The following is a 72,089-nucleotide window of genomic DNA, read 5'->3' as shown; positions in this document are numbered from 1 at the left end:
ACAAAATGCACAGCTACATATTCACTACATATCTTTTGGATAAAGAGATTATAAATTAGCTCATAACTTTTAGATAACTTATTCACATCACTTTTGGTAATTGATATAATACAATTATTGTGGTATTTGACAGAATAAAATAAAGACAAGTAAAATATATTTGCTGTGAAGCAATCCCTATTGCATTGGTGATATGAATAAATTCAAAATGGCATGCAACACTGAAGAATAATTACGTTTAATTCTTCAAATAACAACAACTACTATTTCTCTCTCTACCCCTCCCTCTCTCTCCTTCTTCTCTATCTCTCATCTACCTACTTTGTTTGTTACACCATTTAATATAGATACTTATCCTCTTTTGTTGGATTTTGTAATTAGATCTTGCTTCATAACCCAGGATGACCTGGAATATATAATCTTATTATTTCAAACTCTTGAACACTGAGAGTTCATGAGAAACAGCAAAATTCATTGGTCCAGTCCATCACAATATAGTATATACATTTCTATAGAAGGTTTTCCTTTATTTTAGTTATTTATTGTTTTAAAATTGTATCTGTGCATACTTTCAATTTAATTATATTTTATTATAATTTTTAGTAGAAGAAAGTCAATAGTATTGTAAATGAGTTTGATTAGTTTTGCTGGGCTCAAACTTCATACACAAATGAATGAAACTAAAAGTCTTGTTTCCAGTGATAATATGGAGCTATAGGCATATATTAATGACTGATTGCTGAACATTTTGGCACCTGATACCCTTTATGAGTCTAAGGAATAATTTAGATAGTCTCTATATTTAAAAGAAAAGCATCTTAACAAATGTGCTTAAACTTTCATAAAATTTTCATGGATCCTTTCCCAGCAGGACAGTTGACCCCAAGTTAAAAGTATAATTTTAGAATACACTGAAACCTTAATTGCTAGTTATTCTGTAGCCTTCAGATCCTCGTGAAACGTGCAACCTAAATCTTTAGTAAAAAGAGTACCTCATGATAATATATTTTCCATTTATATATGTGAAAGCAATAATTAGTATGAAGTTCATTATGATACAACAAGAAAGAAAATAGCAAAAGAAGAAAATGTATAATTAAATAAGTTATGTCATGGGTTGTTTTACTGTTTCTCTTACATCTCGAGATGATGTTTGGCCAGGACCAGCCCAAGACTACTGATAACGAGGAAAAGCAGAGAAATGACATCTCTCCAATTTTTAAAAGAGAAATAAAAATTACATAATTTTGAATTATGTTATATTTTGATAAAGGAAAGTGTGATTTTTTTCTTTATTTAATCAACAGTAACTTAGTTTAGTTTTCAAATTTTGTTGTGTTTATGTATGTGTGTATTTGTGGTACATGTTTGTTAAAATACACTCACATTGTGGAGGCCACTGTTTCTCCATCTTATTTTATGAGGCAGAATCAGTTACTGAACCTGAACTTCACAATTTCAAGTAGGCTACGGAGTTAGTAAGCTTCTGGGCTCTGCCTCTCTCCACATCCATGAGTTATTAAGGGATCAGATGACAGGCTAAGGTTACCACATCTGGTTCATATGTAGGCACTAGGGATCCAAACTTAGGTCCTCAGGTTTCTGAGAAAGTAATTGCATCACTGAGCCATCTTCCAAGTCCTTATTTTTTTTAACTTCATAATATTTAAATGCCAAGTAAAGATGAAATGTATTCAAAGTACATAACATGATGACTTGATACATGTTTGCATTGTGTAATGAGAACTTATTGAACTTTTGCTCTAATTCTGCAGGGGAATAGTGATTAAAGGTAGCATGCCTTCAGTATGCTCACAGAATGTAAAATCTATTGGAACTGCTCACAATGTTCTTTTGGAATGCAAAAATAGGACGGTCATGAAGTTTGCTTACTCCCATCTCTCATTAAGGTTGTCTTACTAATAGATATATTATAGATACAATGGTAAAAACCATTCATGGGTTTAATAAATCTATAAAGTAGTTCTATGATCTGAACACATGTACTGAGAATATGCTACATCTTTCAAACCTATGCTGTAGAGTTAAAAAGGTTAAAAATGTCTTTTGTGAGCAACACACTTAATGAAGTCTATTTGTATCATAATGTGAAGTTGTCAATGCTATCATGTACTTACGGGAGATGATATCATCTTTGAAATACCAAAACAAGTGATGTGGATTTGTCTGACACATTTGCTTATTAAGTAGGTTACTTTCCGGTGGAAAACATGCCCCTCCCTCCTACAAAATGAGCTGAAATTTAGTGCTAAAATTCTTGGATAAAGTCCTCCAACGTGAGGGGTCTGACTTCAAGATCAGAAGGGTTAAAAAGAGAAAAGACAGTGGGGACGCTGAATATTATTTTTCTGAGAACATCAGAAAGGAAGAGCGTGTTTATCTCCCTTGTGTTAATCCTGATAAACACCAGCAATCAGAGAAGAATGCAACAGATCTGTTTGGATAACAGCTTTGGCAAACTACAGACATGTTTTCTTTATTTGCCACCCCCACACTATGACTCAGAATAAGGGTTCTGAGGAAGGCTTCTGAAAAACAAAATCAGTGTACTCACTGGTGCCCAAGTTTTGATAGTTTAATATACGTTTCAAATAGAAATGTAAGTGGGAGTAGAAATAACAAAAAGCTCAGATAATTAGCATATTAAGATCATGGAAATTATTTTCACTGAATATAAATAATCAGTCAAACCACATTTATTGGAAATGGCCAAACTGTGTATGGTTAAAGTCAAAAAGAAAAATGTTAGAGCAATGAAGTCATTAGGTAACATTTCTTCCAGAACTGATGTTATAAAGAGACTTAAAAGCAGACTGAAAAGGCAGATGCTTTATGAACTAATCTCCTGTTTTCAGTACTATGAGCCTATAGTTCTGTGTGTCCATACTGACTGCTGTCTATTGTGTCCTCCAAGTAGCTATCTATGGCATTTCTCTATTTTAGGAACCCCTGTAAAGTAACCAGTGTCCTTGCAATCATGAAGGATTTACTTACAGTTTTAATATTAAGCCTTTACATGAATGGTATATTTTGGACAGTCTTTGCATGTACTTCCAGTGCTTTGTGAAGCACCTAGTTTTATGGGGCTCTGTATTGTCTTGTATAATCATTAAAAACACAGCTAAACCTTGCAAGAAACTCTGATGACATTTATCACATCATTCACACATGGCTCTTTGTAGAGGCTGGAGACACAGCCCAGTCAGTAAGATGCCTGCGGCAGAAGCAAGAGGACCTAAGTTAGAATCTACAGCTCTCACATAGAAAAACTGGGCACGGTGCTGCTAATCCTGAACTCTAGCTCTGGGGAGAAGGGATGAATGGAATACAAGAGCTTACTGCCTGATCTAAATGAATAAATAAAATAAGCTATAGAGGCAATGAGAGACACTGTCTCAAAAAAAAAAAGATAGTGATCAAAGAAGACACAGACACTCAATGTCCACCTCTGGTCTCCACGAGCACTTGCACATATGTGCATTCGTAAATATATGAATCTAAACAAGAAAGCCCCCTCCACATATTACCACCTTCCAAATACACAAAAGGGGTTTTACTCAAATCAGTGTAGACCATGACACATTATCTGCTTCTGAGTGGTTCATGCTCCTACTAAAGGACAAGTACTATGGGTAAGAAGGACCTGAGAAAGGAGATTTTGTTTGGTTGAAACAATTTTTATTAAAATGGGTTCAAATAGCTTGTTCAGAAAATTGAAATATATAGTATATATATTTGGTCACAATGATTTATTTTTTAAAAGTCACTCAAACTCGACAAAGAATACTATAAAATAGTAAGTCTATAGCTAAATTGCTAGACTACAAAAGATGTGGGGGAGTGTTCTGAGTTGACAATTGACAATTCCCAATATTATAGTTGCAAATGCTTGAGTAAGAATTCACAAAAATCAATCCTTTAAACTTCCCAGCGCAAAGAACCCTTACATTCCAAGAATAAAAACAAAAAAGAAACTCTTTTATTATTTTTGCAGATAAATGAATCACCTTCAAATCTTTATTATCAATACACAAACTAGTTCAGAGTAGTTGGCTTTTAAAATATAATTTTAATTTTTTAAATCTTAGATTAAGCAGCAAGTTCAAGACCAAGGTACTGCAGGTAGTTTTCCATATACCATGCCTTTCACTCTGGACTTCAGAAAGCTGGTCTTGCTGTCTTCTATGTGTGTGGCATTTCCTCTGTGTATATGCACTCTTGGTGTCTCTTTTCAGAACCACACTGATCCTATCAGATGATGACTCTATCCTCAGTTTGCCTCAGTTACCCCTTCAATGGCTTTATCTCCAAATACACACATATTGGTGGCTAATTTTACAGCTATTAATTTTGAGAGGCATATAATCTGCAAATAATATGACCCTACTTGAAAGGCTTAAGGATAGCTACATTTATAAAGATTATCTTATTCACATGACAATAAAGTAAATGATGGTTATTAGTTTATTCTTAAAACATATCCTAAAAATAAAAATATAAAAGAATAAATCTAATCAACGAAGTAAAAGACCTTTATAATGCAAACTTTAAAGCTCTCAAATAAAAAAGAGATTAAAGAAGACACTAAAAATGGGACAGCTTCTCATAGATTGGTAGAATTAATATTGCAAGACATGGCCATCTTATAAAAAGCATTTTATAAACTCAATACAGTCCCAATAAAAATTCTAAAAACATTCTTCATAGAAATAGAATTAGAATCAAAAAAATTTATGTGGAACCAGAAAAGACCCCATATAGACAAAGCAATCCTAAGCAAAAAGAACAATAATTGAGGAACTATTGTTGCAGAATTCTAGATATATTACAGAGCTATAGTGACAAGAACAACATGGTACTGGAACAAAAACAGACATATGGACCAAATAAAAGACGAAAACCAAACATGACATCACATAACTTCATCAACCTGATATTTGACAAAGATGCAAATAAACATATGCTGGAGAACAGAATGAACTTCAGAATGAAATTAGGCCTGTATCCATCACTCTGTGCAAAGGTTTACTGCAACTGGGACAAACATATCAGTGTGAATTCTGCAATACTGAAATCACTGGAAGAACACAGACAGTACCTTATAAGGCATAGATAAAGAAAATGATATCAGAAATGTGAATCAACTTGCCCAGGATTTAAGGTCACAATTGACAAGTAGGACTTCATAAAATTAAAAGGTTGCTATAAGCAAAGGAAACAATCAATCAAGAGAAGATGAAGCTAATAGAGTGAGAGAGAATCTTTGCCAATTATTCATTAAGTAGAAGATTAATATCAAGAATATATAAAGAGCCAAAAAATTAGAGTCAAGAAAACAAATGACTCAGTTATAAAACGGACTATGGATCTGAGCAGAGAGTTTTCAAAAGAACAAATAAAATGGACTAGGAGGACCTTGAGTAATGGTTTAGCAATTAAGAGCACTGACTGCTCTTCCAGAGGACCCGAGTTTGTTTCTCGTCACCTACAAGGCAGATCCCAACTGTCACAGATCACAACCCTAGCTATAGGGAATCTGATCCCCTCTTCTGACCTTTAAGTGTACTGTACACATGGAAGACACATAAACACATGCAGGAAAAACACCCATATGCATAAAATAAAAATAAAGAAAACCTTTGAAAAATGACCAAAAGAATATATCAAAAAGTGTCCATATCCTTAGCAATTAGGGAAATACAATTTAAACCTACTGTGAGATTACAATTTACCCAAATCTGACTGCATAGTATTAAGAAAACAACTGTCAGCCAGACATAGTGGTGCACACTTTTAATCCCAGCATTCAGGAGGCAGAGAGATCTCTATGAATTAGAGGTCATCCTGGTATAAAGGTAAGTTTCATGTTGGTTATGACTACACAGTGAGACACTGAAACAAAAAAACAAAATGGAAAAGCAATAAAAAGATAGAAAGAAAAAAGAAAGAAAAGAAAGAGAGAGAGGGAGGGGGGAGGGAGGGAGAGAAAAGAAGGAAAGTAGGAAGGAAGGAAGGAAGAAGGAAGAACAGCAAGGTTATTTATTTGAAAGAAGTCATAGGCAATCATTCATTTTGTTTACTTAAAATTACCTATAAAATGTACAAATATTATATATATATATATGTTAATTATATTTGTATATAAAATTAAGTGGACTGATGCCACTGGAGATGATAATGCTCATCCCAAGAACTATAGACTATCTAACAAAAGCCCACTGCCAGGAATGAGAATTCTCCTGTCAGGCTGTTAGTCAGGGTTGTCCAAGATATCTCCAAAACATTATAGCCTATTGCAGTTGCCCTTTTTGTCTCCCAGAATTTGAACATATGACCTTGTTGGTGGAAGTACAGCACAATTCAGATGCACACCCTGGAGAAATTAAACTGAATCTGACTTGGAAGCATCCTACTAACTCTTAAGTATCAGAAGTAGACATGAAAGCTACCAAAGGCGAAATGCAATGAGCAATCCTACTCTGGTCTAACAACTATGATGTACAACAATGATCAGCCCAGCAATATATCCCCCAAAGCTTTAATAGTAGCACTTACATCTTAGAGACAACCTTAAGGTTTGCCCAGTTGGAGATAATTATTGCTTGGTATTGTAAATCTAGTGCCATAATGCTCGTGTATGATAAGGTCATGTATCCTTAAGGAGAATGCATTACTGTCATTCCTACACGAATAATTCCTAACTGCATTATAAACCCTTCACCTTGTACACCAGACAAGTGTGGGTGTCACCCCTCATCAAAGAAACTATTTGGCAGTAGATAGAGAGTATTATGGAAAACCTCAACTGGTCCAACTGAAGAGAGAGACCAATGATTGTGGGATGCCTGTCTCCAAAAGATACATCTACAGCACAGACTCAACACCTAAGATTCAGGGAACATCAGAAAAGGGGATGGCAAGATTGTGAGATAGATGTCAGGGTATCGGCTTAAGATTTTGTCCTTTATATTTGACAGGTATGCTAAAGCCCTGTAATCTCAACAGTATATCATGAGCCATGGTAACATCAGTTGACATGCCAGTGTTGGTATGGAAATATCACAAGGCTCTACCCCTAGATAAAGAGCAATAGCAACTGGTAACTGGGGAGGGGGTGGTTCATCTTTCTCTAGGATGAGTATCCTAATTGCTTATCCACCTACAAGGGGTAGGACCTCAAAACATATGCATATGAGCTGTGATCTACAAAACATGTATCAGTCAGGTTGTATACACAAACACACATACATATGACTAAAAGAAAAGAAGTCATTCATTGAATTGCAACAGGGTCAGAGGAGCATGGAAAGATTTGTAAGGAGAAGAGGGAGGAAAAATATTATATGCTATTCGTACATGCGATTAATTTCAAATCTTACATAAAAAGAATTACAGTGTTTTTTGACATACGTCTATATCTGTGAGACACTGAGTCTCTGAGTATTTCTTCTATTTTGTATTGCATGTGGGTGTCAGATTTTATCAAATATAATCAAATAGACCTTCTTTTTTAAATGGCTAATAAGATAAGAGAGCATTGCCAAGCCAAAAAATATTTTGCTTTTCAGTTTAGGTTAGCAGAGCATTCTTCCTCATGTTTACTTTCCAAAACATATTCTAATTGGATTGTTGAAAATTGCCATTATATTTGTATTAAAATGAAGAAAGTGCATATTCTACTCTGGAAACTTTTTTTATTCATTTAGTATTGTGAGAGGGACAATTTCACTATGGTATAACCAATTGCATAGAAATGTTTTTGTGTCTCCAGTCATCACGTACAATGGTTCCTCCTCCTCCAGGGTTCTTGTAATTGCTATGCCTGCACATATTCTAATGTAAAGGAGTTCATTTAGATTCTAGAACACAGAGATAGAATTCTACATAGTTCTAATTAACAAATAACCTTTTGGCAAAAGGACTCAGAAGGTTTCTTTTAGTAATCAAAGAGAAATCTTCAATTTTATTTCAAGTTGTGTTTGCAATTCTAGAAGTCTAATTGAGTTCACTGGTTGCATTTTATATGAATTGTTCTTTTTTTCTGATGGACTCTTTGCATTTCTACCACACGTTTAATATCAACATATCTTTGGTAATTATTTAATCTAAAAAGGGTTTGGATTCATAGCAGTTACAACAAACAACACATAGAGCTTTGATCCTTGTACATATGGTTTAATATGCATTGAACTGTCTATTCCTTATGCTTCTACTATTTTCAGAGTTAAAAGCCAATGTAATTGGACAGAGGTACTTGTTTTATAATTATGAATGGAGCATACATGGAAAAAACCTGAATCAACTATGCTTAACTTTAGATGGAAAATTACTGTTCTGTTTTTCTTAAAGCACAGAAAAATTAAGTGAAACAATGTGAGGTGAGGTTCTCTGTGTATTAGACACGAAAGCCATAAGTGGACAGCATCATTTGCTCCTCAGAAGGTGATAACATGATCAGTTCATATTTAGCTATAGTCCTGTATGTGAACAGTGAACAGTGGATAAGCTCAGCGTTGACATTTGGACAATTATTTAGAAGTGATGTCAACATGTTCATTTATCACTTTGACAGTTGTCACACATTATAAACAACCACCGAGGTGATGGTGTAATGTGTGGACTTATTCTGACAGTCTACCAGGTTTTACATTCGGCTTATCATACTGACTTATTTACAGCTTCTTTTTATTAAGCCAAAGCTCCAGTGTAGGGGCCTCGGGAATGGCTCAGCCTATAAAAGTACTTGCTGTCAAGCCTAAGGACCCGAATTCAATCCCTGGGACTCATGTCACGGAAGGAGGGAACAGACTCTCACTATCTGTCATCTCTTCTTTATACATATGCAGTGACACTCACATGTGCACACACAATAATATGTAAGTGCAACAAAAGTTTAAAAATTATATCTTAAAAATTTCGGCATAGATGGTAAGGAGTCTCGGAGGCCCTGCCTCTACTGGGCCCTGACTGCTGTTAAGGGAGGGTCATCAGTTTAGAGGATGTGGTCACTGGCAGGTAGCTCATCCTCCACTCGCCAGTGAATAGCCTTATATCTATTTACATATAGTCAGCATTAACTGGACTCAGGAGGCTATCAATAAAAATGATTAGAAGGGGATATTAAGTTGGGTGGAGAATGAATGAATAAGTTCAAGTAGGAGATTGAGGGAGGAATGAGATGTGTGGATATAATCAAACTGCATCGTATGCATGTATGAAATTTTCAAATAATAGAAATGAAGGATTGCTCTTCATTGATGGATGTGACCACTAGTTGATATTTCATTCTTAGGTGGGTGATTTCCACGTCCATGCAGATATGGAAAGCTCTAACGAGGCTTAATAAATTATCATGAAAGAGACAGAGAATTAGGGGCAACAAGTTGTGGAAAGCACAATAGTCTTAAGGAGGAAATAAAGGTAGATATGACATGTTTGATTTTATACATTTATGAAATTTTTAAAAAATAAAAATTTATTTGATGATTTTGTTTCTTCTTTGAGAGCTGATGATGTATTTTAATATCAGTTCTCAGGAGAACTGTTTTCTTTTAACAGTTCTTTATATATTCTAGATGTCAATTTATCTACCCAATATATAGCTGGTAAAGATTTTCTCTTGTTCTGTGGGCTATTATTTTTCTCTGCTGATAGTTTCTGTTGCTGTAAGAAGTCAAATTACTGTCTTTAGCTCTCACTTAATATCTAGTTGACAGATATGTTACAGCCATGATAACATGAGAACATGAGAGTTATAAAGCTAGGTCATGAAAGGAGATTAAGTTTCTGTATCACTTATATGATAAACCATGTATGCAATATTCCTGCCCTGGGATGTTATTATATGAAAAAATTTAAACTAACCATGTGGTAAGAATGTATAAGTAGGTCCATAAGCTAAGTAGATGCCCCCTTCTATCCCTCATATTCCAGGATCTAGATAATAAATCTAGATACAACTGTGTAAGGTACATTAATTAAGAACATCACCAAAGTTTTCTCTTGCCAAATTCTTGGTCTGTCAAAACTAAGGAACATCATAAACTTATTTTAATTCATTCAGTGTTGGGGCAATGTTAACAATAGAGCAATAGATAACCATGCTGGCTAGTATTTTGTTAACTTGACATGAGCTAGAATCATCTCAGAGGCGGGAGTATCAATGAAGAAACTGCCTCTAAAGACAGGGTTGTAGGCAAGAATATAGAGCATTTTCTTAATTAGTGGTTGATGTGGAAGGGCCCAGCCCATTGTTGGTAGAGCCACTCCTGGGCTAGTGGTCCTGGGTTCTATAAGAAAACAGATTAAAGAGTAAGCCAGTAAGCAACATTACTCTAGGGTCTCTCCATCAGTTCCTGCTTCCAAGTTTCTGCCCTACTTGAGTTTGTGTTTTTCCATGATACATGATGATATGGAAGCATAAGGAAAATAAACCCTTTCATTTCAAGTTGCTTTTTGGTCATAGTGTTTCATCACAGCAAAAGTAACTAAGATGATCACAACAATAACGAAAAAAATACATTCTATTACTTGGAAAGGAAGTTGCCCTTATTAAAATATATAAAAAATAAATAAATTGGGGACCAAATAATAATTGCAAATGGAAGTTACTTTAAACTAAGTTCAAAAGTTTTAGCAAGAAGTCTGCAAGCAAGTCAACAGTTTATCACTGGCAATTGAAATATACATCGTTCTATAGTTTGGATGTAAAACATTGCAAGGATAAATGTTTGGCAAAGTTGGTGGCACAACCAGGAAGGAGTGGAACCTTTAGGGTATGAGTCTTATGGAAGAAAATCAGGTCACAGGTGAACGAGTTCAAGTAAGAAACTTGTTATTCTGCCTCCTTCTCTTCTCCCTCTCCTTTTTGCCCTAATGTTTTGATCTGAAGTCTTCCCACATCATGAGATACTGTGTATCCCCCAAACAACAGGATTATATTACTTCTGGCTGAAATCTCTGAAGTCATAAAGCAAAACAAACTTTCCATTATTTATAAGACTACAGCAATAGGAAAGCATACCACTGGTTCAATAAAACACTTATAGTTCCGTGGAGAGCACTCTCACAATAGGACTCAGATAAACACGCTTCACTGACTTTGACAAACTACCCTGAGCAATCCAGTGGAAGAAAGATTTCTATTTACAAACTGTACTTGGACGTTAGGTGTCCAGTTTCAGTGAAATAAGTTTAAACACACAGAAATAAAACTTTCCAAAAAGAATAACACAATGCGAAGCATAGACCTACATGCAAATTAAAAAGCTAAAATTACTTTAAAATATAAAATAACTTATACATGATGAGGAAATTCATCATGTGTTTTTATATCCCACACGAAAATCAGTTAAATAAAAATTGATTAAATGGGCTGTGTTTTTTTTTTTTTAATTTGATCTGTGATTTTGACACTATTAAGTGGATGAAAAGTCAAGAGTAAGCCGGACTGTGGTGGCACACGCCTTTAATCCCAGCACTCGGGAGGCAGAGGCAGGCGGATCTCTGTGAGTTTGAGGCCAGCCTGGTCTAGAAGAGCTAGTTCCAGAACAGGAACCAAAAAAGCTATGGAGAAACCCTGTCTCGAAAAATAAAAAAAAAAGAAAGGAAAAGAAAAGTCAACAGTAGAATGAAATAAACCTTTGCAAATTATATTTCTCCTGAATGTCTTATATCCGAAAACATACAACTATGCCTTAAATCTTAACAGTAACTGTTATAAGCTCAATTGGAAAAAAGAGATGATAGATCAAAATATATTGAAGGATAATGAGTATACTAAACTTCTTAACATTATATACTAACACATAATTAACATAAAAACTACTCCTATAAATTTATTTTTGTGACTGAAACCTATACTGATCTCAACATTTGGACATGACCAGCTAAAGTGTGCTTATTGGCCAGAAGAAGAAGAGGAGGGAAAAAAAAGAGAGAACAGAAAACAAAACAGAACAATTAAGCTTTAATACATTATTCTGGGGAATAAAAAAACAACTACAGCCAATTAGGAAAATAGTTTGATAGTTATTTATAAACCTAAGTACAGTACTAAAATAAAGTCTAGAAATAGTGATTCCTGATATTTACACAACAAAATTGCAAACTTATGTCTGCACGAAAATATGATTGCCATTACTTGTAGCAACTGTATTCATAATTATGAAAGAAGCCGAAGCAACTAAGATATAGCTGAAGTTAGTTATAAAAAGTAATTAGTTATCCCACAAAACAGTAATGTGTCTTAAATGTATATTATTGCTAAGTGGAAGGAGGGATGAACAAACTGCATCTTCTATAATTCCATTTCTATGCCATGCTAGAGAAGAAAAAGTATGACTCTCTTCACAGAGATATATTGTCTGGGCTTCAGAGAGGGAAGAGAATGCAAAGCATTAAGCATAAAGGACTTTGTGGGAGTGATAAATGATATAATCATATATTGTACCATAATGACAGATTTATGATGCTACACCTTTGTCAAAAGCCCCATAAAACCTTCAATAACAGAATAAACTCAGAGCATGAAAAATAAAGATATTGACATGGCTTTGTGATCCTAGAATTAAATGCGGTTTATGACAAATGAATCTAACTCTGCTATAAATGTTTAGAACACCATAACTGAGAGTGCTGGTCTAAGACTGAAAAATAAACGGAGAATGGGGTGACTTCCAGAACAACTGTCCTATGGATGGTAAACTCTAATAGGGACACGGTGAGAGTTCTGAAGTTACTGTCCAGGTAAATTGGATTTAAACTGAGAAATTAAATAAATAGATAAGAGGTGGCAAAAGTCAGTTTTCACTCTTAGAATAATAATAATTATTCTAAGGAAGCAAGAACAGAAGGTAGAATAATGAACAAATTAATGAATCACTGTTGCAGACATTAGCACAAGCAATTAGCATAGTCTGACGGGTACACACAGAGCTGTGGAGGTTTTTGATATACACAGTTAAGCATATACTGATATATTCTCTGACTAGCTGAGTGGGCTGATATTAATAAATAATAACTAAGTAACAACAAGTAGACCTAACAGTTAACATTAGAATTCAAATGTACTTTTTAATTAAATGACCCAGAGTTCCCTGGAGAAATGGCTAATTTTGGAGCAGGAGAAGGGGATATATGAGAGGTACACATTCCAGAGGTCATAAAAAATCATTAGTGCGCCCAAGAATGAAAGATTTTAAAACACTGCCATAGTTTTAATGTACATTTCTCTGCTGACTAGAAGTACCTGAACACTTCTAAGGTGTTTAATGTCAATTTTCATTTCTTATTTTAAGGAATTTCTGTTCAGTCCCATAGCCCATGTTTAATTTTTTTAAACATTAGGCTTTTTGTTTTCTTGATCTTTAAATATTTTAAATTCTTTGTATATTCTAAATACTAATTTTCTGTTTAATATACAGCTGTAAAGGTTTTATTTTCCCATTCCACAGTCTGCCTTTCCCCTTCTTTGTTGCACAGGGGCATGTATAGCTTTCTGGGATCCCATTGGTCAATTATTGGTCTTATTTCCTACACTTCTATAGTCTTATCCAGAAAGTTCTTAGCTATGCCTAATATTTTCTCTCCTCTAGGAATTTAAGGACATTAGGTCTTAATCTGTTTAGAGTTTTGTTCAGAATGAGAGATAAAGAAACGGCATCTTCTGGATACAATGACATAGCCAATTGGTGTGTTCTTCCCTAGAGAATGTTATTTCTCCCACCCCTAGCATCCTTTCGTTGCCTATAGTTCTTTGTGTAGGGTTTGAGGCTTGGGGCACCTTTCCTGTCTATTTTGGCATCTCCATTGGTGTCATCTTTGTTCCCCCTCTTGTTTGGGCAGTGATGTTGATGAGACTATGTGTAAGAAAGCTAATCTATAACTGACCTGAACACCTCCTTCCTGGGGGCTAGATTTCACAGGACTAGAAAGCACCTTGCAAACTTCCAATGGTTGGAGGTAATCAGCAGTTCTACCTCACTATAATGCCTGTGATTCTTTTAAAGAGAAGGCTACTTGGAAGCAATAATGCTAAATTTCTTGAACACATAAAGCTTCTAACATCAGTTGCTGATGTTACTATTCAGGCTAACTGACATGAGCATGTTGGGGAAAAATCAGTTTCCGCTTGTTTATTTTAAGGATAGGCTATTATAATCACTTTTCTTCTTAAATCCTTTCAATTTGCTGGTGAAGCTGTGAGCGCTTTTGCAAAATAATGTCATAAAAGCATAGAAGAAAAAAGACAATCAGTCACATATACAGAGTCATCAAATTCTTTAAGTATCATTGGAACATTAAATAATACTTTTCAATAAGGTAATGATTACTACAATTTTGAAGTAATGATGAGAACAAACACTGAAATAGTTAGGAAAAACTACCAATTAGAATGAAAGCATTCAAGATTTCTAACGGTAACAAAATAGCCAGTACATCAAACACGCATTGTTTAATTTTGTCTATATTCATAACTGACAAAAGGAAAAGATTTTAGCTATAGCACATGCTTTTTCCTCTTATGAAACAAAAGCCCTTACTGAGAAAGATTATACTCAAATATTTCGTACCAAGAATAACTTTTGTCCCAGGTAGGTAAAACTGCTTCCTACTTTTTCCTTACATAAAGCTTTTATTTGACTTCTAACAAAATGCATTCTTTTACTTCCAAAACCAGATCCACAGATTCCACTGCACGACCTTCTTAAATCCTCTGCCTTGAATTTACTCTCTTATTCTTCAGTGAGTCTGTCTCCTGTATCTAGAAAGGTGTCTGGCTCATGGTAGATACTCAATAAGAATTTTCCGTAGGGATGAATGATGGTGTGTTCTGTATGTTCGCCACAGGAACAGCCAGCTCCCTAGTTTTAGATGTGATGATTCAAGAAGACTGATGTGCAGGAGAAAGAAAGGAGTAGAAAAATGATCAAGCTACCATCAGCCTTTCAAGGGGAAAATGTGCTTTTAGACTGTCTCTTCTTGGCCATGTATGTCAGCCTAAGACCAAACATCCAATCATATACTCTAAAATGAGAAACACAGAATTCACATAAATCACCATGGGATTTTTTTCCTTTATTTTGCCTTCGTTTTAAAGGTTTATATATAGCATATCAAGAATTTTTTAAATTAACCATTTGATACCATATACCCCACATTCCATGAAACTGAAGAGAGAATACACACAAATGTCTGCGTGTCAAGGCATGTGAAACTTTGATATCAGTAAAAACAAGAAGAAATAACATGAATAACAGTAAACAAGGAAAACAGGGAAATCAAGTTGTCCACATGGAGGATTTATAATGAATAAAGATTTCTTAGTCTGGAGTAAAGAAAGTGTATAAAATAAGTGTATAAAGGTTTTGTATATAGGAGAGTGATATCTAATATAAAACTATCCATCCATTACACATCTCTATATTTATCTCTTGAAAATTATTACTTAAAATCTACATAAAAAGTCACATAAAATTGTAAAAATTCAAAAAATTAATGCAAGCTGGGCGGTGGTGGCGCACTCCTTTAATCCCAGCACTTGGGAGGCAGAGGCAGGCGGATCTCTGTGAGTTCGAGACCAGCCTGGTCTACAGAGCTAGTTCCAGGACCTGCTCCAAAACCACAGAGAAACCCTGTCTCGAAAAACCAAAAAAAAAAAAAATTAATGCAAAACACCAATTAGTTTCAGCAGAAGTACATTTTTTTTTGTTTATTTCTTGTACCACTTAGAATCTTCCAAATTTTGAGTCTAGATTATTTAACATGTAGAAATCTACTCAGGCCAGAGGGAGTAGTATGTTTGTAGGTTCTTACCATTCTGTTCACAGTAGGTGGATCCTAAAAGAGATAATACAGGTCTTGGTTTTCCATTCTGATTTACACAAGCATTACTTAAAGGGCACCCTTGAGGGACAGTGCCCACAGAGGGGTGGCTATGGAGAGGCAAGCACAAGATGCCAAAGCAGCTGCTCCACCAAGTAGACCAGACTACAAAGTGTACCAGAGAGATTATCAATCTCACAACACAAGAGGTTTTACGGCTCACAGCTCCTAACTGCCTTTTCTCACATCTGCTTCCCCTCATTCCATACTTCAGTGTCTGAACCTGTTTGCATAATTTTCCATCTTTCAGTCTATGATTTTCAATGACAAAGAAATAGAATACACCAGAGATGAAGCTAAGCATATTAAAAACCTGGCTTCACTGGTCATTTTCGTCCTCTCTGACATCTTGGGCATATCCTCAATTCTGAGATTGCTTCATTTAGGTAATCATGTATGTGCTTTCAGATGAATGTGTGTTAATTTCAAAGGACTCGTGAAACTTAAGTCAATGCTATTTTTCTCACTTAATATTAATTTTGTTGTGAAACTATTAAAGTTATGCTTGAAAGGACATTTTATTACAGATTACATTTCTGTGCATAAAATCTTTCTTCATCACTGGTAAATAAGAGATCTGAAACTGAACATAAAATTTACATAGAATGCCTAAACATTACAGTGTAAGTATCATGGACAAACTATCACATTTAGTCTCAAAAAAGAGTATCGGTGGGTTGAATAAAATCAATAGTCCCTTCTAGAGGCTCAGCTGTTATGTAACAGAATTTTTAATGCAAAATATGGTCTAGACAAGAACAATTAACCAAAAATACTCAAAATAGAGGATACTAAAATATTTGCTTAAAAAGACCAAGGAATTCCAAACTGCCCATGTATAAAGTAGTATTAGATATCACTAAGATATGAAAGCATTTTTTAAAATACAATAATTAATTAGCCATTTGATTATTGATAAACATGTGCAAAATTCTTGTCCCTTAGGAAATCATGATGATTTTCCTAAAATTACAGGATTTAAAAACCTTGGGCTCTCTATTTTGCAGTGATCTCTGATGGCCAGAGGCCCCCTTGGCAAAGCCCAGGAACATTATGAGGCCACACTTAAAATCTGAAGAGCATTCAGGAGAAAATTCCGGGAAGTATTTTGTTCCTCTTTCAATGTGAATTGGTAGCACCAAGCCCCATTTCCCATTTTAACACTCTCTATTAATAGATCCTCGTTTGTACATTTCTTCTTTTCGTATCTCGCTCTTCTTCAATGTGATTCCAGCTTGCTGGAACAATCAACTGAGAGAACTGACCGTGAAACATTTCCAGTGCTCCCCTAGAAGGAGGTTAAATCAAAAGAAAATTGGTAGGTCACCTCTGTCCTTCCAGTCCTAACCTTCAAGGAGACACCAATGGACTGGGAGCAAATTTCTTAAGGAAAATACTTACAGTAAAGGGGACTGAGAGAAATGATCGATCTGATATAATGCTAACCCCAAGGAGGAAGAAAAAGTAGATCAGAAATCTTAAAATGATGTAACTTATAAGAACGTATTTACAAATCCTGCAGTGATTCCTTAAGCCACAGTTACCAGTCAAAGGGGCTCGACATCTACCAGGAATGCTCTGTTCTGCAATCCATCCCTCTCAATTACTGACTAGAAGTTTCCAGGGGGAAGTGCAGCAGTCTTGATGTTACTGCACCTAAAAATTTTGGCTAAAGCATCTGGGTCTCCCAAGTCAACTACACTTGATTTGGTTGGAGGGCTAGCAGAAAAGATCTTATGTACTATCGGGATTAGGAAGCAGCCTACCATGGAGAGAGGGCTCTGCAGTTCCAAGCCTGCACTGTTCTATCTGAGGACCCAGTGCTCATGTCAGGCAACTCTTAACTACCGAGATGTAACGCAGCTCCCAATGAATCCAGAACCTCCCGTCTCCCTTAGCTCCTGTATTCAATGTGCACCCACTCACATACATAATTGAAAGCTAAAATAAAATCTTTAATAAAATTTATTTAAGGAAAGAAACTAGCCTGCTAATGAATAATAGGGACTTCTGTCCCCGGGGAGAACTTGGAGGAGGCAATTCACCTTCACCATGGCGGTTATCTAAGACCATCATTCTCTGCTTTCCTTTATGTGAAGTCTCAGTTCTCTCCACATTCAGATATTACCTAGGCATCTCTGGGTGATAAGACTTGAGTTTCCTTCTTCAGGAGATGAGGCCCTTGATGAGCATGTTTTTTCTGAAGACACATTTCCCTTATGAGGTCAGTCCCAGAGGAAATGATTCATGAGATTACCTACAGCAAATGGAGAGTTTTGTTTCTCTACATATTTTCCCCACCTCCAGTATGGAAAACAAATGCTACATTCCCTTCCACCAGCCAAGAGAAATTATTTCTGCTTGCAGAGTGACCTTTCATCTCATCTGCTTTTAATAACGTAGCTTGGCTTTGGCACAAGTTGTTAAATACGTCCCCTACCATGAGTTTGATCATTTGTGACCTCTAGCTTGCAGTTCTGAGGACAAGAAGCTGGTTACAAATAGGGCTAAATTTGCTTATATCCTTAATTATCAGATTCAAAGTTCCTTTTTATTGTGGACATTGTATCATCTAGAGCCTATGCTACCTCATCTCAGAGAAAGACATTGTATTCTTTTTTTTTTTTTTCTGAAACAGGGTTTCTTTGTAGCTTTTGGTTCCTGTCCCGGAACTGGCTCTTCTAGACCAGGCTGGCCTCGAACTCACAGAGATCCACCTGCCTCTGCCTCCCGAGTGCTGGGATTAAAGACGTGAGCCACCACCGCCCTGCTTAAGACATTGTATTCTTTTGCCACTAACTGAGTACCCCAGTTGAAACTATTCAAACATACTATGAAGATAATGACCTTTGGATGACCAACAGACCGAACATACCATGGACTTATACTGCCAGGCCTATTTCTTTATCTTCATCCTTGTGACATGGGTTCTCATGTGCATTCTCTTTTGTTGCCTGGGAACTAAATCTCATGTGTTCCATCCCCATAGACAAGACAAACTTCCAGTTGTGGTGTTAGTTGGGACTCTGCAGGCAGGAAAAAAAGTTCATAGCAGAAGAGGTATTCATTCTTGTGAAGATAGACCACTAAAAATGTAAGTATGAAAAGGCTCCAATGTTTTAAATTGCAAGTGAGTATCCTATTGCTATCTACCAGAAATGCTACAGACTAGCAAACAGGCTGTCACCAGTTAAGGAAGACTGGACTCTCAGAGGCATTCCTACTTGCTGTCAGGACAATGCTATATGTGTGTCATTTGTATCTGTCATAGAGAGGACACAGATGGGAGTTGGTTCCTCCAGAGGTGAATGTTCTAATACTTTCTTGGAGCTGCTGAAACAAGGTGCCACAGCTCAGGTAGTGTATACAGTAGCAATGCCTTGTTCTGTAGACCTGGAAGACAGACCTCTGGACTCAAAGTGTCAACAGTGTGTTCCTTGTGAGAGCTGTAGCTAAGTATCTTTCCTAAACCTCTGCCACACCCTGGCAGCCCTGGTACTCTTTGATATTTAGGCAGCATTCTCCTGTGTTTTCATTTTGTTTTTCCTCTATGTTTGGCTTTCTGTGTGTTCAAATTTAACTTCTTTGTTAACGGCACAAATCCTTTTGGATTATTGCCTTCCCTAATAGGTTTTTCTTAATTAAATATGTCTACCAAAATTTATTCACAAGTAAGGTCACATTCTGAAGTACTGAGGATTTTGACCTCGGCATCAGAACATTTGAAGGGATGCAACTCAACCTATTATATCTCAGAAATTTGAGATGATTGTATGTGTAGCTTACATACCCCTTTCAAATGGGTTTTTCCTCTTTTTCTCTGCTAATTGGAGTTAAAATTTAGGTTATTTTGATGGTGGAAAGCTGTAAATTCCCCAACTTAGTGACTGATTCTCAAGACTCAATTGTGTGATGCCCGATCAGGTCTTGGCTCACCGATTTCGAAGCCTGTTGATACACAGTAATTGTTTCTCAGAATCTGTATGTGTAAACATTATTGCCATGTTTATCCCACAGCATCTACGATCCTAGAGAGTCTATTAAATTGCTCCTGTGACATCCTTCACATTCTTGTCCACATTCTTGTGGACTCTTCTGTGCTGTACAGTGTCAGGCAAGCAAGCAAAACCGATATTGGTAACCCTTACTACTGTTGTATCTTTTGTCTTTACCGGACATCCTAAGCTTTATTATGTTATTTTAATGTGTTCTTTTCCCACTTTATTTTCATAGCTACAGAGGAATCTCAGAGTCTTCCGCTTCCCAAACATGATAGATCTACTCTCTGAATCTATGGTCCTTACATGAGTCACTCTAGCTGCCAAACACATTCGTTTCTATTATTTACACTTAATCAGGGAAATGAGCGCTAGGTGGGTCTGCAAACCGAATAAGGCTCTTGCAAGACGGGTTTTATTTAGGCAGAAGTCATTTCCTTAGCTAGTTCTCTTAAAGCCATACTTCCACACAATAATCATGGCAATTTCGTTGTCGTTTATGTGTCCGTGTCGGCTCAGACACTGTGACCAACATGCCTTGGGATATCTAAGTTGTCTTTTGTCCCCTGAGCAGATGCACTGAAATGAATAGCTACAGGTTCTTGGACAATTCATTCATCATTATGATTCATCGTAGGAAATCAATAACCTGTTTTGTCAATGGGTTCACTAAGAGAAGAGAGACTTAGGTTTAGGTTATAGGCAAGAACCTGCAACTTTTCCTTGGAGTCACAGATATCAGCCGTCTTTCTCAATTCCTAAATTTTATTTTATTATATGGCTATGTAGCTCTCAGAATATTACCACATTTCTATTGTAGAAATAAGACATATTGTATTTTTATCCAGGGACATCTGTGTCATTAACCTTATACACAACAATGTAGAACATAAAGAGTCCTTGGATGCCCTTCAACCTCGTGAGCAATAAATTTGACTATCTGGCATTTAAGTCTCACTTCCCGGCCTCTTTTATTTAAGGGGCTTATCACAGTGAGCAGTATATTCATATAGACATAATATATAGAAATATATGTATTTCTACCATCATTTCTAGCCTGAAGATTAGAACTTTACCTAACGTTCTAGTGATGCTATAACTTAACAGATTACTATTGACAATTTTGTTGAAGGCTGTGTTCTTTGAACCCTTCATGAAACACAGTCCTCTGGGAAAATGTCTCAAGTATATTTAATAATGTGTGCCTGCAGGTGTGCCATTTCCCTCAGTGTCTTCCTTCCTTCCTTCATCATTTAGCAGAATGACTCAAGCCATCTTCAAGAGTAACTCAGACCTGGGCATTTCTATATTGGCTATCATTCATTAGGAAGATAAGCCATATCTGAACCGTGAAGTTTTACCATGTTTACTGCCATTTTTACTTAAAATTTTAAATGCATATCCTAAGAAGATCTCTTCAACACAATGAATTCCTGATTATTAAATGCTTCACTTTACTTCTTCAATCAAGCATCTTTCAAACATTTTCCCAGGTGCTTTCTCCTACAGAGTTCACATCAGAAAACAATTTAGTTCCGTTTACCAGTTAGGGCCTTGGATATGTTACTTAATGTTAGGACACTTCAGTTTCTTCATAAGCAGAATAGAGATGAGAGTTATTGTTCTTAACAACTGGCATTAAGTCTTTTAATTGCGCTGTGGATGAGTTTATCCTATCAGGAGCTTAAAGGGACTGATTGAACCAAATATGGTATGGGGCCTGCAAGAGACCCCCGTAAGACATTGCCTAATGGTAAAGGGTTACTTTGCCTGTCCCTTGTTTGGCACTTATTGGTCCAATGATGTCCTTTGGCACACTTCCTGCATCCTCCACAGGGCTGTTTAAATTGTTTCTAGAAAAATTACTGTTTCTAGGAATACCTTGCCTACAATCTGTTGGGACTAATTGAGTCCTGGCCTTCAGCTGCTCTTCCCTGTCTAGAGCCTTCTAATGGAAGTTACTAAAAGCTTTGCTTTGCCTAGAGGATCAGAGGATGGGATTTTCTCCTGTTGGCCATTGACTGCAGGGTATTTAAGCCTCCATGGTGCTATTAAAGAGGGGCTTTTTGGTACCAGTGTTGGAAGGTCTGTGTGTTGGTCTGTCTCTGCGTGTGTTTCCTCAACCTCCACCCCCTTGCCCGAAGCTCGCAAACTAGGTTCTAGAGCATAGAGCGCAGACTGGGATGCGGCAACAATCCTTTTCAAATGACCTGTCTTAACCACAGTTAAAACATCTGACATTTTGATTTTTCTTAATTTTTTTTTAGAAATTACTTCTCTCAAAGTAGCATAATAAAGCATGATATCCATTATCAGCTGTATTTCTAATCCATTCATCTACTGGTGCTGTTCTTGCCTTTAAAGGCCTAATCACCATTTTACATTCTGAATTAGCATTTTCAGAAGCCAAAGATTTGATTAATAGTTGTCTGCCTCCTGGATCTGATACTATTTTACTTGCAGCTGAAGATAATCTTTGTAAAAGATCACTGAAGGCTTCTTTGGGGACTTATATCATTTTAGTAAATGACTCAGACTTGTTTCCTGATTCTTCAACCTTTCTCTAAACCTTTAAAGCTGCTAAACAATACTGGGCCAAGGCGTTATCATGAAATTCGAACTGTCTTTGCAACTCACTGTATTGGTCTCCGCTTATAAACTGATCTTGGGAAGTAATACCTCTAGCCCCATTTAGTGGTTCTGTGCTCCTAGCTTCCGGAAAGAGGAATGTACACCAACGTAACTGATGACAAGCTTCTATTATTGCTGTGGCTAAATCTCTCCAATTTGGGGGGATAATTCTGTTCCAAGTTGCCCATGAATAAGCTTCAAGTAAGATAAATACAGACCATATGAAAAGACCACTTCCTTAAATCTCCTCAAATCTAATATTTCTCTAATGTTCCATTTCATTTCTTCATAACCTTGTGGATGCCTATGATCTCCTGGCCATTCTTGTATAGAAACTGAATAAACGAAGATTGAGTTTCTAATAATGTTCTGTTACCCCTATTTGGTTGCATTATGTGGTTGTATGGTAGGTTAACAAGAGCCTTTGGGGTACAGCCCTGAGATTCTCCGGACTCAGATTGGATGCAACAGCAAGCAAAAAGGTCATTTTTCTTTGGGTATCTGAGGGCAAACAAACGAACTCTCTCTTTTTTTTTTTTTTTTTTTGAAGGTGTCAAGAAAGCCTTCTAATGAATCTATTTTACAAATGCATCTGAGAGTCACACAATGCTGCCTGCATTCGATGCAATCCTAGGCCACAAGTCTGCACACTCCTTTGCAACTGGACACGTGAAAGCAGAACCTTTCATCTCGCCTTTATTGTTTACTATGACCCCTGCGTTGTCTTCAAAATAGAGAAACAGCCATCTTTTCGTCGATATGATTTTCGTTGTCGAATTACAAGGGCTGGATGGACCTTTTTTTCTCGGCTCTGGTTTGCCTTTCTTAACCGTGGCCATCACCATGTCGCCCACACCAGCAGCAGGAAGTCTGTTCAGTCGTCCCTTGATTCCCTTCACAGAGATGATATACAAATTTTTGGCTCCTGTATTGTCAGCACAGTTGATCACAGCTCCTACCGGAAGACCCAGGGATATCCGGAATTTCGCTCCGGAGGACCCACTACGTCCTCACTTCGACATCTTGAATGCCCGGAAAGAGTCAAAAAGGCACAAACGAACTCTCTTACAAATGCTTTTCTGAATCCGTCTCCTACTCATCTGCTTGCATCCTGATCCTCCTGTCCTATTTCTAATTTCTCCTCGCTTCTCCTCCTCCTCTTTTTCTTGTCCTCTATTCTCTGAACTCTCTCTCACACAGGAGCCTTGACGCCACAAAAAAAAAAAAAAAAAAAAAAAAAATTACAAGGATTGCCTTTCATTGGTCAAAAGCATATTCTTAGGGTAATAGGGAACTGAGCCATTGCCATGGCAACACATGTTTCCAAGGTTACAGGAGTAGGACCTTGACCAGACTAGGATGGCCCAGTGCCCAGTGACAAACTTTGACTATTGTCAGCAGACTGGCAAGCAAAGAATTGGCATGCTTTTCTTGTGGTGTTTTGTGTTGTAGCCTTGGTTGAACATCTGTGACTCTGGCCTTGTGCAGAGCTGTAAAGCTTTAATGTTATGATCTATTTATAAAACCTTTAGTCTAGTTTGAACTTGCTCTGAGGTGATAGTGAACTAATTGTGTGCAGTTAATCTGAGCAAAAGAACAAAGAGTACAGTCTTCGTGGGACAAACAGATCTAGTCATGAAGCATGTCTCAGCAAATATTCTATATACAAAAATTATTTAGTTATATGAAAAATCGCCTTCATGACCACTCACAGGTATATGTGCTCATAAAATTGAAATCTAATCATGAGATTACACTCACACACATATACATATATACCTACAATGCGGGTATTGAGGAGACACAAAGCAAAAGCGAGCAACAGTTTCCAGAGCTGATTTCCTGGAGAGGATTAACCTCCATCAGAGAGTCACTTCTCTGGTGAGTTGACATCCGAATTAATAATTGTCATACGCTATATACTTTCTAGCCTCTGACAGTAAATACTTGTCTAAATTCCTCTGTCTGGGTCTAAGTATTTTCCTTGTTTTCATTAACAAGTTTTTCTAAGGCTTGTATCTTATTAGTCAACTTTTCATATTTGGCACAGTGATCAAACCCCTTTTTAAAGGATAAAATATGAATTACCAGACTGTTATTAATTACAGTCAGCATTATGTCAACCCCAGCTAAGTCATTTATCCCCTCATTTACAGCTTCCATTTTGAAGCCATGCAAAGTCACACTATACAAGGTCCTAACTCCCTGCATTCTGATATTTTCCATCCTTATCATGGGAAATATTTTTCCTTTTATTATTCCTTAACTCTCTCCTTAAGGACTTCCCAGGCATCTCTCCAAATCTGCTGACTTCTCAGTTTATGCACAGTAGGGGCATCATAGGCCAGCAGCAGTGCCAGCAGAAATGGAGGCACCAACTGTCATGACCTCTTTTTATGTGTGATCATGTCACATGCTGGAGCACCAAATGTTGTTTGTAAACTAAATCTCAGTCTTATGATTTTTACCAATAATGAATGTCATCAGGAGTGAGATGCTGAGGTGACAACCTGTTAGCTCAGCGAGGCCGAGCAACAACCAGCTGACCTTCCTCCTTAGCTGACTTCATAGAAAGAGAACATTCCTTCCTCTGTCCCAAACCACAAATGCCACCAGACTTAAGGTCCCTCCTCGCTACTTCCTTTGTGTCTCTTTACCCATTATCCTGGTTCCTTCTTACTCTCTATGGCTACTTCCTGCCAACTAGTTGCTGACTTCATCTCCTGACTCAAGGCTTATTTCATCTAATTAAAGCAGTCTCATGCTTCACAGTGTGATCAAATATCCCACAACAGATAGGACTTGTACCCCCTCTCGTGGGGGTTAAATTCAAGAATACTTTGTTATAAAATAAACACAGTATAATATACGTAAATTTGTCAGCACACAGTAAATTCTGAGGGCACTAGAAGGGTTAGTGCCCTGGTGTAACGGATAGTTCAAGTCATCTGCTCCTTTAGAGTTACCTTAAATGCACTCTTGGCCTGAGGTGTCCCCAGATTGTGCAAGTATTATCTGAAATGCAAAGCAGATTCCTCAATACCAGCTTCACTCATGGACTGGACTCTGTGATGATTGCTTTTAAATGATAAAAGCTGATGTTTGCAACTCCTAGTAACGTTCCACAACATGACCAGGTGACACCTTTACAGTGTTGACCTCCTAACTGACAGAGCTTGTAGCCACCTCTTACTAAGGTGGAAGAGACTTCATCTCTGAAGCCTTTGTCAACTTTTCCACATGTCTTATGAGTTCACTCATCTCTCAGTCAGTAAGTGGTAAAGTGCCTCTTAGTTCATGAAGATCTGAATTGTCTTCTTCACCAAGCCCTTCTGATTGAAGTATCTTTGAAGATTAGATTGAGAATGTAGCAAGGCACTTCTGTTGGGGAGGAAAGGTACAAACTGCATGAATAATAGCAGAGTACAGAAAGATAAAAGGTCAGGGAGGGGTGGAGAAACATATACTTCCTCACAGCAAAGAACATGACCTGGTTATAAATAGGATTTAATTACATATCAGGAGATGAGGTGTGAGGGACACAGGCATTAAAGACACAAAGAGATACTGGGAAGGATACCTCAAAGCTACCCCAAATAGGATCTCCTCTTGCTGATTTAACAGCAGCAGCCAGCTCAGACTGATGTTTGAAGGCAAAGGGCAGAAGGAGATAGCAAACACTTCCTGGAAGCTCTTGGGACAGGGTTACAATGACATGTTTAGACAGCAAACTTGGGTATTTCCAGCATGGCTTTGGACGGCCAGTGATTGTGTCCTTTCTACCAAATGCTCCTAATGAGTCAGATCGAACTCAGAGAGTTTTAAAAATTATCTGGTAATATGTGTACAGTTTTGAATACTTGTTCTATCATTTACTGGATTGTGAATTATGGGCTCTGTAATATGCTCCTTAGCTAAAGAAAAATCAATTATCTTTCCAGGAATTATGGTGACCAATAAATGATATAATGAATCTAAAGTGTCTGAAATGGAACCAGGCACATGATAAACATGCAATTAGTGTAATAATTAATATCTTTATTATAATTTCCATGGTTCTAAAGTTTGAATAAACCACAGTCCATACCAGCTGGGGGCTCATAATACCGGAAGACGAATGGCAAGCCAAAGTATAAACGAGGACAGTGTTTTGTCAGGCATGGGTTCTCATTGAACAGAAAGTGTGGTGAGAAGAAAAAACTAGTTTTAGGTGTCAGCATTCCCTACAATCAGGAAACAAGGAGAAAATGAAATTAAAAGAGTGAAAATAATTTTGAGAAATTAATATCTGCATATATATATATATATATAATTTGAAAAGGAAGTTTATTTAGGACTATCCATGGAAAGCTGTTAGAAATTGTGATGTTTGTTTAAAGATTTACTCTGGCCAGGCTTGATGGTATTTACACGTATAATCCTAGCACTCAAGAGGCAAAAGAAGGAGAACTATGAATTTGGGGCACCTTTGACCTACAATAAATAAGCAAGCAAACAAACAAATAAATAGATAAATCACAGATAAGAACATCAGTAGGTAAAGATAGTAGTTTAAAAAACTGGGTTTTGAAAACAATTTTCTACAATCTAATTTTTCTTACATTTTATTATCAGGTGTGGAGAAAATGCTTTGTTCCAATGAAACTGGATGAATGTAAAGAATTAAGAAGTAGCCATAGAAAAACTTTGTGTTGACACTAAACACATTCTAAATGAGCCCAAAACTAAGGGACATCTCTCAACTCTGTCTGGACATGGTCTGTGGCTTTTAATGGCACTTTGCAAAATGAAGCTTAACTGTTTTTCTTGCCCTGGGCTTCCGGCCAGGCAGCAGACATAAATTTAGACATAAATCAAGAAGGCGCTCCCTAGAGCTAGGAAGTAATGAGATCCTTGCAGGTCCTTGAGGTCCTGGAAGTTGACTCTACGTGATCCTCTCATGGGTCAGATTATATTGAGTTATATTCAGTTTCTTGTGAGCATCTGGGAACCAACCTACTGAAGCTTTCAAAGCCACTCAGAAGACTAAACATTCTGTGAATACTGGTGTCTACTCAAAGTTTTCATACCGTGGTTCTCCATATCTTTAGAGAAGACAGAAAGTTAATATTCAATTGGATCTTGGAAAACACTCAGGCAGGCTTTAGTTAAGTATTCAGTTAAGGTGTGCCCTTTTGATGAGAAAACTGTCATCAGCTTTGGCCAAAATTTTCCAATTATGACTCCAGTAAGGTAAGAATCAAACTAAAATGGTCTGTTTCTTGCTCTTAGATTAAATTTCAATTTCTCACCATTCAGTGAACTATTTTGTATTTTATCTTGCCATCTTATTTTTTTCTCATAATCTGATTGTCAACCATTTAAAGAGAGCATTGGGTGTGATGACACACATCCCTGTAATGCTAGTGGTCAAGACACTGAATCATGAGGATCATGTGTCCCAAGACGTGCTTTGGAATGAAGCAGGACCCTGTTTCATACAGAAAAAAAAATTGAACAAGTAAATAGAGTGTATGGAAAACTCAATCCTTTATTCATAATTCCTGTACAACTATTCAAGAACATGCAATAAGACTGCCCAAGTTGCTTTTTTCCCTATGAGTTTTAGAGTTCTAGGTAGGAAAGTACCTGATTCGCTGTTGCTCTTATGTTCTCATTAACATGTTTGCTTATTAATTGCAAAGACTGGCTAGTGAAAAGATCTACAATAGACCCTTGAATAGGAAGTCTATTTCTGGGTTTAAGAATCATTCTTGAAGATTTTTGTTATGGTTCAAGTGCTTTCTCCAAAGTTCACAATGAAATTTATTTGTCACTGTGAGGGAAAGTCAGAATTGGGATTTGTGAGGTGATTAGTTCGTTAGGACTCCACTACCATGAAGGAATTAACGTCTATATCATAGCGGTTTTCCCAAAAGGAGTTCAGGTTTGAAAGCAGGCTTCCACCTTCTCTCGGGAAGCTTCTGCACTGACATGTGATTCGCCTCACAGTAGTTAATATATCAACACCATTTATCTATGCTTTCTTATTCGTTTTTCTATCCTCCAGGTCTGTGAGCAATGAATATCTATTTTTAGTAAATGACTCAGTTTATGGTATTCTTTTGAAGCAGAAATGAGATGAAGGAAGGGTAGTTAGCAAGGTTATGCTTGACTGTTCATCCATTTGAATCCATTTGAGAATGTGATTCAAGTCCAGTACCGTGACATTCTGCCAAGGGGTTAGTTCTTTCACACAAATGATGAATTCAAACATTGTAGGAGGAAGGAATAATAATGTTCCAAGGAAGCCACCATCCAACCAAACCGAATGGGGGCAGGTTGAGCCTGTGAAATCTTTACGGATGACAGTCATTCTTAAAAATTTTTGTCTCTCCTAAACACAGCCTCAACTCTATTATCTCCGTCTCCTGAATCAAAGCTGTGAGAAGGGAACATGTCAAGATAGCAAAGGAACAAGATAATGGGTGCAAAATGACAGAAAACAGGAAACCTTTTCCTGAAGGATTCTGAGAAGAGCCAGCTAAGAATGAGCAAGGCCACTAAAGGTTTCAGCATCTGTGGGATACTTTGTTTGTTTGGACAATGATTTTTGTGTGTTACTGGCAGACATCACACCAAATAAATCTAGAGGGCTGATGAGTGGAAATGATGGCTTGGGACCATAACAGTTTTCCTTACAGAGCTTTGATTAATGATTAGTTTGGATAGGATAGTCCTCCATTAATATGATTACAATTGTTGTTTTGAATGAAGAAACCAGTGTTAAGTATCTATTCAAAATCATAAAGTATTATACACAGGATACAATTTACAAAGGATTCTTGAATGCTCTGTAGAAAGAACAAAATTCTAATTTTAATTGTGCTGGGATTGAAATTATGTTACTCCATAATAAATAATTATAAATCACTTTTTATACCCAACAAAACAGATTCTATTACAGAAGAGAGGCTGATAAGGGAGGTTACACTTACTATAATCACTGAGGAAAAACCTGCATGATTTTTATGACTTTTTTTTTTTTTGTTTTTAAGACAGAGTTTCTTTGTAGCTTTGGAGCCTGTCCTGGAACTCACTCTGTAGACCAGGCTGACCTCAAACTCACAGAGATGTACCTGCCCCTGCCTCCTGAATGCTGGGGTTAAAGGCCTGCTGGCTAGAAACATTTTTTTTTATGAAATGCCTATTTATGAACAAAGAATTATAGTGCTATTAATTTAAAAGGAGGCAATTTATCAATGCAGTTAAAAAGATCAGGGTGTTTTCTAAGATTCCTCTCCCTCAGTTAAGGTTGCAATCGCAATTTACATCTTTGGAAATAACAATATTCTCCCCTTTCCTGTCCAAGGCTGGTCATAAGCAATTGATTTTTCAATAAGGAAGTCTTATCATTTAAAAATTTTATGTGTGTGCTGCATGTGAATCCTACATTTGTATGAGTGGATGTATACATCAATTTACTCGTATAGAGGACAGAACACAGTCATTCACTGAACCTGGAGCTCTCCTTGTTCCATTATCCTTCCCCTAATTAACTGATTATCTAACAAGCCCAAGTTTCCGCCCTTCCCACCCCACCCCTGTACTTGAGTTCACAGCTACAGGAGCCTGCCTGGAGTTTTACGTGGATGCTAAGGATCTGAACTCAGGTCTTCATGCTTGTACAATGTATCCATTCAAAGAGAACAGATTCTCAAAAAGCCAGTACATTTAGTAGGGATAAATCCTGGTGTCATTGCCAGTGGCCCCTCAGTCTGCCCCAGCCACGTAATGGTCAAAGAAAATGTGGCACATTGACACATTAGAGTACTACTCAGTAGTAAAAAACATGACATCTTGAATTTTTCATGTAAATATATGGAATTAAAAACATGATCCTGAGTGAGGTAACCCATATCCAAAATGATGAATATGGTATGTACTCACTTATAAGTGGATATAAATAGCTATAAACAAAGAATATTGAGCCTATATAGTTCATGGGCCTAGAAAAGCTAAGCAATAAGATGAACCCAAAGAAAACATACATAGATCCACCTGGAAATTAGAAACAGACAAGACCGCCTGATAAAATTGGGAGCATGGGAATGAGGGGAGAAGGGATAGTGGAAAGGGAAGAGTAGGAGAGAAGGGGAGGGTTGAGGAGAACTTGAAGGAATGTGATAATCAAGATGGAGGAAGGACAGAGATGAGAACAAGGAAAGAGATATCTTGATTGAGGGAGACATTATAGGGTTGGCAGAAACCTGGCTCCAGAGAAATTCCCAGGAATCCATAAGGATGACCCCAGCTAAGATCCTAAGCAATGAAAGAGAGGGGTCCCAATCTCGACTTACTTTGTAGTCAGGCCGATGAATATCCTAAATATCACTATAGAACCTTCATCCAGCAACTGATGGAAACAGAGGCAGAGACCCACATTGGAGCACTAGACTGAGATCCCAAACTCCAGCTAAAGAGTGGGAGGAATGAGAATACGAGCAAAGAGGTCAAGACCATGATGGGTATGCCAGCTGAAACATTCTACCTGAGCTGATGTGAGCTCACCAACTCCATCCGGACAGGGAAGAAACCAGCATAAGACCAGACTAGTCCCTCTGACTGTGGTGATGATTCTTTCATGTAACACAGTTTCTGTCTTATTAGAGTCAAAGATTCACATACATGTTAAGTAAAATTATTCAATCAACTATTGAAAATATTAAACAAATTGATGTAAAGACTCATGTATAGCATTTTCAGAGAACTTACAACAGAAAGATGAAGTTTAGCAAATTAAACAGCTATGAATATTTGTTCTTTTTGCATTGTAGAAATGCTTAAAACATGGAGTGAAGAATGCTGACTTTATTTCTTATGAGAAAACCATTCACTAAGAAAGCAATCCTTAGTCTGAGGAAGTAGGTTATTAACCTATGGCATTTTATGTGCTCGTGAGTCTTGAAATGTCCTGCTCTTTTTCCTTCTGAGATGAGACAAATAGTATCAGCTGCCCCAATCCCAGTCTTTTGCTTCTATAATTTACCTTCTTCCTTGTGCTCTTAAAATTTTGATTGACTTCCATCCACGGGTCTTTGTTCTTCTATAAGGACCCAAAGATGTCAGGCTGTTCAGTTAAAAAAAAAGTTTTAAATACATACATTTGTAATTTAGTTTTAATAGCTAAACACATTTAATGGGACAAAGAACCCATTACACTTAGCCTGGATTAGAATTCTTTGTTAGCATGTTCATACTAAATAATTTGAGGCCCAAGGGGAAGATCAAACATTTAGTGATAGTCTAATGGACATACCACACAGGGTTATAGTCCAGTAGTTTCACTACAGTTACAGATTGAAGGACAGGTACTGGTGTGATAGTGAGGGTGCAGCATTAGCTTGCTGGAGCCAGGGATAACAGGCATCATTAACTGGTACTAAAAAGTAATACTTTCCAAGGACTCTACTCTTTCTCTTCTACTCCTAATTCTTAAAAATCTTTCACTTCAAATTATTCATCTTTTATCTCTCATCTAACTTTCCTCTAACCCAACTCTTTATTTCAATATAAAAGCTATATTATAAAAGCTATATTTATTTATATATTATATATATTCTACTACACACACAGAGTGACACACACACACAAACACACACACATACAGAGAGAGAGAGAGAGAGAGAGAGAGAGAGAGAGAGAGAGAGAGAACATCACACCAATATGAATAAGACCAGCAAATTATAAAATGGATGTCTACAAACTACAAACCAAGGCATTCATGCCTGATCAGCAAGGCCTCTGTGGCATTTCCTTTATATATGGGCATATTGGCACACTCAAAAGCCATAGGAATACATTGCACACATGCGTGCGTGCACACACACACACACAAATGGGGGAGGCGATAACAGAACTATATATTTTGGGGTTTGGTTTTTAATGTTTTCCTGTTTAACTTGACATCAGAATCATTTCTTCTTTCCTCCTCGTCTTCTCTTCCTTCTCTCTAATATGTATGCATGATATTAAGAAACAACTGACTCCATTTTTCATTGAGTTAAATTTGACTTATTCTGTATTCTTCTCTATGGTGACTGCTTTAATTATGTTCCAAGCTCAAGGTTAAGCTAAAGATCAACTTTTATTGATTTGTTCTTCCTCAATAATCTTGCAAACTACACATCATAAATTGTTTCCATTGTTCTGAGAATTGCATGATCATAAATTGTTTCATGGTATGTCTACTGTCTGGCTATAAACCTATAACGTGTACCTTTCCGATGATCATAAAAATAACAACCCTCCCTTTAAGAACTTGCTCACTTGGTGTACCTTTAGTCTACTTTGGATTCTCTACCTTTTATCTGGTATGTTTTCATCGCCATAGAAGACTGAAAATACAGCCAGGCCGTCAATAAATTTTTAAATTGCAACATCTCAGTGTTAACTCCTGCTTTTCAGCTCAGCATTATATTTGGTATGTGGTATATGCAAAATGTGTACAGGTAGTTGTGCACATATTTAGGTGCTAGACTCTAGGAAAGGTTCAGACCCTCAGAATTCTGATTCATTTTGCAACTTAAACATCAAGGAAATTAAAGTTTTCAGTTGTCAATATTGATAAAACAAAGAGTAAAAATACCCTTAGGATAGCATCTCCAAAAGGATGAATAGCCAACTGTGGTTGTGCATGCTTTTTATCCCAGCACTGGGGAGATAGAGGCAGGAAGATCTTAGTAAATTTTGAGGCCTGCCTGTTCTACATAGTTCCAGGACACCCAGAACTGCATAGTGAGACCTTGTCTTAAAAAAAAAAAAAAAAAGAAAAGGTAATAAAGAGGAGTTAGAGATTATTTTTTAGGAGAACTTGAGACTTAAAGATAAATTCATGCTAATTTAAAGAATTTTAGTTGCCCATGTTGTTTGTACTTCATGCATTCTAGGGCTTTCATATTTCATTATCATTTATTTCAATTTCTTTAGAACAGCATGATGTGCATGTGTTTACAGACAGTACTAAAGAAGCCAGGATTGTTAAACACACTGGCTTTTTTCTTCGCCAGAAGAAATTGACACCTGTTTTCCATGCAGAAAGCCTGGAATGGATGTGCCAATATCTGGTAATCTTCGCTGTTTTGTAAAGTCAACCATCGAATACCCCAGAATCCTGAACATTGTTTCTGAGTCAATAGAATCCAATCTTAGGCCTATTACAAAAACATTCTCCCTAGCACCTTGTCCTGAGCACTGTTTATTAGTCACTCGAACCCACTCTTGTGGAGAGGGTCACAGCTGCTTTGTTAAGAAGATGTACTTTACAGGTAAGTTTCAACATACTCATACATAAAGCTTTGTAGTGATAATGCCACATGCAATTTTTTTCCCAAAGTTTTGCTGTATTTAGATATGCAAAATATAAACCTCTAGGCATCAGACTCCAGAAGTTTTGGCCTAGCTAACCAACTAAGATGAATTGAACATGAGTTTTATTCTTACTTCCTTGGGATTGTTTTTCTGCTGCTCATAATACTTGCAAGAATAGATTTCAAAAGTTTAACTGATGTATAATTGAGGTAGAAAACGTTTGCACATGTGTAATGCGTATTATGCCAATCTGAATATATAAATTCTTTTATGAAACTATTGGAATCACATTTTCCGGTGTTCTTGCTGTGTGTCTCTGTGTGATAACACTTAATGAAATTGCCCACAAAATGCAAATGAATAATTCATTATTGTTGGCTGTAGGCACTACAGTAGATTATCAAATTCTCGACCTAATTCCTTTGGGAGAAGTGAAACTTTATACAATTTTAGAACATAGGAATAAAAATTTACAGCCCAGAAATAGTTGCACAAGCGTAAGTTACTTGATATTCAACAAGGGTTTCAAGAAGAGACCATGGTTTCTTGGTCAAAAAATTCAGGTGTCTTCAACAAATGATACTGATCCAACAGGATGGCTGGATGTAGAAGAATGAAAATAGCATAAGACCAGATACTCTGAACCTGATAGAAGGGAAAATGGGGAATATGTTGAACTCAGTGACACATGAAAATACTTTCTGAACAGGACACCAATAGCTTAGGTGCTAAAACTAACAATAAACAGGACCTATGAAGATGAAGAGTTGTACAGCAAGAGGCATTATCATTTGGCCAAAACGCAGGCTGCAGAATGGAAAAAAAAAACGTTAACAGTGATGCATCCAAAGGAAAGTTAGTATTTAGAATATATACAAAATAAAAGTATTAAATATAAGGAAAATAAATAACCCAATTTAAAACTGGGCTACAGAATGAAGGAGGTAGTTATCAAAAGATGAAACACTAGTTGTTAGTTTTCACCACAGCAGCAGCCTGCCTTTGCTGCCAAAGCAGTTATCACCTGTTGCTAGGTGCCTTCCCATCCTCAGCTGCACATCTTTTAAAAGTACCTGCCAGGCACAGCTTGCTCTCTTTGTCTTTTTACCTCTCTTGTCTCACTTGCATCTTTCTCCTTTGTCTCTTCTTTCTTCCCTTGCCTCTTCTTTTCTCTTTTGCTTCTCTTCTTGTTGGCCTACCTCTCTCAAGTCCCCACTTCAACAGGGACTTTCAGTTTTCCATTCTTTCCCTCTACCAATAAACCTCTTGCACTAACTCTTTTGGGTGTTGGGTATGTTTGCTTAGTGGTGTACCTTGGAAGGGCCCGCCCAAAGGTACCCACTATCTCCTTTCTCTTTATTTATCCCTTCACTGATGGCTAAGAAACATTGAAAGAAATCTTCAACATCCTTAGCCATCAGGTAAATGCAAATTCAAATTGCTTTAAGATTTCATCTTACCCCAGTCAGACTGGCTAAGATCAACAAAACAAATGGCAGTTCACACTGGTGAGGATTCAGAGAAAAGGGAGCAGGTATTCATTGCTGATAGGAGTGCAAACTGATAAAACTCCTAGGAAAATCAGTGGTGGTTCCTCAGGAAGCTGAAAATAGATCTACCTCAACATCCAGCTATACCATTTTAGGGCATATACACAAAGGATGTTTAATCCTACTGCAGAGACACTTGCTTAGCTAAGTTCACTGCTGCTCTCTTGAAAATCAACTTTTAAGAGAAAAGGTTCTTAGGAATGCATGTTTTATTTTCTTAAGTATTGTTTTATGGGTATAACTGCTTTGCTTACATGCATGTCTGTGAAAAACATATATGCTTGATCATGCAAGCCAAATGATGATGTCATATGCCTGGGAACCTGAGCTCTGCCTTTTTGGGCTACCCATGTGGGTTCTTGGGAGAATATAAAAGACATTTAACTATTGAATCATCTCTCCAGACCCAAGGAATGCTATTTTTCTCTTGATACAAAAAGTATAAGCAAATAAGTTGAAGTAGACAAGCAGAAGTCATATTGCCAGCAAGATAAGAAACAGAATGTCTTCCTCATTCTTCCAAAATTTATGGATATATTTTAAATTTAAGTTTTCTTATGATAAGCACATCTTTTCTTTATCATATAAAGGTGATTCTTTGTATGAATACCTGCACATTTGATAATGCATAAATGATAAAATTATTAGTCGAAGACACTGCAAGATTACTTAGCCTGGCCCCCAAGGCAGATGGCCTGATTAATACCTAGATTCCATATATGTGAAAGAAAAAAAATGTCCTAAGTTGTGCTATGACCTCTAGGCATATAGACAGAGCCAAACACAAACATATAAAACATAAATAAATAATCAGTATCAGGTTATGAATACATCTGAGGATTTTTCTTAAGGTTAAAAAAACTGTGATGAAATATTTGTATTTAATATTTATGCCTTAGGCCACCAGTTATAAATTCATTATGAACACCACACAAACACACAGAGCAAAAGAATTAATATTTCTTTAGGTAATTCTCATTCTTTTAGTTTCAATAGTTAAAGCTATCTGAATATGCAATTTTTCACCTATAATATGAGGAGAGACATTCATAAATGAGTTACTAAGTGATTTCAGATCATGTAGGATGACAATCTCCTGACATGTGAACACTATATGTGTACATTATGTATTCATCTTCTAACCAGAAGTTCATACTGTTAGCTAGTGTATACATCATCTCATTTGTTCCACTTCTCCAGAAAACATTAAGATGAAGACACTTCCTCTTCCTCCCTCCTTCATCAGGCTTCAGCAGCCTATTTTACCTAACTTCAGAATCAACATCTTCCCCGTGATTTTAGTGAACTTCATATTACCCTTACATTCTTTAAAATCATTAGCATTATTTACTATAGATTTTCCCACTCTCCTTTAGTAAGTGGAGTAATTTGCATCCTAAATCCTTTCACTCTGCAATGGATTGAGCCCCATAAAAACGGTACTTTGTAACTCAGGATCAAATTGTTATCTCTATTTTTTGTATGATATTTGATCACCAAGTGTATCTTTTGGGGCACCTTTCATACATTTAGAACACCAACCACATGATAAGTAATACCATTCAATATCAAGATAATTTCATTAAGATAGTTGTTTATTTGGAGTAGCATACAGTTAATGCTAATTTGGAACTTTGCAATTCATGAAAATGTTCTTAATTCTAATTTCGTTTGATGTCTCTTCCTCAGAGATATTAGTTCAAGAATGAAAAGGAAACAAATGAGCCATGATCATTTATTTATGCTTGTATTTTGTACCCATTAATTTGTATGGTTAGAAAGAATATGCTTTCTCCTTGTGTAGATTATTATTTTAACATTTCTGCTTTGATTAGTGATTCTCGATAAAACTTACAAATAACTTACGTTTTACAAAAATACCTAATGTGATTGTACATTCCCTTTCTTTTTCTTGACAGATATGTATTAAATTTAGCAGTTATCTTAGTTCTTATTTCTGTTTTTTTCTAAAGATACAAAACACACATTTAATGGGAAAAAAGGTAGAAATAAAAAGTGTCAAATTAAATGTTTTCATTTCTACAATTTGCCATCTTCAGTGTTCAAGAGAATGTTCTAGAGAAAAAATAGAAAAATTGACGCTACTGAGTCATAAGAAAGTAAACATGGAAAGTCATTTTAAACAAGTGATGTCACTCATACTTTATTATAATGGAAGAAAGGATACTGTTTGGCTCCAACAAAATATATTTAATAAGTTAGAAAATTTTGCTTGCCAGAGATCATCTTGTATCAAGGTTTCTTTGACTTTGTGAAATAAAAAAAGAAGCAGGTGGTTCATGTTTGGAATTGTTTTCTCCTCATATGCTTTTCCTCTCACACTTGAACATTAGTGAAAGTATATGAATAAGGAAGTGCTTTAAATTGTTGGACCAGAGAATGAAAGTGGAAGTTTTACAACGCTGAACATCTTAAATCAAGGAAAGCAGAACTCTTAGTGGATTCTAAACTGGAAATACGAAACTCACCTAAAGAATCTTCATCGGTTTAGAGCCCTCACGACACCTTCCTTTCCGACAGTGAAGTGGGGCATGTGAGGTGATTATCAGAGACCTCATATCATTGGGAGATTTTGCAACATCAGGTTCATTAACCTGCCGGACTACAACCCAGACTTTGGATGGGTCTGATTCATCTCTAGCATTAGATGATTTCAGATGCTTAAGGTAACAAGTGTGTGGCACAGCCTTGTCACATCACTTGGTCAAATGTGACAGTGTAATCAGTCTTGCACCATACTGGAGCACCACTATTGTCTGACCGTGTAGGAGATGGGATTTCCCTTCATAGTGAAGAATAGGCCAGAACACAAGGTGCGTAGTAAGTGCTAATCGGAAGCTTCCTGCAAAAAATTCTATCAAAAAAATAACTGATACTATTCAAGGTGAAGGAGGGAGATTGCTAATCTGTTGTATCCAGCTTTTCCCTCAAATGAAAATGTGTGGTTATTTAATTGTTTCATCCAAAAGTTGTTAAATAGTATGTGTGCTATAGATTATTTAACTTGATGTTAAGGAAATGCTTCATATACTGTAGACCCAGGCTAATAACCCTAAGAGAAAGAGGTATCACAGAGCTGAAACTGTGTCCACTCTTCTTTTGTGAAGTTGATACTCTCTATGAAGTTCTTACTGAAACAACACTATACTAAGAGGATGTGTTTTCATTCTAGCAATGGTAACAATATCATTTAGCATTAACTACCAGTAGCTAACTTGATTTGTTGATTCTATTTTTTTTGGGGGGGGGTGATTAAGAGAAAGTGCATATTAAAAATGTTATACATGTATAATTACTGTTTAGCTTGAAATGTAATTCATAACTGTCTTACTTATTGTTGCTGTGAAAAGATACTATGACCAAGGCAACTTATTAAAGAAAGCAATTAATTAGGGGCTAGCTTACATTTTCGGAGGTTGAGTCTATGTTCTCATGGTGGGAGCATGGCCTGGTGTTGGAGTTTACATCCTGATCTGCAGCCTGTAGGTGGCAATAGAGAGACTATTCCAAACCTCAAAGCCCACCCCCAGTGACATGCCTCCTCCAACAGGGCCACACCTCTTAATCCTTGCCAAAACTCTACAATAAACTAAGGACAAAGCTTTCAAATATATGCACCTATATGGGGGGGGGGCATTCTCATTCAAACAATTGCAAAAATATACTGTTTACTATATACATGATGCAAGAAACAATACTGACTCTTAGAAGCCTATTTTCTTTGTCTTTATGCATACTGCATACTATATCACCACTTGTCTTAAAAATGTGTGAGTATCAGCTACCAAATTTTTGCTGTAGTTACTGGTCTTCCAGCACCTTCACTAAAACTTACACACTGACATGGAAACAGTTGCAATTTAACATGCTACTTACTGTGCCTGTTACAACAGAAAATGCAGCGCTGCGTATTCCCATTGCACAAAGAAGCAATAGATTTTCGTCATGTGTGTTGAGAGATAGATGATCTGTAGCAATTACTTTGAGTTAACATATTTATTTTAAACTGAAATTACATTCAATATTATTCAAAACAAGTCTTCATGAGCTATGGTATGTGTCCTGGATGGGTTATTGTTAATGCTTGGAGATTTCTCTCTTTGTTTCTTTATAATTCATCAACCAAGCAATGTTTTAATTTGCCAAAAGTCACCAAAAAGGCAAGTACCAATATCTTCATGATTAAACACATGTATATGACAAACTGAAAATAAGAAATATTTTAATTTCAGATTGAAATACATAGAACCTTTCATGCATTTGCAGCAAAAGGTGATTAAAATTGTAAAGTTATTACTTGGATCTTTTCCCTAAGTTTTATTTAAGCACGCCTGACAAATTAATCACATACTTGTAATATGCACTATGCTCTTTTGACACATATACATACTTTGAAATGATTATTTTAATGTTATTCACATATTCATGACCTCATTTGCTTATCATTTTGGTCAGTACCCCAAGGGTCTACTTTCTTGTTTCTTTATGTGTGCCACCATGTCATTACTATGGCTGCTGTATTGTGCAATGGCTCTCCTGAATATATTCTATCCACATAAACATCTCTTCCTTAGACCAACACCTTTTAACCCCCACTCCAATCCAAGCTCTTTTCTGTGCTTTCATGGATACATCCTTTCTAGATTCTACTGTGAGATAATGCAGAATGTGTCTTGATGAGCCTCACATAGGTAATATAGTATAATGTCCTCCAGATCCTTTGTATGCTAGAAATGAAAATGTGCCAGGACTCCCTTTTCTTCCCTTGCCTCCCCTTCTCTTCCCTTCCCTTCTCTTCTCTTCCCTTCCCTTCCCTTCCCTTCCCTTCCCTTCCCTTCCCTTCCCTTCCCTTCCCTTCCCTTCCCTTCCCTTCCCTTCCCTTCCCTTGCTCTAACATAGAGAAAGAATGACTATCTGGGTGGAGGGAAGCCTGGGAGCTAGCATAGTGGAGGAGGTGTGGGAGAGGTGAGAAGGGGCAGAAAATGCACAGCAAGTACTTGTATATAGGAACTGAAGGAGGCTGGAAGCTAGTGTGGGTTTTGATGTGTAAGGGACCTTTTCTGGCAGGCAAAAAAAACCTTTTCACAAGTTCCTGCAAAAAACTTGAACCTACCGCCAACAAACAAAACATATAAATATAAGTACATGAGAAAATTAGCAGTAGTTTTCATCAGAATATTAATTCTATCTCTACCAGTGGAAGCCAATAATAAATGAATGTATCTATTTTCAACTTGAATTAATAGGTAATCTTGTCATTCAACTTGAATAAATGTCAAAGAAATTTTTAAAGAATATTGTCTACATGACCCCTAATTATTATATGAGCCAGGTAACAAATTATTAATTTGCCTACATTTTTATTAGTTTCATTTTAGTCAACATGTAGTCAATCTCACTACTGATTTATTATTACCTTCCACTCTAAGCACTAACTATCCTTAAGTGTTTTTGCTTCTATTTTCCCTGTTCCTACTCTTTCTCCTATCTAGTTTACCCCACGCTTTTTTGTCTATCCTACATTTTGTTCTACATTGTCCCTATAGTGTCTTGTTCTAAGCAAATTAGAGCAAAGAACATCTCTCATAAACCAACTAACACTGGGGTGTAAATGACTGGCAAACTGATATATATATATATATATATATATATATATGAGTTTCTGTGAATTTTTAGTATCAGGGTGTCTGTGACCTCACACTGGTTGCTTTGAGATATTTAATATAAAATTTGAACTTAACATGGTGTATCTTTCAGGTATATGTCGAATCACATGCCAGTTTCAGGGATGAAGTTAATGGTGGATACTTGTCAGTGGTTGATATTTGCATGTGTATGTGTCAGAGATATGTATGTGAATGCATGCTCATGCATATAAATATATATGTGCGTGTGTGCCTTGCTTTTCACCTCATGTACTGAGACAGATCTCTCTTTGAACTGAGAACTCACTGATTCTTTTTCTCCTAGGTAGCCAACATGCCTAGGTGCCTCCTGCCACTGAGTCCCAAGGGTTGGAATGACAGGCAGGACCATGCCCGCTCAACTTTCACACAGGTTCTTCATATCTGAACTCCTCTCTCAACACTGGCAGAGCAATTAGTTCATCCAATGAGCCATCTCTTCAGCCCCTTATCTTCCTTTTTAACTGATAAATTCACTTTTCACCCTTCTTTAACAAAAAGTAAGCTTCAAGAAAAGACATTTCTTTCTTTGTTCAAAGTCATGTAGCAAGTTTCTAAAAAATAAGCCAAAATTTTAGTCAGTGTTCTGACTTCTTAAGTCATTAATAGAGAGTACTTAGGGAACAGTCTCTGTCATAATTCCTCCACTGTAATTCACATTGCCACCCACCATGTAATTGATAGGCTAAAAACAATTTATGTCATTGTCACTCTGAGAAACTGTAAGTATAAGAAATCTGAAAGAAGCCAGGTGGAAGTGGTGAATGTCTTTAACTGCAGCACTCAGGAGGCAGAGGCAGTGGAACTCTGAGTTCAAGGCTAAGCCTGGTCTTCAGAGTAAGTTCCATGACAGCCAGGCTACACAGAGAAACCCTGTCTCGAAAACAAAACAAAACAAAAAGCAAACAAACAAAAATCTTAAAGGTTCAAAGAAGTTACTCTAAAAAGGAGGATACCTTTCCTCAATTTACAAGCTTGTCATGAAGTTATATTTCACTAGATTTAGTGTTTTCTTGCCTTTTGATATAGAATTTTAAGGAAGAACAAATGCCACTAACATAAGTAACTGCTTTGTCTATCACCCAAATCTTCTGACTATTGAAAAGAGAAGTGAGGAATATCCTGTACCTTTCCCAAGATCCAAGGCTTACCTAATGTTGAAGTACTGCTTTTCATTTTGTTTGTTAGTCTCTCTCTCTCTCTCTCTCTCTCTCTCTCTCTCTCTCTCTCTCTCTCTCTCTCTCTCATCTTCCCACCAAGACTTCAGCCTAATGTACATACGTTATTAACTAGTATATGGAAGAAACCTTGAGGCATTTAAAGGAATGAATGTTAAGGAAGTATATTTATTTCTGAAAAACAGTGTAGCTCATGCCTTAAACTGGATAGAAAAGACAGTGTGAGATAATTTAAATTTTCATTAAACAGCTTAATTTCACCTGTTTTCCAGCATGTGGCATTCAAACAACGCCAGTTCCTGGAACGGCCCTGAAGCTAGAACACACTACTTTATTAACTGATGTCCCAGCTGGTAGACACAAAGAGCTGAGGTTAGTATCACAAACAGGGCTCAATTTGAACTTGTGTGTGTGTGTGTGTGTGCGCGCGCGTGCGTGTGTGCGTGCATGCATGCACATGAACATGCATGTGTGTGTGTAGGTAAGTGGTCACCATCTCAATCATTCTCCATCTTACATTGTTTTTTTTTTCCCTAGACAAAGTTTCTTTGTGTAGCCTTGGATGTCCTGGAATTAGCTCCGTAAATCAGGCTGGCCTTGAATTTACAGTACATCTGCCTTCCTCTGCCTACTAAATGCTGGGATTAAAGGCAAAACAACTTTACAAACAATTAGAAAATGTAGAGGGGAGAAACAAAAGAAAAATCAGAGGAAAAGTATTCCAAAATAGCTATAATTTACTTTGTAAAGTGGGAAAAAATATAGAAAATAAACCATAATCGGCTCTGACACTTTCAACTGCAACCGTGGGGGATTTTAAAATGCTTCTGGGTTCAAATATAGTGAACTGATAAGATGCTGTCAGCACATACAATTTTACTTTTAATCTTGCAAGCTGGGCTTTTCCCCAGAGTTCTCAGATTTTAAAAATAGTATACGTAGGTAACTAGGAGAATTACTTTGGCTAAATGGAACAACACTTTCAAAAGGATCAAATAGGTGACCAGCACTCACTCAAAATTTAACTGAACCTCCTTTATCTTACAGATATGGCGAGTACTAAGGAGAAAGTGTGTGTGTGTTTGTGTGTGTGTTTACAGATGTGCAAACACACCTGTTGTATTTGATTTTTAATTGATTTTCATGACCAAATACTTTTAAGTAGTAGTCTTTTTCACCACTCATCTCTCTGATGCATAATTTAAATCTTGCAAAGGTGGCCTATAAACCTACAGCAACTTAGTTTTTGTTTCTGCCGGCATCTTCCATTTAGAACATTAGTCTCACTCATGTAAGTACCACCTTCCTTAGCCAAGACTTCCATTAAGGCAAGATTAATGTAACTAATGAGTATTCCTTGCCTGCGTTTGAGGCCCCCACACATTCATTTGAACTCCCCATTTGTGATCTATCATTATGGCATGCCACCTTGAGATGGCAGATGCTAAGCCAAGTTTAGAAAATCCCTGTGACAGACCTACTCTTTCTTCTACCCACAATCACCCTCTATCATCCCCCCCCCCACAAGAATGTTGTTGTGATTATTTTTAAGAACTTCTTTTTTAAATTTTTAGAAAATTTAAAATTGAAAGGCTTTGAACTTTATGAGAAATCTTTGATCTTAGAAAACTTTGGATTGTTAAGGAGACTGAAATTGTGTTTTTTTTTAATTGTTTCGTTTTCTTTTAAAAATTTGTTTATTATATATACCCTGTTCTGTCTGCACACCAGAAGAGGACACAAGCTCTCATTACAGATGAGCCACAATGCGGTTTCTGAGAATTGAGCTCAGGACCTCTGGAAGGGCAGCCAGTGCTCTTCACCTCTGAGCCATCTCTCCAGCCTAGTTAAGAACTTCTTAAGAACATATAAACACTTACTTAAAAGTTTCAAGCACTAATCTTAACTTACCAGCTTCTTAGTTATTCTCAAATCCCTATTTTCTTAGTTTGTCACTCTAATGAGAAGACCAATTAAAGTCCTTTCACAATAAGTCTCACTAATTTGGAAGTTTACAAAAGCAAGTGTCTTAAAATGATCAAAACCTTGTTAACATAAATGCATTATTTAGAATTAAATCACTGAGATCTTAGAGCTATGCGGTCTACTTTTCCACCAAAGGCATAGGTATTCATTTCCTTACTGTTTGAACTTATTCTTAATTGATAAAGATATAAGGCTTGTATTTATGTAATACCATGTGATATGTTGAGGCAAAATTTATTTCAAAAGGCTTTAGGAGAGAGAACAATTTTACATTGTACTAAGCATTGATCTGCAAAGTCATGAAGTAAGGTGTTTCTGTAAATGGTGGGCAAACACATGGAAAACAAAACAGACAGCATTGTGTAAGACAGTTTCCAACAATATTAAGTAATCATTCCTAGGTAGAAACAAATATCTTTAAATCTGGAAGTTTTCCAATGTTTTCCTAAATGTATCTCTTCCCTTACTTTTTAGTCATTAAAATATTAACATAGAAACTGAACCTCCTTTTCTAGATGGAACAACTACACTAAACAATGTAGGAACAAGACAACATACTCTTATATTGAGGCTTGGTATTTAAGTCTGTAACATAAACTGGCAATAAATGAAATAACATGAGAAAATGCATATATGTTTATTGCGTATATTGGACACCACAGCAAGTACTCCAAAGTGAGATTCAGAAACATATATCTATCTTCATAGGAAAGAGGGAAGTTCGGGGGATAGACAAATTTAAAGAAATAATAAAAACATTTTTTTTTGTGTGTGTGTGTGACAATGAGTGGTTCCAAGATAGGAAAATAGGCAAGAAACAAGGTTTCTTCCTCCTGCAGACCCCTGAGATTTGATCTTCCCTTAGTTGATAAAGGAACAGGTAGCAGGAAGGGAGCAAATGTATTCTCAGTAGGTTGATAGAGGAACTTCAGGGAAAAGCCATTGCTTAACTGCTGTACGAATTCCTACCCCAGTAATGTTTAAGTTAACCACCCACTTGGGTGTGGCCACTTATACTGCATATGCAGTGGTAGTAAAACTTGCCTCCAGCCTCTCTTCTGCCTGCTGGATTCAGTTACTCTTCCCCATTCAAACATAGGACTGTGATCTGTGAGTCTACCTCTAAATAAATAACCCATTATTCTACTCACTTCTCAGCTGCTGTAGGATTTCTTTTTAGTGTCTGTCTTCACCTGGCGCCCGTGTGAATCGGAACTCCACACCTACCAGGTGGACCGGCTTAAAGGCTTAACAGGTTCTCAGCCCAGAATGTCTCCCACCCCTGTCTGCTTGGCTTGCTTTTACCTACTAAGTATTTTTTTTATTGATTTATCCATTTATTTATTTTGTAAAACACCCACCACAGTGGAGCTAACTGTGTGTGGCAACTTGGAAATTTTCCTAGTTCACACACATTTTACTCCCCCCCACTGCTGCGTTCCCGGCTGCGTGGCTGTTTGCGTAGCTTCTGGTTTGTGCTCCGCGCTCCTGTGTTCTGGGCTCCTTGCTCCCTGTACACAATTGATTTAATTGCTTTTAATTTGTCAAGCGAAACATATTTCTCAGTATTTAACAAGCACCAAGGCAAAATATCAAAGCAACTCAGGACTGTTCACGGCACCACAGATTGTGCTGGCGCTGGCTCTGCCCCTGCAACCATGACACCTGATGGACAATAAAGATTACTATACGGAAAACAATTTTCTGGACCTCATAACAGAAAAATATTTTATTAATTAATAAATCAATAAACTTAAATGTTATATAATAGCAGACAACATTACCATTGAAACTTTTAGTAACTTTTTTGCTAATACTATGGATTGTATTCTGAAAGCTTATATGGTCAGTGTGATACATCCATTTATTGGATATTGGAACTCAGCTTTTTTTTTCATATTATATCCTTAGGAAAATGGTTTGGTAACAGAGCCAAGAATGAGGCACTTTTAGAAATAATACAGTCCTTACAGACAAATAATGAACAGCTAGCCGACAGGATTAATACCATTGAAAATCAAAAGTAACCTGAAGAAATTAATACTATTGAAAATGATAACATTAATTTGATGGAAAAATTGAATCCATGTCAAAGGATACTGAGAAATTATCTGAAAGAATTCATACTGTTGAATTTGACAATCAACATTTGTTCAAAATTTATGATAGGTTAGCTGATAGAATATCTCTCCAGGAAGGCAATCTGCACACTGTCTAAATGTCCAAGGATGAGAATAAAGGAAAAACTTCAGACTTTGGAATCACATGTGCAGAATGAGGACCAGAGGCTAGGTGCCTCAATGAAATCACTAGAAATATATACAGGCCCTGAGATTCAAGCTTTACAAAAGAGAGTAGTAAAAAGATTTGAAACGATTGAGGAAATTATTGGAGCTAAAGAGCAGAAAAAGAAGATAGGATTTAACATCACCAGTACCTGTCATAGAATTTATCTTCCTACTTTGTAATCTACTCTGACTAAACATCAAGTTCTAAAGGCCCAAAAGGATCCAAAGAAGGTAGATTGATGCCTATAGGAATGAATGATCTAAAAGAAATCAAGCAATCAGTAATAATTTATGACTTGCATTCCACCTTTGTTAGGGAGATGCTAAAGATATGGGCTTCTTGCATTAAAGCCATGGCACACGACTTGGCTTCAGTTGGTTTCAACAATCCTGGATGATGGGCCTCAACGGATGTGGAAATGCTTTTCAGAGAAGAGGCAAATCTTTTGCTACTCAAGCATGAGGACTGAAATCAGCATCCTCAGCATCCTCCCAAAGGTCAGATCAGTTCGGTGGTACACCTACAACTTGGGAGGCAGTAACAGGATGTAAGTAGAACAAGTGGGTGAGTTAGACTAGCTAGACTAGCAAGAGATTCTATAGCAATAAAGCGGTAAACAAACAAGGAAAACACCTGGTGCCAACTTCTGGCCTTCACAAACATGCATACTGTTGTGACCGAGCACAAGCAATCATCCATGAACACCCGTACAGATATAGGCAAAAAGAAGCAAAACAGAGAAAGAAATGATAGCGGATGAGAAATTGAGCGACTTCGCATTTTTTTTTTTTGTGCAGTGAAATGTTTAGCATTGTTCTACTTAAATAATGCTTATTAGATTATGCTAAGTTTTATTTAATTTTGAAAGTAGGAATAAATGAAAAGCGAATTTTAAGGTTTCCTTTAGCCCACTTTAAAGTAAGAACCCAGGACTAGTTAAGACATCACCACTCTAATTCTCTAATTGCTCAATTGGCAGCATGAGGACGCACAGTTAAGTCTTATCAAACTGTCATGTCGGCTTCTGGCCAAACTTACTTAATGACAGCCATTTACAGAGCAGTTAAATTAACTTCCCAGAATACCTTGTGAATACTTCACAGCACTTTAATGACCACTCAAGAATACGCTTTAAACACACACACACACACACACACACACACACACACACACGCAGAGAGAGAGAGAGAGAGAGAGAGAGAGAGAGAGAGAGAGAGAGAGAGAGAGAGAGAGAGGAGAGAAACTATTTTCACATACTCACACACAAATACATTCTATAATATCAGACAACTTCCTCTTTATGCTAAAGCAATGGTTCTCAATCTTCCTAATTCTGTGACACTTTAATATAGTTGCTAAAACTGTGGTGACCCTTAATTATAAAATTATTTCACACTTCATAACTGTAATTATGCTACTGTTATGAGTTGTAATATAAATACCTGAAATGCGGGATAGCTGATCTTTTTGGGAATTGTAACCTAAAGGTTGAAAATCACTATGCTAAAATTGTAAAAATGCCTACTATGTATGATATGAAATTATACCACTTCTATATTTCATATATACCTTCAGTAATATATCTGGGTACAGGATTAACTTGAAAAAAAAAATCAATAGCCCTCCTTTACACAGATGAAAATTGGGCTGAGAAAGAAATCAAAGAAACATCATCCTTTGCAATGGCCACAAATAACATAAACTATCTTAACTCTAACCAAACAAGTTGAAGACCTGTATGACAAGAACTTTAAATCTTTGAAGAAATAAATTAAAGAAAACACCAGAAAATGGAAAGATCTCCCATGCTCCTGGGTATGTAGAATTAATATAGTAAAAATGGCAATCTTACCAAAAGCAATCTACAGATTCAATGCAAATGCCCATCAATATTCCACTAAAATTCTTCACAGACCTCAAAAGAACAGTACTCAACTTCATATGGAAAAGCAAAAAACCTAGGATAGCCAAAACAATCCTCTACAATAAAAGAATTTCTAGAGGAAGGAAGGAAGGAAGGAAGGAAGGAAGGAAGGAAGGAAGGAAGGAAAGAACGAAGGAAGAAAACAGCCTACACTTCACAATCCTAGAGAACATAGACAGCAATGAGGACCCTAAGAGAGACATACATGGATCTAATCTACATGGGAAGTAGAAAAAGATTTTCTGACTAAATTGGGGCACGGGGATCATGTGAGAGGGTAGAATAATATGGAAGAGGAAGGGACAGGAGCAGAGAAAAATATACAGCTCAATTAAATCAATTAAAAAACTTGAATTTCTCCTTTAAAAAAAATCATGACCTGAGACAAAGAACTCTCTTAAGGGTTGTTCTTTATGGTATTTTCTGTATTTGGTTTTTAAAATATGTTATTTTGATTTTTAAAAACATACCTGGATAGTAACATTCTATGTGATAAATGGTGGCATTAACCTATCCAACATATTTTGTGGATAATGTTTTTTTTTTCTCTCATCCAAGTACTAACCAGGCCTGGCCCTGCTTAGCTTCTAACATCAGCCAAGATTGTGCACATTCAGGGTGTTGCAGCTATAGATGGTCCTTATTTTTCTAATCATTTAAAAGTTGAATTGGATATTTAAAAATATGATGAGCTTTTTGGCCATACAGAATTGTGCACATTTAAATGAAAAATTAACAACTCAGAACAACATTTGATCAACTATCAAATACTGAAAGAAAAATGCCACATTTGTTCAGATCTTAACATCAGAAGTGATAGAAAAGTCATACTAATTCATCTGCATACCATTGTTAAATATCTATTTGTAATACCTAGGTATCAGAGTTAAGCCATCTTAAGTTTTAAGACATCTTAGCTAGTATAAGAAGAGCATTTGAAATAATTAATAATGCTATTAATTTGTTGCTGGTGCGTTGTTTTAGGACAGATCTGTAAGAAGCATAGCAAAAGAGATTAATCAAATGGTGATCTTCTGTGTCTAAAGTATTAAAATACTCAATATTTCAATTTTCAATATTTCCAACATTTAGATACTTTGTAACCCTTACCCAAAAATAATAATATTCCCTTAATATGAATTAGAGGGGGGAAATGAAGTACTATTAACTATTTTATGCTTGTATGCTTACAAAGGTCACGGAGAATGGCTCAGTATTGCAAATTCTTATATGTAAACTATTATTACATTATCTCTAGGAGTCATTTGAAATCCACTCCTAATCTACATGTTAAGCGATGATTCTCCTTAAAAATGAATTTATCTTGTTAGGGCTGTACTTTTAGGGTATCTAAAATATGACATAATTGTACATTTATCCTGCAACTTAAGTATAGCTTTAAGTCATAATTCTTGTGATAATCTTCAAGCTTTTTCTAAAAAGAAAAAAATAGCAGTCTTGTAATAAAATAGAAGTGACGGAATTGATGTGAATCCTTTTGAGACTGAGGGACACTAAAGATCTCAGTATTCAGTATTGATGTCTCAATCTTCCTATTAGCATTCACGATAAACATACACAGATCGTTACCCCAAATACAGACCTTCTTTCCTCCTATAAAGATATAACTTTGTAAGCAGAAGAACTGTAGAAACCATGCAGGGAAATGGTGTTCCCCTGTAGGTGTATGGTCAGGGCTGTCCTCAGAACTACACTCCCACAAGGTGGCTGTTGAATCTGCTGTTGCTAGTTTTTGTCTGTACATCCAAAGCACACCAGCATGCTGGGAAGTCACTTAGACCTGCACTGCCATATTTGTACAAATCAATATTTACTTGCTTTTCAGCAGAAAATTGGAAGCAAAAGTTTATTAGTGTATTTTGTATTGAAAACTAAATAGGGAGAGAGGTGTGTCTGTTCATTGCAGTTGCCGAGGCCACATTTAAAACAAGGTAATCAAGACAGAGGGTTGTCCTAGATTCCTTCTCAGATTACAGTATCAAGGTTCTTGGCTCCAGCGGGGAGAGCCACCACATGAAAATAAGCAGGTCTCATCTTCAACACCTGTTGTCCCCTCAGTAAACGCCCAGAGCTCCCTCAAGTGTGATGCCCTGAGAATGGAAAGCTGCCATTGGAACCATTACTGACAAAGAAAGGAATTCCACACCCGCTCCAACTGCCAGCTCGAAGGAGTTCAGGTTTCTATTTCCAAATCTGAAGTCACAAAAGGAAAAGAAAAGAAACAAACCCCCAAAACTAGATAATCACAGCTGGTCCAAACTCCATACCCTTTCATCTAAATCCCAAAAGGACAATTGGCAGGCTAAGTGCCCCGCTCTTTGCATGGGGTAGCTTTTAAACATGGATTCATCTTCTCTCTTTTTAGAAAACAGGAGAATCACAACACTGACTCCTGGCTGATTCACACAGGTGATTGTGCAGGCAGGTGAACTTCTGTGTGCGGCAGCTACATTGCCCTTGGAGTGCGAACATAAATAGGTGATATTGAGCTGTAAGCACTGCAGTGCTAAATCAAGATCATCTTATTCAAGAAGAAAATGGATTCAGGATACATTAACTATTAAGAGGGGTCTGAAATGTCAGATGTCTTAATGTAGTACAGATGTTTGAGAGTTACTGTAATTAATTACAGCTTGGTATAACAAAAAAAAAAGCAGCATGGGCAGTATCATAGAGTAATGAGTACCTCAAACTAGAAGCAATTATAAAGAGAACATTGTTGGAGAGAGACTCAATGATCTCATTGTTTCCCTTTTTCAATTTGGCCTCAGATTCTACTAGGTCCCCAGTCCTTAGCCCAACTGACTCCACAACTTATAACTGACTTAGCACAGCAACTACCATTCAGGCCATACAATTCAACAGTAGACAGTACCACCTGCCAAAAGGAAAACAAAGACCTAATCCATCAAAGTACATAATTCTAAAACAGTCTCTAAATGTACTAACCTTGCGTTTTGGCTTCTGTAGTTGCTTCTGGCTGTTTTTGTCACCTGAAGTATGTCCTTCCAGAACACGGTTTGTGCTTAAAAGCTCACCCTGTGAAAAGCTTGGTGTAACACTGGGATCCTGAACACCCAGTAGTAGTTGGCTAATAAAGACTTTCTGTTGGCTTAAATCCATGCCAGAGCAGTCTTCTCTGATGGCTACCCGGCATTTTAATGTTTATTTTTTTGTTTGTTTGTTTGCTTGCCTGCTTTCCACCCCCCCCCCCTTAGCTCAAAACAACAACAACAAAAAAAATCAAATGGTAAAAGAAATCTGCCATATTAGTAAATTAGATGGAGAAAGAGCAGTACCTGAAGGTCTTCCATAGAGGTGTATGGTTCTCTACTCCTGACAGTTTACAGAAGTGAGGTAGATTTGCTGAAAGAGGCTCTTCCAGTTTTACAGGTAAACCTAAACTTAAGAGTTCAACTGAGTTCAGCAAACACTATTGCTGATGAAAACATTATGGATCTACTGCTTTTGATTGACAATTGTTCTGCACTATGCTTCCAAACGTCAAATATTAAGTCATTTGTTTACCCTTTGCCAGAACACTGTCATGGTCAAGAGCATAAATAGAAGCTAAATTGGATTCAGGTTTGGTCCCTTAAAAGCTGGCAACTGGTCAAAATGAACCTTCCCAATGTTTTGGCTTCCTTTTCTGTTTAATAGAGAAAAATACCTTCATTATTTAATGTAAAATTAAAGTAAATAATTCAGAAAGAGGTTTGGTATATTAAATATATGTATGTATGTGTCTGTGTGTTTCCAGAAACAGTCAGCAATTATTACTCATAAGCACAAAAATTTAAAGATGTGATATATAAGCCAAACAATAAAGTTCTAATACTGAACTTGGAGAAAACATATTTTAATTATCATATCCATATTCATTTTTATCTACATGTATATTATAGCTATAATTTCCAGCATTACAGTATTTAATAATATGTGACCACTAAGTGCTGAAAATATGACTTGTTTGAAATATGACATGTCATAAATAAATATTGCAGAGGCTGGGAAGGTGTGTGTGTGTGTGTGTGTGTGTGTGTGTTCAAAATTAAAGTAAAGTCACATTGGGTATGGTAGTATTGCCTGTAATCCCAGTACTTGGAAAGCTAAAACAGCAAAATAATAAGTCTGAGGCTAGCCTAGGCTTCATGATGAGAAGTTGCTCAAACCAATGAGATGGGGTTGCTTGTGCCAGGCATTCCCACAGTAACTAAAAGCCAAAGGTTGTGGGAAAATGGCTCTTATGCATGGCTCCTGGCACTAAATGTGTTCTTACCTTGGTCCAGCCTTGTGTTCTGTTTGTTGTATTTGTTTCAGGCATAAACATACTCCACTGAAAACCCGAGGCACTGAAACAGAAACGTGGAGAAATATAACTAGCCTGAATAAATGGAATTCCTTGGAAATCTCATGCTGGGCAGAGGGAAAATCCCTAGTCAGAGGAGACAGTTGTCTCTCTGTAAGAGATTTCATGTAGGTCTAACAGCCTGATCAACAGCTTGATGATTAAAAAATGCATTTATTCGGGGCTGGAGAGATGGCTCAGAGGTTAAGAGCATTGCCTGCTCTATCAAAGGTCCTGAGTTCAATTCCCAGCAACCACATGGTGGCTCACAACCATCTGTAATGGGGTCTGGTGCCTTCTTCTGGCCTGCAGGCATACATGCAGACAGAATATTGTATACATAATAAATAAATAAATAAATAAATAAATAAATAAATGAATAAATTTTTTTAAAAAAATAAAAAAAAATGCATTTATTCCGAAGTTAGTGAAAAATAAAATAGTTTAGGAATAAAAACTGAGAAAATGTATCCAAGAGTTCTATATTTATCTTCTCCTTGGATAAAAAAAAAACATTATTCTGTATAGTAGGTTCCTAGATTTGATTTCCTTTCCTGTGATACAGATAAATTAAAATAGTTTTCTACACACATTTAGTTTCATCAGTTTCTGTAACAGTTCAAATATAAAATGCCCCACAAGCTCACATATTTGAATATTGGTCATTAGGGAGTGACACTATTTGGGAGGATGTAGGACTTGTGGCCTTGTTGGAGGAATTTTGTCACTGGGGGTGGGCTTTGAGGTTTCAAAGTCATGTCCCTGGCATTTTCTCTCTCTTGCTTCCTGCCGCTCACTGATCTGGATGTAAGACTCTCACCCACTCTTCCAGCTTCCCGTCTGCATGCCAACCTGCTCCCTACCGTGATGACAATGGACTAAACCTCCAAAGCTATAATGAAGCTGCAATTAGATGCTTTTTAAAAATAAGAGTGGTCCTGGTCATGATGTTGCTTTATAACAATAGAACCCCGGGTAAGACACTTTCTATATAATAGATAAAATAGTAGGAAGAATGAGTTTCTATGAATTCACAGACCTACTTTCAAAGCCCAAATATTTGATCAATTCTTACTAACTTGAGGACTTTGAAAACATTCAGAGATCTGTCACGAGCTCTGAGACTGGTACCACCAAAGAATTATTATTTAGAGGTTCTTGTTCATTTGAGCAGTGGCATGTATTATTCTCATGTTTAGAAAGAGAACCAGCAATCCCCGTCTCTTCAAGACATAAATCCAGACCATATAAATGACTGTCTATATCCAGTGATAGAATGAGGACATCATTTAATATCTAAGCTATCACCAGCATTACAGAAAATGAAATTCCCCAAGATGGAAAGAGGATATAATTTGTATCATACACTAAAATATAAAGGGATGTCATGGTGAAAGCTCCAGCTCCAGACTGTGAGACCATTCAAATCTACAAGCTGCCACTACTGGGTACAAGTCACACCATCTGAGCCTGTAATGTGCACAAGTCACTTGGAGAGTAGTTCAAAATAGGCTTTCTAATTTTAGAATCCCGTTCTAAAATAGCAATTTGTGAAGACAGCCAGCTGGAGTGATCTACTGAATTTCAATTTAAATGAACAGCTTGGCAAAGATGCCATAAAGTAGGTTAACTCGAGATGTGTTCTTCATACCTTTCGTGCCTCGAATGTCCTTGACACTGATACAAGCTGTACACGCGTGGGTAGACAGTGTCACGTCATTTCGGAAGACGAGGATCTTCTGCACATGCCTGTTTTTCCATGTCCCCATTTGCACCGGGAAGATTCGTTTGCAACACGGTAAGCACGAAAGCTTCTCAGTGGTAAACTCCCCCCACACCACAGTTCTCCTTCTGCCCTTTCCTTGAAAATGTTGTTCAGGATGTTCACTGAGATGAATGAGCCAAGAAATTAGCTCATGGCCCTTTTCTGATAATAAGTACACTAGCTGAAGCTCATCTGACATATGGAAATGAAAACTTCATTACTTCCTTAAAGTTCCCTGGGGTGCATCTTTATAATTTACTCAGTAAGAAAGCCTGGAATTGAGATTCTTAAAAGATCAGTCTTAATTGCCCCCAAGGCTAGCCAAGTCTGGTTTTCCAGGGCCATTCTCATCTTAGACAATTGCCCTTAATTCCGTAGTAAGTCAATGATTGTTATTCATGCCTAATGATAGCTTTGGAGAAGTAATATAAATAATATGATAATAATATATGTGTTATCTTACATGTTATAATAATTTATAAATATTTTTCACACGTTCTGTAAGACAATAGCTATTTTGCATAAAGGGTAAATTTCAAATCTAGACTCCGTTCGGGTTTCAGAAAATGCTTTTAAGTAAAGCTGCAAAGGCAGATGGTGCTAAGTGATTGCTATCATTATGCAACTTGATAATTTTCACATTGGTTAATAACACATAATGATGGTGGTAATCATGATGACAAAATGGATACTTATCCGCATCAAGAAACACAACTGAGCTTACGTTAACTCTATAGGGAGTCAGAACCAGGAGACTTCATTTCCCTAGGAGATGTAAGTAATGAATAACTTGTGTATGTGATCAATAAAAATCAGTTTATTATCTATCATGGTGGTTAAAACTAGTTTTTTACATTTAATCAGTACATAAAAGAAAAAATATATTAATCTTATATCATGTGGAAGCTTCTATTCAGTTTTAAAACTAAGGTAATAATATAGAAATGTTATCAAATTTAAGGTTAACCTCACTGCAAGTCAAATTTGGACCCCCATACTTAAAAAACCCATTGAAAGGTGCAAATTAAAAAATGATAACAAGGGAGGATTTATTATATATTGTCTCACTGGGAAGAGGGATAAAGAGATCCAACAAACCCCACAAGTCCATGGGTTTCTGAAGTGAGTGAAAGCATAAGTAGCCTGTCAAGGATATGAATGTCTGGAGCAGTGATTCTCAAACTTTAATACAGTTCCTCATGTGTGGTGACTCCCAGTCCTAAAATTATTCCATTGCTACTTCATAGATGTAGTCCTGTTACTATTAAGAATTATAATGTCAATATCTAATATGTAGGTTGTATGATATGAGACCCCATGTGGGTTGTGACTCATAGTTAAGAAAACTGGACAGTGTGGTTATGTTCACCATCGGCTCATCCATCAATCTCTGGCCTTTAGTCTCATCCTGCCAGGTGAGTTGACAAGGTGTTAGAACTGTGTGAAATCTCTTTCTGAGAACCCCTTTTGGCTGGGGCCCTTTCTTTTTCCCAGCATGAGTTTCCTTGGGAAACTCTCATTCTTTGACTTGATTGCTTCAACAGTCTCATAGATTAAAAGGCACAGATTTCTCTTTAAAATATCTTTATTTCTGCTGAGCTAGTGATATTTCCCCACTTTCTGTTTTAGCACTTTAAGCTTAGGTAGATATGTCTGTGTCTCAAAGAACTATAATAAACAGACTGTAATTAAGGACCAAAGTGAGAACACATTCAGTTAGTGCCAGGTAGCCATAGGTGAGAACCATTTTTAATACCTTCTTGGCTTTTGATTGTCTCTGAAACGGCAGCTCCATCACAGTGGCTTTACACAGAATCTCATCATGAAGCCTATGCTGGGCTCAAATTTAGGAGCCTCTTGTTTCACGTTCACAATGTGCTGATTGAAGACTCCATCTTGCAGGTCTGAGACCAGCCCTGTAAGCAACTCAAGCGTATTTAGATAATACACAGAATTCCAGAAATGTAAAAGATCCAGGATGTGAACCTCCTTAACAAGAAACCCTGGCTTTTGCTTTTAAAGGCCCCACCTCCACTTTAAGCTAAGTAGAGTTCTTAAATCCTACCAAGGAGATCGGTCAGCTGCAGCTTAAAGAAATTTCTGGTAATTAATCCTTGAGAGAGTTCAGGTGATCTTTCCCAGTGGTCTCAAATGCCGGGATTCTAGGCAGACACTACCCTTCCCATAGTGACTTTGTTCTAGTTGTGATCATTTCCGACAACCTGTGCTCTTAAGTCAGGTTCACACACTGGTCCTCAATAAGCTAACACACGCTGGAAACAGAAAGCAGAATTGGAAGCGGAGTAGTGTTACAAGTCCTTAAAACCTGCATCACCGATTTCTACTCCCATCCCAATGAATGTGATTTCTTGAAAATAATTTTCCTTTATAAATTTGAGTTTAAATAAATGACATTTCTGATAGATCTGAATTTTACTCTTAAATGTACATTGCCATTAATCATAAAATCCATGGTGTTCCTATAAAAATATGGGTGCCAGGTATTTTGGCACACATCTTCAATGTGAGCATTTAGGAGGCAAAGGCAAGAGGATATCTGGACATTTGAGGTCAGCCTGGTACATGGAATGCTTTGGGCCTACCAGGACTATACATTGAGACCCTGTCTCAAAAAAGAAACAAATAGAACAAAACCCCCAAACCCAAAGGAAGTAGGATTGTTCAGGCAAAACCATATACATGAAGTATCTGAACTGATAGCTGCTGTTTTTCACTCCAGAATGGCATTTTTTCTTGTTCAGATTGTTATTCATTTTCCAGCAGTACTTAAATAACCATAAGTTTACTAAAAAGGCACTAAGTTTTGGAAAAGATATGAAAAATGGCTTCTAACCTAAAGATTTTATGAGCTACTTTCAACATAGAGACCAAGGACACAAATATATGGTTTACAGAGGACAAGATAGAAACAAATGCAGAGGCGTTCTGACTGACTCAGCACCCAAATCTGACCCATGCTTCTAATGAGTAAAGCTTTATTATAATATAGCCATACTCCTTCACAGATTACATGTAACAGCTTTGGGATTATTATGTTAGAAATGAATCGTGACAGAGAATGTTTAGCTCAAAAAAAGCTGAAACAATTTACTAATTGCTTTTCATAGTAAAGAATTTCTGACCTTAGATATATGAATATAAAATACCTGTAGTACTCAAATGTTAATGCCCTCCACCAAAAAAACAAGTCCTAGAGTAATTAGTTGAGCAGTATTTGCTTTATATAAAAATTCAAAACAATTCATTTATATATAACTTTATATCATCTGGCAAGTTATTTTGATATCATACAATTTACATAAGGAAATCTGTTAGGTCAATTTTTTCCTTTATTCCCCGTGTACTACGAATCAAGTGGATTGCCAGATATCCCCGAATTCAGTCCATTGTGAGCAATTTAGAGCAAGGCCTAGAACATACAAACACATTCTATTTACCTAAATTTCTCTGCAGCTACCAATTTTCTCTGGTTCTCTCCATAAAAATATGGAAAATCCACCAGTCCTCAAGAGCTCACTTTCCTTAGCATAAGAGCTTTAGATACCTGGAGCAAACACTTAGGTCTATAATTGCTGATTTGGAAGTCTAAAAATCAAAAAATTCCTCAAAAACTGTATTTACTCATTTTAAGACACTGCTTGAATGGACTGAATAGATGTGCTACCATTCATAACTTGTGTACGTGGTAAATGGCTACACATTTCTCTAAGTTCTTTAGAATGTTTGATTATTGGATGCCATTTATGGCTTTTTGGGTTTATAAGTTATTTATTTAAGTAACATACATCTATAATACATATTTTTTAAAAATCTGAAATAATTACAATATCAAAAGACACCTATAAAATTCCGGACTGTGAGTTGTTGACATAGAAAAAGACACAAGAGTGGGATCTTTCCCATATAGAGCTGTTTCGGCAGGAGGCAGCAGTCCATGTGCCCTCCCTTCCTCCCTCCCTACCACCTTTCCACCGCTCCCTCCAGCTCAGAAATGAAAACCTACCCTCTGCAGGGAAATCATGAAAAATAACTGGGAAAAGAAACACTGTAAAGGGAGATGTGTTAGAAGGGAGGATAAGCTTGAGGGTGATGAGGTCAGGTTTCAAAGTTTACCTAAACTTCCCTCATGCCATATTACAGAAGGGTGATGATGTCTCATTCACTGGCACATCCAAGTCCAAAACTCAAATTCTGTGCACATGCTTTTAATCCCAGCACTCAGGAGGCAGAAGCAGGTGGTTTTCTTTGACTTCTAGGCCAGGTTGGTCTACAGAGTGAGTTCCAGAACAGCCAGAGTCACATAGTAAGACCCTGGCTCAAAACTAAAGAAATAGAAATATTTTTTCCATATGATTGAGCAGCTGAACTAGCTATTATATAAGCATGGTTTGTGAAATCACTTGATGGGTAATCAGAAAAAATGAGCAAGCTGTGACTCTGACTGTGTTGATTCTTTAATGATGCAGGGGACCCCTCCTTCACTAAGTCTTGATTTTAATTATCAATGTGATTAGTTCACTGCTCACAAATTTAATAAGTATAGTGATCTAACACATAATGATGCTTTCTAAAATATACAGGCTCCAAAGCTTTTTTCTGCCTCCAAATTATTTGTAATTTTCCTAACTTTTTATTTTTAACAGGAATACTCATTCATTTTAGTTAAAAGAAACATCTATCACTTACCTATCTCTTAGATTTTATACTGAATAGATGGTCATATTTGTTTGCATGAAAAATACATCTACCTGTCCATTCTCTCTATCCATCCTTCCACTTCACTTTTTATATCATTCTGTTAAATTCTGTGCACGAAGTTTGACACCTTATGGATTGTGCTTAAATACAAAATGTTCCTATTGACTTTCCTGTCTCCATTAAGTTAAATGAGATGAGACTACCTTTTAAATTATGTACTTGGAAAAGTGCCTTCATGTCTTTTTTTTTTTTTTTGGATAGACGTGAAAAGTATATTTATCATAGAAAACATGGTAAATTGCCGGGCGGTGGTGGTGCACGCCTTTAATCCTAGCACTCGGGAGGCAGAGGCAGGCAGATCTCTGTGAGTTCGAGGCCAGCCTGGTCTACAAGAGCTAGTTCCAGGACAGGCACCAAAACCTACAGAGAAACCCTGTCTCAAAAATCAAAAAAAAAAGTGAGACACGGATCTTATTTATGAATAAAATGATGTACAGGAAAACTTTATCACATAGTTTAAACACATGGAGTTTCTCTCATTTGTTCTCAAGTCTTCAAGAGGGTATATGACAATCTCCTTTGTCATTCACATTAATAGTGTGTCTTTATAGTATGAAACTTCACAAGTTGCCTAAAAGTATAGAAAGTGTGACAAACATTTCATGTTCTTTTCAGTCATTTGTTTACCCTTGGGTGGATTTTCAAATGCCTTTGAAAGTAGGCTGAACATATAAAAGATTTCCCACAATCCTTACATTCATATGGTTTCTCTCCAGTGTGGCTTCTCACATATCTTCAAAAGGATGAGGGGCAACTGAAGGCTTTTCCACATCTGAGATATTCAAATCCAGTGTGCATTCTTTTTAAATTGATTTCATTTAGCTATACATTTTGTCTGCTCCCTTCCCTTACTCTTCCTTCCCCTTCAATCCTCCCCCAAGATTTCCATGCTCCCAATTTACTAAGGAGATTTTGTCTTTTTTCTACATCCTATGTAGATTAGATTCGTGTATGTCTCTCTTAGGATCCTCATTGTTGTCTAGGCTCTCTGGGATTTTGATTTGTACGCTTGTTTTCTTTGCCTTGTGTTTAAAAACCACTTATGTCTGCTTCTTTTTTTTTTTTTTTTCTAGAGCTTTCAGGTGTGCTATTAAGTCTGCAATGTGTGCTTTCTCCGTTTTCTTTAAGTGGGCACTTAGTGCTATAAACTTTCCTCTTAGCACTGCTTTCATCGTGTCCCATAGGTTTGAGTATGTTGTCTCTTTATTTTCATTAAATTCAAGGACCACAAAAATCACCTGAACGAATAGAAGATACTGTGGCTAGTAATATTGCCTACTTTACAGAACCTAGAACCCCTGGGAGATAGGCCTCTTGGAATGCCTATGAGGTATTATTGACTTTAGTGAAGTAGGAAGACCCTCCCTCTCTCAGTGGGTGGGATCATGGATTTTACAGGTGAAGAAGGGAGCGGAGAAGAGCACACTTGCATTATATTCTTCCTTCTTATTATAGATGCTTTGTGATCTACTACTTCACACTCCCACCACCTAAGCTTCCATAGTCTGATGAACTATACCCTTGAACTGTAAGCCAGAGAAAACATTTTCTCCCTCAAGTTGCTTTCTCAGAATACTTATCATGGCAATAGGACAAGAAACAAAGAAGGCCTTATAGGGATATCACAAATCTATACTGCAGTTAAACATAATAAGTATATTTCCTTTATAAATATATTTTAATTTTATTTTTTTCATCATTGTACCCATGGGACTGAGGAAACATCTGTATTTAAATTCTTCTGCATCATGAAGACCACAACAGTGCAGCAAGCTTCAACTCTCCTGCAGGTCGCTGCCTCCTTTAGGCTTCTCAGCTCAGTCGCATCATTAGTGTTCTTTGCCTGATGCTGGCTTACCGCAATCTTAATTAACTCAGTTCTGGAGTTTTCCTTCTGCTAAGTCACTTTATCCCTTCTGCGCTGACAGTTCTTTTGCTGTGCACCTGGATTCTATGTTCTTCTGTAAACTCGTGGTGTGCACCATTGTAGACCTGCGAGAAAGCCTTTTTACCTCTGCAGAATGAAATGTGCATCTGCTTCTAAACACAGTTTCATCACAGCAAGGTGACCAAACCAGACATTGACCCAGGGAATCTTTTCTAGCTTTTGTTTGCTTGTTTATTCTAGTTTAAAGTCTTCTCAACTATGTTATTCAAACATGTGGATTGAGAGCTCAAGAATTGGGCAAGAAGGAGAGAGAAACCACAAGTAGGAAAACATTTGCAAACACAAGAGTGCAAATGAACTAAGTTACATCATGGTACTTATATTAAAGGTGAGGAGATCACACGAACATATTTTTTTAAAAAAAAGATAGTAAAATACCACAAACACACACACACACAAGCATTAGTCTGATTTCTTACACAAATATCTGAATAAAAGGCCTAAGGGTCACATCCAACAGAGTGATTCTGCCTAGATTAATATAGATGACACTTTTGACTGATGAAAGAGACATAAACATGGTTTTCTCATATGTAGGAGTAGGTAGACACGTTTAACAGAAAAGCGTTAAAATGTGCGCTTTTCTACAGCTGTAGGGTGGAAACACTGCATTAAAAGGACAACCTGAAAATTTCAATTCAATTTTTTATAAGTACCATATAAGTTTCTTTTTTTAAAAAAAGTCTCATTCCTCAGAATCCAACCACAGAAACCTCTTCACTTTCTTCTCTCCCAAAATATTGATTCTTAACTCGTATATCCTCAATGTCTACTTAAAATGTATCTAGCTTTGTTGCAACTAAATTCCAGTAGATCATATTTACGTATCATGGTGGACATGTTATTACTTAAAATAGTAGAATCTGATTTAATAGAAGCATGATTAACAGAGTACCTACACGTCACTTACCTGGTAAACAGCTGATGCTACACATGGCTTACACTATCTTTAGTTTAGTGAATGAGGAAAATGCTGTATTCTAGCCATAATTATGCTAGCGGGTGTGCAGGAGCTAATCAGCTCACCTGACTATCCATCTGGGGTGGTGACAAGCATACAGGAAGGGATGAGGAATAAGATCACCAGCCTCTGAGTTTATTGAAGGAACACCGTGGAGGAGGGTGTTCAATTAGAGGAGGGTTTTTGTGAGGGGAATCTCCTGGTTGTTCTCGTTAGTTTAATTCCCAGATGACAGACTGTGTTCAGGTGTAGTTATATAACCCTAATGTAACACTTCTGAGTCCCACTAAGACAAGGAGCATTCTAAGATGCTGAGTATGAACGAAATATGCAATCCTCTAGGTTGAATATTTAACTTTATAATTCTGCCCTGTTGCACTAATGGGAAGAAGGGTTTTGAGGTCCTTAAAGACAGAAAACTCTCCATCTTGTGTCACTATTGGTGGTTCAAAGAAAGTCTGGCTCTAGTCACCTGCACAAAAACAGAGCAATGTAACATAATCTAGAAGCAAAACTAGCCAACTAATGGGAATAACAACACAAAGAAAAACAACCATTTAGCAAAAGGGAGAAAGAAACAGCAATTTATTGTGAATTGACAGGTTTCCAATACGTCTTCATCTCCGGTAACTTGATTTCAAGTAACAGAACCACAAAATGCATGTTAGGAAATTACTGTAGAGTCAGGGAAAGACTGTGGGCTTGTATGTGCAATTGTCCATGTTCTTCATGTTCATTCACGTCCCTGGTTCTATCAACTTGACGTCACTATGGATGTATCTCCAGATGTTCAAATAACCAACAAAAATTACAGTTTCTCCAGGCTTAGGAGAGTGATTAATGTTATCCACGGGTGTTTATCCTGAATTCTCTAAGAAAGCAGGCTGAGCAAACCATGAGGGACAAGACAATAAACAGCATTCCTTTGTAGCTTCAGCTTCCATTACTGCCTCCAGGTTCCTGCTTGGAGTTTCTGCTCCAAGTGATGGAGTTTCTTCCTCAGTGATGAAGTGGGAACTGGGAGTCTTAAGATGAAATAAACTCCTTTTTACCCAAGTTGTTTTGGGATTGTGCCGTTTTGTCACAGCAATAGAAAGCCAAACTAGGAAAATTAAAATATAACTGACCTGTTTTGGCATAAGTATTTTATCAGTCACTGTTGCTGAGAAGTCAGATATTTGTTAGTGTTTTACAAAAGACCCCAAAGTTCGTTGGTCTGAATAGAAATAATTTATTTAGTGTGCTACTTTGTAAGGCTTGGTAATTTAAGATTAGTCAGTCAAATGAGTCTTCTACTTTGGCCTGTGCTTATTTATATGGGGGCTGTCACCTGTTCAACCAGTTGGAAACTGGCTAGGCTAGGATGTCCTGCTCTGTTAATGTGCTCTCTCCTTTTCCTGCAAGCTGTTTTTCTGCTCCATTTGTTACAGTTATCCAAGATCCGAGAGAGCGCTAGAGTGGAAAGATTAAAAGATTCTCAAGGTCAAGGGTAGGAACCAATCTCTCCTGACTTCTGAATTTCATTAGCAAATAAAACGCCCAAGATCAACTTAAATGAAAAGGAGGGAACTATTTCTAGGTGCTTTTCGTCCTAGGGCTTGCAAACGGCAAGGATAGAGGCAAAAGATGAGTGATGGTGGCTGTTTATGCAACCTCTGGGTTATATATCACTCATGTTCACGGTGGAATGACAAAGTGGTTGCACACATTCATAGACAGGGAGAAAAGCCCCAGCTTTACACATGCTTTCGTTTCTGTCATCTGTTCTGTTCAATGTAGCATAGAAAACAATATAATATGAACTTACCAATTAAATGTGTTGCCCTTTCCCTAAATGCCCATGTTTCTTTGTCCAAACTTGTGATAGCTCCTTCTAAATATATAAGCTCCATTGTCTAGAAACGAGGTTTGATGGGCATTCACTGGAACCACACAGTGGTTCTGGTTACTGGCAAAAGTTAGTTGTTGTTGTTGTTGTTTTGGAATTATAGCAGTGATTCCCAAATTTGGCCACACCTTGGCATACTGTGGAAATATCTTAAAGCCTCATTTCACAGAACAACAAAACCAGGATCTCTTGGGTAGATTTTACAATAACATCTTGCTTACAGCAAAGGTTGAGAATCACTGTTATAGAATAAATCTATCAAAATTTGTCATTTGTTAACAACTCAATTAGACTTACAGTGTCTTGGTTCCTGTGTATTAGGAACTGCTTGGGAATCTATTATGTCCTTTTCTGCCTAAGTGTAGCTCTCCATTCAGTTTTGAGGAAGTGTTTGTATCTCTCCAAACATTGTATGGTAGTAGTGGTATTTAGGAATAAAGGATAAAATCAAGAGGAATGAGTCATCTCATTGGATTAATGTCATTTGGAAGAAGCTTTAAACTTTGCCTCCTCTATTGTATCTCATTAGGACACACTGGGAAGTCTCTAGTCTTCATATAGGAACATGCTGACGCTCTGCTCCCGGATTACTACAAGTGTGAAAAGTGACCTTCTGTGGTTTATACACATGCCAGTCTAACAGATGACTTGTTGCAATTTGAAATTCATTTTATAATAAAATTCAGATATCCATATCAGTTTAAAAAGAGGACATCAAAAAATTCTATTGATTGTTGCATATGGCTTTTAAGTAACTATTAATAAAATAAAAAAATCAACACTTAACTCGCTTGTATTCGTTGATGAGTGACTTGAATGCCCTTTGCACACACTTATATTTGTCTTCTCATTTAAAAGTTACTGCTTCATAGAAATGCTTCATTTATTTTACATGTTTCTGTAACTGACCCATCCAACTACCTAGCAATATGGTTCATTTGATGTATTTATCAACAATTCTAACAATTTTTTTTGAGACAAGGTTTCTCTGCAGGCCTTGGAGTCTGTCCTGGAATTAGTTCTTGTAGACCAGGCTAGACTTGAACTCACAGAGATCCGCCTGCCTCCGCCTCCTGAGTGCGCCACTACCACCTGGCTCAATTCTAACAATTTTTAACCCTGATTTTTAATGGACAAAATTGAAGTAATTTCAATATATGCATGTGTGCCTAGTTGCACATGTGTGCAAATCCTTTGAATTAAGATTTGACTGTTGCAATAGCACTGTAGGAAGCATCTATAAAAATGTGTTTATTTTGTCTCTGACACTGAAAAAAAATGATATCAAAATATAAGTTAGGATGAAAACACTCTAAACTCTAATTTGCAATATTTTAATGTTGTAGATGAAAAAATAATTTAGTTGAATTGTTAAGCCATTTTACATTCATACCAGAGTATTTTTCAAAATATTTCAAAATTATTTTCACTGAACACTCTGGTATTCTTTTTAGATATACAAAAGAGAAACAGGAATTAGTATACACGTAAAGAAAATTTTTATACATATATACAATCTGAATTCACTCAGAGGAAAAGGAACATGAATTCACTCAGAGGAAAAGAAACAAGAAAATTTTATTTCCTGAAATAATCATCTCTCTCTTTCTCTCTTCCCCTCTCTCTCCCTCCGTCCCTCCTTCCCTCCCTCCCTTCTTCCTTTCATCTTTTCTTCCTTTCTTTCTCCAATTATATTTCTTTGCTTCAGATATTCATTTTCCCTGGAGCAAATATGAACAGAATGGATAAAGGGGACAAATACATAATACACTTACATGGAAGTGTCTGTGGATCATGTGTTTCACACCCATCTCATATGCACTTTAGCCAGATGTCGATTCATCACTCAGAAAGCACTTCACAGTTTCTGCCTCTCTCATGTGAAAATGGAAACAATGTTGAGTATATTTAATATGAAGTTAATAGGTATGATTTGTCAAAAAGTAAAACCTAACCATTTCTCACTTGCTCAGGCAGAATGCAAGAGTTTAATCTCTGGTCTAAAGACACATCAAAACTTGGTTTGAGTCTTTCAATCTCGGGAGCTGAGAATTGTGGAAATATTTTTATACCAGGACTTATCAACAAATATTGATGAAGAGATGGGTGAAATAAATACTGGAAATGTTGTTTCTCTTTCTTTGGCTATCCTATTGCTTTTTCTAATGAGAGAGTGTTGAGAGAAAAGTGGGGTGAGCATGCATGAGCAGGGGCTTACTCAGGAATGCCAAGTAATACAAACTGTTTTTAACTATGGGAATGAAAGATAAGAAGATGCACAATTTGAATTCTTCCCTCCAGCATTTCGATTTCTTTAGTCCCCATGAAGAATTTATGTTATTTTGGGATCATTCCAATGTTTTGAAAGTATAAGGAAGTTAATGTGGCAATAAAAAGTAAACAGAAATCTGACGACATAGGTTCACCTTGGAAGGAAATCATACTCACAGAGTTCCTGAATGAACTATTTAAAATTTAAAGCTTGTAAGCCGGGTGGTGGTAACGCACGCCTTTAATTTCAGCACTCGGGAGGCAGAAGCAGGCGGATCTCTGTGAGTTCAAGTCCAGCCTGGTCTATAAGAGCTAGTTCCAGGACAGGCTCCAAAGTTACAGAGAAACACTGTCTTGAAAATCAAAACAAAACAAATCAAAGCAAAAACAATTAAAGCTTGTGGAACTTGCAATTTGAGTTGAAAATTTGGACCTGTTGTGCCCACAGAAACAATTTTTTTGTATACTGCTCAAATTCATGGTTTTAGTGCTATCCTGGTCTAGATATTTCTCCTTTCCCCAACTTCATGCTGAATATTGATCCCTAAAGTGGTAGGAAGTAGTAAGTCATGAGGGCAGATCTTTAATAAATACAATTAACAAAACTTTTGTGAAGGCAGAGAATTCATCAAGTGAGTTAACACTCATAATAAAGATGTGAGGACTGTTTTGTGTAATTTTATCACAATGAGAACAAAACTAGAAAATCTAGTTTGTGAGGAGTGGGTTCTTGTTGATATTCTCTGTGCCAGCTCCTAGAGTTTGGATTTCCCAGCCTCCCACTATAAGAAAGACTTTTTCTGTTTGTAAATTATCCAGTCCAAGACATTTTGTTATCACAACTAATAAAATAATGAAAGAAGTCAGACATAGAGCTTGTGGTTTCATTATTTTATTATTTTAGTAAAATATAAAACATTCCTGCCACGAAGGTTTATGCCTATAATCTCATTTGTTAGGAGGTAGGGGCAAGAGGATCAGGAATGCAAGGTCATCTTCATTACATATTGAGTTCAAGAGTAGTCTGAGTTAAATAAGACCCCGCCTTGTTTCTACTTCTAGGAACAAGTAGAAAACAATAGTAAGGAAAACCTCCCTATAGTTAAACTATTAGTAAATTAAATTATGAAAGGAGAAATTTCAAGACAGAATTATATTAGGGTTAGTGGTGTGCTAGAGGTTACTTAGAGAGAAAAGCTAAAACAATGAAATTATATCTGCCAAGGCAGTTGGATTAGGCTGATGTGCTTATAAGCCTTTTCTTCTTAGGGATCAAATACCTGACATAAATTATTTCAAAAATGGAATAGAGTGTTTTGATTGTGCCTTCAAAGGATTTGGTTCACAGTAAACTTTTCCTTTATTTCTGGCCAAGAACATAGGAGAAGGTATGAAAAACAAAGTATACTTACTTCAATGAGGAGAGAGAGAGAGAGAGAGAGAGAGAGAGAGAGAGAGAGAGAGAGAGAAAGAGAAGAATACAAACACTAGGAATAAAAAATATTCCTAAAAGACCTTGAAATATTTGCCAGTACTACCCCAATTAATCTCCAATTCCTTGCTTCATTCATCTCCAAAACTACACACTTAAATGACTAACCCATGAATAGAGTAAATTGTCTCATTGATTAGTTGAGAGCCCTCCAGATCTAGTTATGCCAAACCCTCCTTTTGAATATTTGCTGTAGATATCAAGATCTTAACTTGTGAACATTTTAGGGGGACAATGCCAATGTAAATAACAGGGGACTCTGGTAAACCATTCTTGGATCTTCAGGAAGTCTCTTAATGATACTGGCATAAACAACTATATAGAGAGCTTCATAGTTCCATATGCTTTATCTATATTGTCATTATGGTAATTGTGATCATTAATGTCATTGTAATTTGGTACAATTCGTCTTTTGGCGTCTCTTATTTATTCGTCTTGAATTCTTGCTTATAGTTTCTACCATTCATTTCAGGTGTTTAGTTTATCTATACTCACCAATACTCAGAAAATACTTGATTTGTTATAGATTATTATAGTGATACTAATGGTATGATTAGCCCCTGTCAAATAATTCTGCGGATACTCATTTGCCCTCCCACCTAGTCACAAGGGTCTTTAGGCTTAAAAATATTGGTTCTAGAGGCAGTCTAGAAGACTATTTTGCTAACTTCTTTCTTTCCGTATAAGAACACTAGCTGGTGCCCAATGATTATTTAATAGTTGGGTATTTTTATAACCTGTTTCCCATTTTTACGATTGCATTCCTTTTCAAACTGCAAACGCACCTTGGAAAATTTAAGCCCTCATTAACTCACATGGACCTTATAATGACGCCAGATTGCTTTTTCGGGCCTTGTAGAACTGAAGGAGCGAATAAAAAATGGATTGAAAAAATATAGAAAACGGTAATTAGAATATTCAAAGACAAACTCACTTCTCACTTTTATTATATCTAAATTAAAACATCCATTTTGGATTTTTCAGAAGTATGATAGGCAGCCATATAATCCCCGAAGAAAGAACTGTGTTAAGAGGTGTTTTTAGTATTAATGATTGACCAATGCATTTCAAAGAATGAATGTGTGGAGGACATTGGCCTTTCTTGACATCCCCAATGTAAAAAGTAATGCATATAAATTTCATGGTTAGCCAAACTCTGAACATGTACCAGTCCTTTTATTCCTGACCATAAAGAAGCCAAGGAAGATCATAGAATATCGTAACAGATATAAATTATTTCTCCAAAAGACAACATTTTTGTTTTTCTTTTTTGTTTGCTTGTTTTGTTGTATTAGCAACTACACGTAATCTGAGGTCATATATGCTCTAAAAACAAATCCTGAAATTAAAAATTTAAAGCCAAATTTTTATTATTTTATTTTTATTGTTATTATAAAGTGTTTTTGTGTCTCTCGGTGTTTGTGTTTAAACATGAATGCATGTGCCTGCAGAGGCCAAAACCATTGGTATCTCCTAAAGTTAGAGTTACAGATGGTTGTGAACCACCAGATATGGATGCTGGGAGCGAAGTCAGATCCTCTTGCAAGGGAGAGTACATCTTCTTATCTGCTGAGCCCTCTGTCTCCAGCCCTGCAAGCACAAATGCTGTAACCCTTCAATGTCTTTCATTTCAGCATCTTTTTAGCAGTAAACACTCAATGAAATGAACAGCTCTCGGTCTCTGTGACTGGACTCAGCACCCGGTTAAGCAGAAGACATGAAACTCTGGGAAGCTTCAATTTCCCAACTTCACAGTTCTCTGATTATTTTGGTCCCACTCTTTTATCGCCTGTCTACAGATCTTTGACAACAGTGTTCACGGCACTAGCATTAAAGGACTCTGCCACGAAGTGAGTGCTTTTTTTCACCTCCCTGACTTTATTTTTTTTCTTTTAGAGAAACCATAAAATAACAGTGAAGTTTAAATCTCAGTCCATGCTGTGAAGGGAGCTCTTAGAACTGAGTCTGGATGGCAGCTTGAAGAGCTTGCCAGCCCCAAGGATTGTGCAGGTTTGCAATTGTACTTGGGTCTTTTAAAGTACAAGTTCTAAAAAAAAAAGAAAAGAAAGGAAAGGAAAATTAGAGAAAGAATGACCTCATGTCACTTTCTTACATTCTAACTTTCTAGTGATGTTCCTTAATTTAAAGACGGAGCAAGAAGGTCAAATTCTCACTTGAAGATGCTTACTTGAGTCTGAGGAGTTGGACTACACTTGGACACTTACCGAAGTCTAGTTACACGGTGGTTGTCTCTCTCAGTGCCTCAGACAGGCACTTGGCTTTTAATAGGATGTGTACTTCAGAGATGGAACAAACTTGATGTGGTGTCTTTCAGAAAAGTGCCTTTTCCTAAATAAGCCACAGGAATGATAAGGTGCTGTGTGTAGCCAAGTGGAGATGTGGGTAGGTACATTTACATGTTTGGTTATGATACTTTAACAACGTGATGACTGTTGTGCTCAGTTACTGATTCCTATTTTAAAGAGATGGGGTTACAGTATTTAATGACAAAAAGGTTGTCTACACTACCCTATTAAATCTCAATCCTAGCTGGGCGGTGGTGGCGCACGCCTTTAATCCCAGCACTCAGGAGGCAGAGGTAGGAGTTCGAGGCCAGCCTGGTCTACAAGAGCTAGTTCCAGGACAGGAACCAAAAAAGCTACGGAGAAACCCTGTCTCAAAAATCAAAATAAATAAATAAATAAAATAGAAAAATAAATAAATCTCAATCCTTCATACAATAGAGCTCAGGTCAAATTAGACTCTCCCACCCGTGTTAAGAAGCAGGAAGATTGTGTTGCTCCTCTACCATCACCTACTCCAAACTCGAGGAGAGTTTTGTTGAACTCATTGTGCCTGTCTAGGAGCATTGCCTTCTTGTCATATCACATCTAAGAACAAATAGAAGAAAGCAGCCTTTCAGCCCTATGATTGGTTGACCCTAAGATGATTGATTATGTAGCACCACCTGCTCCTCAGACTTATCTGGAAAGATACTTAACCCTAGAGTGTGTGGCCCAAAGAAAATAGTCCATGTTTCCGTGGGAAGACGCTGAATTCTATGTGTAGCCCTTTCCGCGGAAGGCTGACATGACAGGTCTGTCCCATATAATTCATGTGTCATGACTTACAAAATTCTCCTTGTTGTACGTCAGGTGTTGAATATGGGCCAAGGGCTGGAGTAAAACTTTCATAAGATTTCCTTTATAGGATTCTCAGACCCATCCCACAAGATAGAAGTTATATACCAATCTCCATTTATAAATATCTTAAATTTGCATTTAGTTGTGTAGATCTGTGAGTCTGTGTAGAGGTATGCATGCATTCACACATGCATGCAGGAGCTCTCTGAAGCAATAGTGACAGGCAGCTGTGACCTGCCTTATGTTGTGGGTGCTGGGAATAGAGTTAGTGTCCTCTGTAAAAGCAGTAGGTGCTTTTAACTGATGATCCTCCCTCTCTCTGTGTCTCTCTCAACATTTAAGAAAAGTAAAAGGTGAGATTGATGGCTTCGTGGGCAAAATCTCTAGTTATGTAAGTAGGAAAATCTGTGTTAAGAACCCACTTAAGGACTGGATGCATATTAGGGCCTGCAATTCCAATGCCCTATGGGATATGGGAGGCTGAAAAAGAGTCTCCCCAGAAGTCCCATTGACCAGCTAACCAGGCTTATGCATCAGGGAATAAATCTCATCCCAAATGAAATGGAAAGGCAAGGACCATCACCCAAGTTTGTCCTCTGGTGACATGAACTAGTTGCACATGAACTTGATCAGGCATGCACACTTACACACATACACATCTTACTCTGTCTCCGTCCCTTTATCTGTCTTCCCCTACACACACTGACTTATGGAGGGCTGAGGGTGATCTACCAGTGGATAAAGTTATCATATGAGTCAGTTTCCCTAGGACTCATACAGAGATCTGTATCTGAGAGTGTGTGCCTAAAACCCTGTGCTGAGAGCACATTTCCAGGTTCAATGAAGGACCCTGATTAAAAAGCAATGGGAGGAGCTAATGAGAAAAGACCCCGGATATTGATCCCTTGTCTCTGCTGGGATGTATACACCTGCACTCACATGTACACACATACATAT

General features: G+C 36.9%; 1 long non-coding RNA gene and 1 pseudogene across 1 annotated transcript; both read right to left on the bottom strand.

Annotated features, from left to right (window-relative positions):
• Window positions 1-23,134: 23,134 nt before the first annotated feature.
• On the bottom strand, window positions 23,135-23,557 carry LOC126507936 (60S ribosomal protein L23-like; annotated as a pseudogene).
• A 971-nt stretch (window positions 23,558-24,528) lies between these two features.
• Window positions 24,529-37,965, bottom strand: LOC126507937 (uncharacterized). Its single transcript, XR_007593666.1, has 4 exons — window positions 37,924-37,965; window positions 31,564-31,644; window positions 30,875-30,990; window positions 24,529-25,916 (listed from the first exon to the last, which is right to left on the bottom strand). It is a non-coding gene; the product is annotated as an uncharacterized lncRNA (long non-coding RNA).
• Between the last annotated feature and the right edge of the window lie 34,124 nt (window positions 37,966-72,089).

Source organism: Alexandromys fortis, unplaced genomic scaffold (genome assembly GCF_014885135.2).
Source record: "Alexandromys fortis isolate MF-2015 unplaced genomic scaffold, M_Fortis_MF-2015_v1.1 scaffold_73, whole genome shotgun sequence".
Taxonomy (NCBI): Eukaryota; Metazoa; Chordata; class Mammalia; order Rodentia; family Cricetidae; genus Alexandromys; species Alexandromys fortis.
This window is presented reverse-complemented; position numbering and strand designations above follow the sequence as displayed.